The sequence below is a fragment of the Lactuca virosa genome, chromosome 9, assembly GCF_052849685.1.
Source record: "Lactuca virosa cultivar CGN04683 chromosome 9, Lactuca_virosa_CGN04683_v6, whole genome shotgun sequence".
Lineage (NCBI taxonomy): Eukaryota > Viridiplantae > Streptophyta > Magnoliopsida > Asterales > Asteraceae > Lactuca > Lactuca virosa.
Window position 1 is genome coordinate 8,095,146 of NC_136434.1, and position 72,089 is coordinate 8,167,234.

General features: G+C 36.4%; 2 protein-coding genes across 2 annotated transcripts; one reads left to right on the forward strand and one right to left on the reverse strand.

The window, feature by feature from the left end:
• Positions 1-35,640: 35,640 nt before the first annotated feature.
• On the forward strand, positions 35,641-37,303 carry LOC145136966 (bidirectional sugar transporter SWEET9-like). Its single transcript, XM_079071106.1, has 6 exons — positions 35,641-35,727; positions 35,840-35,876; positions 35,985-36,198; positions 36,305-36,469; positions 36,581-36,700; positions 36,781-37,303. The coding sequence occupies exons 1-6, from the start codon at positions 35,682-35,684 to the stop codon at positions 37,120-37,122; spliced, it is 924 nt and encodes a 307-aa protein (XP_078927232.1). The 5' UTR covers positions 35,641-35,681; the 3' UTR covers positions 37,123-37,303.
• Positions 37,304-46,495: 9,192 nt separating this feature from the next.
• Positions 46,496-46,882, reverse strand: LOC145138910 (uncharacterized). The gene has a single exon (XM_079072912.1). The coding sequence runs from the start codon at positions 46,880-46,882 to the stop codon at positions 46,496-46,498; it is 387 nt and encodes a 128-aa protein (XP_078929038.1).
• Between the last annotated feature and the right edge of the window lie 25,207 nt (positions 46,883-72,089).

The window sequence follows — 72,089 nt, forward strand, 5'->3', positions numbered from 1 at the left end:
GGCATTGGATGCGAAGCTGCTGTATCTACCTGAAAGATCACAAGGATGGTAAAGTCAAATTATATGACTCTACTTTAGGTATACCCACTATCAAACTCTATTAAGTTCCTATTTATAGATTCTTAATACATGATGTGATAAGATTTCATTTTGATGTTTTGTAGGATCAAAGAGAAAGAAGGAAGCTTAAAAGAAGAGCAAGCTGAATCTGATTGTGAAGAGATGGATTTCGATCGCATGGTTCAAGGATCAGATTTTTGAGCTGCTGCTTAGGAGTTATGATAGATTGCTTAGGAATATTTAGAAACATAGTTTTCATTTGTATTTGCATTGTAAGGACAAGTTTTTCCGCACTTTATTAATGAAAATTGTTTTATTTACTTTATGTTTCCTTGCAATGGCATTTATGGAAAATTGGTGTTTATATATTTCTATTATTGGCAATGTTGAAAATGGATTTGATTCTTGATTATATCGTTTATGGTAGTATCGTAATTTGCCAAGTGAGGAAGGATTCTCATCACCCAAGTTTCAATTGGACAGAAACTTGGAATCATACGATTTGAATTGTGTGATGTATGAGAATCTTGATCCTTGGGAAATTGGGACTGATTCCTTGATTCACATATGTATGTGAGTCAAGTGAAAGACTAAAGGATCTAGTACACATTGATGTGCACTCGTCAGATCCACCACAAAGAACGATATGTCTATTCGTCACGATTGACTGATGGTTCATTAAATATGGTTATGCTTACAAGTTTAAGTGTGATTCTGATACATTGAAAAGTTTCAATATATAGCACAACGAATAAGAAGAATCAAATTGGGTAGAAAGATAAAAGTTTCTCCAATCTGAAAGGAAAGGAGAGTACTTTAGTATCGTGTTTTATGATCATCCTAATGATTATGGAACCATGTCACAATGGATCCTCTAAGGACATCTTAGTACATTTACATGACTAAGAAGAGGTATCGGGAATTGTGAACTGGTTAAATCAAAAGCATAAATCGTACTTCATTCCAGAATCAAGTTTTAGAGTTATACTCTAGTTACTCCAGGTTGTACCTTGAGTAACATGATCTAAGTAGGTTTATAACACCTCATGAAATGTGGAGTAGAAATGTTTCTTACTCTTGCACATTTGAAATTGGTAGTTGTGATGTTTTGGCTAAAACAAAGACCAACAAAGACCAATTATATGAAGTGTTTCTTGATAAGAACTCACACTAACTCTTGAGTATTTGTTTGTCAAGGAATGTTCCTTAACAGAGAATCTTATATGTCAAGAGGTGAGTGGGAGTCTAAATAATCTTGAATAGTTTCAATAAATAATCAAGAATAAACTTTTTAATTATCACTACCACACGACTTGAGGTTAACAACCTATCGTGTTGACATATTCTTATTTCTATATCTATTCCAGTTAAGTTGACTATGCATGTGAGTCCTATGAGTTCTCATTTGACTGCATAAAGGCAAAGCACCTTGATCAGTGAAAGTACATTGATTAGTGTAGGTATGCTGCTCAATAACCTAGAAGCACTGGTAGGACCTTGTGCTGCCGGATGGCAAGATATTAAGAATAAGCAGGTTTGGTCCATATGAGTTTGAATTTGTCATAAACCTTGTCTTATGATAGTGGTTCGAAATGACAAGTTCACATGTATAGGAACACATACACCATAAAATCTAAGTGGAAATAGGTTTCTCTCTACTTCATGAAAATGATTGTGAGGAACGCTTTCGCTAGTAGATTTTAAAGGATTAAAGTTAGCACTTGTGATAATTGCATTCTCAAATTTGAATATATGATTATGGCATCCCTCTTCATAGTTCGAATTGTGAGAAATGACAATTAGTTTGAACATTCGAGACTTATTGCTATAAGTTCTGAAAAGGTTTAAACACACACATAAGCTGTCTAATGAAAGGTGTATGAGCTTGAGAAGTCCAGAAAAAGACTTATCGAAGCACCGCATATCAGAAATCTGAACTTTGGTAAGAAAGTCGGTAAGTATTGATTTCTAGAAGTCCAGCTGATTTTTTTAGTACATGTCAAAGCTAGTGGGAGCATAATTGTTATGTTGGTAAGACCATAATTGTTATGCTAGTGGGAGCATGATTATTATGTAAGGTGTTGTAAGTTAGCAATGCTATTTATAGGAACCAAAATTCTAAATTTGCAAAGTTGCAGATTTGGAAATTGTTTCGCTATAGTAAGGCTTAAGGGAGAATATATTTATACTTCATTTCGAATCTAAAAGCTTAGATTGAAATTTTAATCAAACTTAGTCATGAACATATATGAATATCATGTTGAAGTGATTCAACATAGGAAGATTCGATATATGGAAATATTATAGCAAGAGACTGTCAGGTCTTTATGTAAGACATTATGTATCAAATCCTATATGCTTCAGATATAGGATTGATCACATATGCTGTAATAATTCGTTCGTTCTAATTTTTTCAAATGCCTAGCGCAGTAAGAGGGAAAAGGACTTGAACCAGATATGACTAAAGTTGTTAAACAACTATCAAGGACAATCTAAGGTTTACCGAAGATTAGTTGCTTGTGGACAGTTGGAAGTGTAGTAATGGATGGACCATATTGATATAATTATGAATAGATAGGATTCTATTAAGAATGGATTGTCATATGGCAATTATGGAAATGTTTCCATAATGGGAGTTGGATATTAAGAATCTATATGTAAGTTAGAAACTTTTATGCAAGAAGGATGTTTAAGGAATGTACCTTGAATGTGAGACTTCATTTCCAGGGAATTGTCTTGTAACAATCTCAAATGGAATGCTTTGTAATATCATTGGCCAAGTCTATGTGACTTTGGAGCCTCGGCATTACAAAAGGATCGTTGCATGAAAGGCTAGACTCTAACACATTCTATTAGTGGCAAGAATTTTGCATTCTTATACTTATAAGTGTTAGGAAATTGTGAAATGAGCATCATTGGAAATGTGTTCAATTGATCTATTTCACAAACGAAGGACCATAGATAAACATAGTGTGCATGCTTGGAGCATGAGACGACTATTGTTTTAATTCAAGTATTGAGTTGATTAGTCGAAACAGTAAACAATGAATAAGGTCTAATTAATATGGTGATTAAATAATAAGTGTTTTATTTATATTCAAAAGTTTTGAGACCATATTGGATTAGGTTATTCTTGTGTTTCACTTTGCGTATTTTACTTCCCGAATAATAAGATTATTCAAATATCCATAGTCGATCATACTTTGGAAGTAAGTAATGAGGTAATACTATCATGAATCCGACTGTAGATTGTCTAAGTGCTTAGACATAGCAAATGTTTTCTGCAATGTTCATGAGTACTCCTGAAATAGGAATTTGAGTATTGGATTAAACCAACGCTCATTTGAATCACTTCATGGATTTTATTGTTGGATTTTGGTATAATACAACATCCTATGGTGCACATACAACCCTAAATACCTTGGATCTATGTTTTCACTAATTATACATGCAAATGGTTTCCAAGGCATTAAACCTATAACTAGCATGCATTTGACATAAACCATATAATATACTAGTTAGGGAAACATACCTTTTATGTGGCTTGAAGTCTTGATGTATTTGGCCTTAAGAGCTTAACACCAATAGTATGAAATGCCTCAAATGGAATCACAACACACCTAGGACAAAGGTGGCTCTTGAGAGAGAATTCCATGCACCAAAACACCTCCATATTTCTCTAAGAAAAGAAGTGGTGATTTTGGCTATGGAGTAACCTATTTATATGTAGGATTCCAAGGGTCATGGGTATAACCCATAATCCATACCCATGGGTTTTATGATCCATGGTTCATGTGGCCCAACTCTTTATGTATCCATACATAAACTTGGTCCAACATGGATCATAAGCCCAACACATATAAATATAACTAATTATCATAATTAGTCCCCAGAGATTTAATTAGTCTCTTTTGATCACTAAATTAATTCCAAATTAATTCTTGATCGATACTAATTAAAACATATGATTTCATATTAATATATTATAACTTATAATATATTAATAAACCATAAATAACCTTCTCTCAAAAGTCCATCCTAACAAATTGTCCTGATGATATGCAACCCAAATGGACCATGCTACTCTCGGGTCAAGTACATACCAATAATAGTTATGGGCTTAGACATCTAATCCAACAGTCTCCCACTTGGATAAGTCTAAAACTATTATTGCAAGTACGACTTCATAACCCGACTAGCAATCGTAGCTCTTAAAGCCGCTGTCGAACTCTGAACAAATCAATGACGCGTCCATTAGATAAGGGATCATATATTCCTCCATTCTAGATATTATATGGACTGAGACATGGATTATAATCATTCTCTCTGTCTATTTGTTGTTTCCCGATTTCCAATTTATGACGACCGACTAATTGAACAATTCAAATCAGTCTAGGCTTGGCCAAGCACTTAGGGTGTCATCACTAAATCATCGAGGGGCCCACAGATATCACTTTTATCCCTTTAAGGGTAAAAGGAATGGATAAACTTCGACTCATATGGCTTGTTCTACTACTTGTTGAATCATACACAAAGACACGTTTTATAACATCGAGTTACCAATGCGTTTTCGTGCAATCAATGTATAACCAAATCATAGTAACAACTCATATCTCTAGGTTTGAAGAATATAAGATATTATCGTCTCATGATTCACTCGTGATAAAATCCATGAAGTGATTCAAATGAGCGTGGGTTGAATCCAATACTCATAACTTACGAGCACTCATGAATGTTGCAGCAACTCTTGCTATGTCCACTACCTTGGACATCTACAAACCCGATTCATGACAGTCTTGCCTTAATACCTACTTCCAACGTATTATCGACTGTGGATGGTTTGAATAACTTAGTAATTCGAGAAGAACGACATAGTTATTCTGGAAGTCAAAACATGCAAAGTGAAACACAATAATAATCGAATCCAATATGGTCTCAAAACTTATGAATATAAATAAAACACCTTTTATTTATCACCATATGATTACACATTATTCATTGTATACCGTTTCAAATTATCAACTTTATACTTGAATTAAAACACTAGTTGTCCCATGCTCCAAGCATGTACACTATGTTTTCTAAACACTAGTCATGCCATACACCAAGTATGCATACTATGTTTGTGCAAACATTAGTTATGCCATACACCAAGTATACACACTAAGTTTGTTTATGATCTTTACTTTGTGAAATAGATCGATTGAACATAACTCCAATGATTCTCAATTCACAGTCCCAAAACCTTATCGTAAATGTAAGAATTCCAAATTCCTACCATTTACTTAAATCTGTTAGATTTTAAACTTATATACACTGATCCTCTTGTAATGATTATGCACAAAGTCACAAAGACTTGTCAACAGACATTACAGAGTATTCCAATGAAGATCAACTCCATGGAAACATCCTTCTTGCATTAAGTTTTCTAATCTTACACAGATTGAATAATTTCCAACTTTGAAACATTTCCATATTCCATTTTGACTATCACTTCTGAATAAGAGTTGCCTCCTTACAGAATAAGTCAATATGGTCCTTCCAAAATTAACATTATACTTCCAACTGTCCTTGAGCAACCAATCTTTGGTAAACCTTAGATTGTCCTCGAAAATTGCTTAATCATTTTAGTCATATCCAATTCTAGAATTTTCCCTTCTTAATGCCCTAAGCATTTGGAAAATTTAGAAAGGATGAATATTATAGCACACGCAATCAATCCTATATCCGAAGCATATGGGACACGATTCATGATGTCTCACATAAAGACATGATACTAAACCAGTCTTTTGCTACAATATTTCTATTTTTATTTGCCAAGTTCTCATAATTCAGATTATAAAAAGGGATGTTGTAATCATAATCGAATTTTAGAACGCAAATAATGGACCCATATATAGAATTTCCTTATGTTGAGCCATTCCAACACAAAATTCATATATGTATCCTTGACTAAAGATGATTAAAACCTCAATCTAAGCTTTTAGAATTGAAATGAAGTATAAATTCCTCTCCCTTAATTATAGCAAAACAACTTTTCAACCCCTGCAACTCCACGAATTGAAACTTTTGTTTTCTATAATTAACATTACTAACTTGCAATACTAAACTTAATAATCATGCTCCCACTAACATGATGATTATTAGCATAACACTTATGCTCCCACTAGCTTTGACATGTATCCAAAAATCAGCTGTACTTCTAGAAATCAATACTTTATTGACTTTCTTACCAAAGTTCAGATTTCTAATACGAGATGCTTTGATAGAACTTTATCAAAACCATACACTTTTCCTTAGATAGCTCACATGTGTGTCTAAATAATTTAAGAACTATGAAAAGGGATGCGTAATCATAGTCTCAATTGTTTAGACCTTTGCCATTTCTCACAAGTCCATGTTAGTGTGCCGGTTAACCACACACGCTCCACTAACGACTTTGAGAATGCAAATATCACAATTGCTGTCTACTTAAAATCTACTTAGTGAAAGTATTTCCTAACCATCATTTTCATAAATCGGAGAGAAACCTTATGACACTTAGATTTTATGGTGTATGAGTTCTATCCATATGAATTTGTCAAAACCATAATCACAAGACAAGGTTAATGACAAATCCAAACTCATATGGACTGAACTTGTGCAATCTTAAATTCTTGCCACCTGGCAGTACAAGGGACTGCCATTGCTTCCAACTTGTTATGCAACCAATTAAGAACTTTCAGAACTCATATGCAAAGCCAACTTTAACTGGAATAGGCACAGAAATGTCAACACGATAGGTTATAAACCTCAAGTCGTGTGCTAGTGATGAACTTCAGGTTTTTATCCTTGATTAGCTCTTGAGACTTTCAAGACCTATAGGACTCCCACTGTCCTCTTGACATATAAGACTCTCTTGTCAAATATTCAAGAGATAGTTCAGATTCTTTATCAAGACAAACATTTCACACAATTAGCCTTAGTTGGTCTTTGTTTTATCCAAAACATCACAACTTACCAATTTCAAAAATACAAGAGTAGAACATAATCTACTCTTACATTTTACTAGTGTTATAAACCTTCTTTACGGCGTGTCACTCAAGTTACAATCTTGGAGTATGACTCTAAGACTTGTTTTGGAACGAAGTATGACTCATCTCCTTGATTTAACCACTTCAACAATTCAAGACTCCTCTTCTTAGCCATTAGAATGCACTAAGATGACCTTAGAGGACTAATTGTGATATAGTTTCTTAATCATTAAGATGATCACAAAACATGATACTAAAGTACTCTCCCATCTTTTCAGATTTGAGAAACTTTTATCTTTCTGCCTAATTTGATTATTTTCATTCGTTCTGACATACATTGAATCTTTTCCAATGTTTCAGAATTATACTTAAACTTGTAAGTATAACCATATTTATTAAGCTTTAGTAAATCATGACGAATAGTCTTATCGATATTTTGTGGTGGACTTGACCAGTGCACAAGAATGTGTACTCGATCCTTTAGTCCTTTCCTTGTTCACATAAGGAATTAGTCTTAATTTTTCCAAAGCTAAAAGTTCTCATTCATCATACTATACAACTTGCATGATTCCGAGTTTCGGTCTAATTTGAAACTTGGGTGATGAGAATCTTTCCTTATTTGGCAAATTTAGACACTACCACAAATGAAAGAATCAAATCCATTTTCCAATATTGCTCTTAATGGAATCATATAAGGAACAATTTTTCACAAATGTCATTGTAAGGATACTTAAAATAAACAAAAATAAAACCTTTTTCTTTTATTTTAAAACTTTACGGAAAAACTTCTTATCCTTACAATCCATATGAAAACCTTGTTGTTATATATTCCTAAGCAATATATATCATAACTATTTAAGTAACAGCCCAAAATTTTGATCACCGAACCATGCGACCGAAATCCATCTTCGCGATCAGAATCAGCATATACTTCCTTTAAGCTTCCTCTCCTTTCTTTGACTCTTAAGACATCAATATGTGACCCAGTCACATCATGTAATAAGAATCTCCAAGTAGGAACTTAATAGAGTTACACAATGGACTTTACCTGAAGTAGAGTCAAACTTTTGACTTTACCAGATCTTTCAGGTAAATCTGGCAGCTTCACAGCCAATGCCCCTTCTTTTGGCAAAAGAAACATATGGACTCTTTGGAAATGGAACATGAGACTATCTCAGACTTATCCTTTCTCTTTACCATTAGGTCAAATGACTTGACCATGGTCGATCCCTTTCCATTGGGAAGAGAAAGCTTTTCTGGACTTCTAATGTTACCATTGTCAATGTCCATGGAAGTTTGGGAAGTTGATCTTCCAATCAAATTTTGCTTTACCAGTGCCCCAAATCATTGCTAATTTAGCAGCATTAAGCAAATAGGTAAGATCATTAAGGGTCATGTCTTGATCTGTCATCAGGGTGTGACTGAAGAACCAAGTCAACAGCCAGCTACCTCGAGACTTCGATACCCGACTCTCCTGGCTTGCCAATAAGGATTGAGTGACCTTGAACTTTTCAAGTATTTGAACTTGTGTGATAGGGAGAATAATTGGAGGAGGTGGAGGAAGTGAAGCATGATTTCCAGTCCCATTAATGCACAACAAAGGGATTAATCTTTCACCTTGATTGCCATGTGGGATATCATCTTCAATAGGAAAGCTTGTTCCTAAAGATTTGGGAAGACCATAGTTGTCTGAACTAGACAACTATAATGGGAGAAATTCAAGTTTAGTTGATTTAAAGTCCTTAATATAACACCCAATATGAAATATTAAGGCTAGGATCCAACAACCTATTTATAACCGGAAGAGGGATGCCGTAATCCAAGCTATAAAATAGTTGAAGGTAGGTAAATGACGATTTACCAATTTCCACCATGAAAACAAAATATAATTAAGTTTTAATTGGATTTGAAACTCCTAGATCTTTTGAGATACATTGAACTTTCAATGGCATGTTTGAATCTCGATTGTGCCCTCTCAAGTTTGTGACTGGGATGCCGAGGATCACAAACAAGGTGTGAATAACCATGCAAATTGACTTGGTACCCTCAACTTTATCACCTAATTGATGTGCCAGTTAACCACACAGGCTCCACCAATCTATGATAAACTTAAGTTACCCTTCGCCACACATTGTCAGTCCCATGTTAGTGTGCCGGTTAACCACACACACTCCACTAACGACTTAACAAAGGTGCAAAGTGTAATTTCATGGGTTAGCACCATTTCACATTTTCCTAAGTAACTAAGATTGGGAATTTATAAGTGTTTAGTTACTTAGTATTTATCATTATACTTTTAATGAAGGGAGAATTATAGTCTTTATCCTACCCGTTCGGCTAACGACCCTCCACCAGTCAAGGAAGCGGTGGGTGAGAGTGGACACCCATTAAACTGCCATTTTATAGGCAGTAACCTTATTCCCCCCTTATAGACCGGCTTTGTGAATGAGGCCTACTAATGGTAAGATTGACTTTATCTTATACATATCTATATAATTAAAATTATAATAATAGTATAAGGGTTGAATTTTAAACTTTTAAAATTCTAAGGTCTAGTTTGGAATTAAAGTATACATGGGGGGTAACTTTACAAATTCCAAAACTTGAGGACAAGTTTTGAAACCTTTCAAAACTCTTGGATTTTTCATAACTTATGAGTTTAATTAAGGTTTAATGAAAAAAAAAATTCAAGTTCCATAACTTGAGGACAAGTTATGGAAGACATTAAATCATTTAATGATGACATTAAAAATAGTGACACTTCTATTTTCATAACCTATGAGACTTAATGACACTTTAAAAAGAAAAACTCTTCACTTTCCATAACTTGAGGACAAGTTATGGAGTTCATAAAAACCATTAAGATCAAATATTCCAATTAACACAATAATCAAATAATTTTTCTATGATCTAGATTAAACTCATAAGTAAAGATAATTCACATCAACAATTTTCAAGAAATTAGATAATCATATAAACTAATACAAATCTTGAAACTTTGACAATTATCCTTTGAAGACTCTTGGAATTCATAACCTAAAGAGTTAATAAATGAGACATTTCACATCCATAACTTATGGAAGTTTCAAAACTCTTAAGATCATAACTTTAAAAAAAACTTTTGAGTTCCAAAATTTTATGACAAAATTTGTAACTCCTTAAAACCATTTAGATCAAATTTTTAAAACAAATAAAATAACCATATCATTCTATCTTTTAATAAATTGACCTAATTCAACTCTTGTAGTAAAGTGACTCAAATTTTATAAATAATTAGTTTTTCATAAAATCAAGTAATTATCATAAAATTTGACAAACTTCATGTTTTTTTTTTCTTTTTTTTTTCCTTCAACTTGAAAAAAAAATACATTTGCATCAAATATAATAGAAAACAACCCATGGCTCTGATACCACTGTTGGATTTTGGTATAATACAACATCCTATGGTGCACATACAACCCTAAATACCTTGGATCTATGTTTTCACTAATTATACATGCAAATGGTTTCCAAGGCATTAAACCTATAACTAGCATGCATTTGACATAAACCATATAATATACTAGTTAGGGAAACATACATTTTGTGTGGCTTGAAGTCTTGACGTATTTGGCCTTAAGAGCTTAGCACCAATAGTATGAAATGCCTCAAATGGAATCACAACACACCTAGGACAAAGGTGGCTCTTGAGAGAGAATTCCATGCACCAAAACACCTCCATATTTCTCTAAGAAAAGAAGTGGTGATTTTGGCTATGGAGTAACCTATTTATATGTAGGATTCCAAGGGTCATGGGTATAACCCATAATCCATACCCATGGGTTTTATGATCCATGGTTCATGTGGCCCAACTCTTTATGTATCCATACATAAACTTGGTCCAACATGGATCATAAGCCCAACACATATAAATATAACTAATTATCATAATTAGTCCCCATAGATTTAATTAGTCTCTTTTGATCACTAAATTAATTCCAAATTAATTCTTGATCGATACTAATTAAAACATATGATTTCATATTAATATATTATAACTTATAATATATTAATAAACCATAAATAACCTTCTCTCAAAAGTCCATCCTAACAACTTGTCCTGATGATATGCAACCCAAATGGACCATGCTACTCTCGGGTCAAGTACATACCAATAATAGTTATGGGCTTAGACATCTAATCCAACATTTATCACCTGTGATTGTGAGACGATAATATCTTGTATTCTTGAAACGGAGACATATAGTTGTTGTTTACGAGTCGGTTGTGCATTCATAATACGTAAACACATTAGTAACTTGATGTTATAAAACGTATTGTTGTGTGTGATTTGACGAGTAAATAGTACAAGAATATGAGTCGAAGTTTATCCGTTCCTTTTACCCTAAATGGGATAAAAGTGATATCTGTGGGCCCCTCGATGATTTAGTGATGACACTCTAAGCGCTTGGCCAAGCCTGGACTAAGTTGATGTGTTCAATTGTAGTCTGAGTCAGTCGTCGTAAATCGGAAGTCGGGAAACAACACATGGACAGAGAGAATAATTATAATCCATGTCTCATGTCCATACGATATCTTATAGAACGTAGGAATATTTGATCACTTATCTAAAGGATGCGTTACTGATAAGATCAGAGTTCGACAGCATCTTTTGAAAGCTACGATTGCTAGTCATATTCTGAAGTTATACTTGCAATAATAGTTATTTGACTTATCCAAGTGGGAGACTGTTAGATTAGGTGTCTAAGCCCATAACTATATTTGGTATGTATTTGATTTGATATGTAGCATGGTCCTTTTGGGTTGCCTTCATTCATGCAACTTGATAGGATGACTAGTGGAGAGAGAGAGTAGGATTTATTATATGAATAATATATTGGTACTCGGAATGATTTTATTAATATATTATAAGATTAATATATTATTTGGAAATCATATTATTAATTAGTAATTAATCAGAAATTAATTTGATATTAATTTTAGGATTAAAGGAACTGATTAATAATTGAGGGTTTGTTTTGCAAATCGTTGATAGTTGTGAAACTGGGCTTAGGACTCCTTGTAAGTGGAGTGCACGAAATTTATGGGTGAACCCATAATATTTCGTCCAAGGGTTCACTAAGAAGGTCCATGGGTTTTCTTTGGGCTTAAGTTAGGAACTAGGGTTTCCTTATTCAAGTCCAACTTAAAGGTTAAGCAACCTAGCCCTATATAAACCCCTTTAACCTAAGGAATTTCGACCCTATGACTTCTAAGAGTTACCCTAGCCGATTTCCTTGTCTCTCCATCATCATCCTTTGCATTGGGTGTTTGTGACTCCATTAGAGGTGCAACACTTGGGGCACTAAGTTTTCAAGAGTCAAGGTGGTTCTTGTTATTACTATATAACAAGTGAGGTAATGATCAAACCCTAATTTTATATATGAATTTTGAATTGTATATGCTAGATCTAGGGTTATTGCTTTGGTATTCATATTTGTATGTTCAATAGAGAAAAACTTAGATCCAAAGCAATTAGGGTTGCATGATCACATAGGATTGTAGATATGCTCAAAACCCATCATTTGTTGCAATCACTAGTAAATTGGTTGGAGTGGTGATGTAAAATGCTTCTCTTTGATGTCATAGTTCATATTTCTTTTACTACCAATTCTAGTGAATGCTTGTGTAATAATTTCCTGCATACAAGACTTTGTTTTGTACCATTCGAAAGGACCTCAAAACATCCCCAAGAAGTGTCTTGATATGTTGTTTAATGTGCAGTTTTCTTTTGTAGCAAAATGATATCGACATCTAGTTTGAAAATTTATTGAAATTTAGGTTGTTATGTCTTATATTTTCTTCCTTAAAACCCTATTTTGGGGCTGAAAAAATAATCCTTAAATTCATTCAAATCATGTGCAAAAGTCTAGCCAAGTTCCATTCCTACATGTATCTTTACTTGGAACTATAAGAAGTCTTTATTGGTGAATGTAGAATTTTGTGTTTGGTGTGTAATGTCATCGTACTTTCATTAATCCATTAACCAACTCTTTGGTATTTTCATTATCACTCAAAGTATGTCTTATTACCTAAAATCAGGATTAGTTGGGTGAAAATGGAATAATTCTAAGACATCTTCCTTAATCTTGAAGTTTATGGTGATGTTGGTAAAGATTTGCAAATCTGGACATATTCGTTCATCTGACTTGCAAGGTCTGTAGAGGTCATTCTAGTCCGAATTAGAGAAAATGACCAAGCAAACAAAGTTGTAGTAAATTGATTCTAGTTTCTCGAAAGTCTTGAATCAGCTCAATCAGAGTTATAGATTCTTTTTATGCCCAAAACACTGAACGGTGGTTGGACTATCAAACTTAAAAGAATATATAACCCATTAAGAATTTAAGTGTGATATTGAAACTTGGACCCCCTTTTGATAATTTTTTGGTACGTGTGGATAACAGATGAAACCGTGACCCCTTCAAGAAGGTCCAGTACTTGAACTAAAAGGATAATTTTCATCAAAACAAAAGGTGAGTCGATAATTTTTGACTTTAGTGCATAACCGAAAACTACATCTCATAAGTGGATTGTTGATGCAAATTAGGAATCATGCTGGAATTAAAAACGCTTATGATAAGTGTTGGAAAATATGTTGTTTGGATCTTGTGTATGGTTATGCCTTGGAATCGGTTGATATGGTGATATGCATATTATGTGTTAGTTGAAATTGCATGCGGTTATGATGATTAATGAATTGGTAGACATATGTTATAATATGGTGATAATATGATGACTTTTATTACATGCTTTATTGATCGTTAAGGTTGTACGAGTAACATGTCTATTTTGATGCATGTTTGTTTTGTGGGGTATAATGGTGACATAGGTTAAACCTTGCAAGTCTAATCGGTTGAAAGATCTTAAGCCATATCAGTTGTGAGTTGCACGGTTGTTAAACTATTGTCATGGGCGTCTTAAACAAATAATATTTTCACTGCTTGGTTGCACTAAAGGATAGCACAGGGAAGCAGGGTCAAATCCTTAGGGACAAAGCCTAATGGTCAATGCCTATTTGCGTAAGGCACGTACTAGTTATTTAACAGAAAATAATAAAAAAAATGTTTTTCATTTAAAACTAAGACTAAAAATTGCAATGAAATTAACTAAATGAAATCAGTAATAAAAACGAATTTAGTTATGCTGCGATTTTTCTAGCCAAGCAATCAGCCCAGATCTAGTTATCCAAAATGCGTTCTATCTAAGTTGGTACTGAGAAAAAATAACAAACTCTAGTATAATATCTTTTACCTAATTAAATTAACCAAAACAAGCTCTTCAGTTAACCCTAGCTTTTTACTGTTTAATTAAACAAGCTCTCATTTAAGATCAGAAAAAGTTGCATTAAGATCTGTGAAATTCCCAGCAATACCCAATACTTCTCACAAGCTCGGAAGAGTAAAGGTATGAAACTCCAGTTTACAATAAATTCAAACCTAAACATAGAACCGATTTATTACTTGTTACTTATTACTAGATTGTGAAAACAATTATGGATTTCAACAACTGATTAACTGGAATGATTAACTGGCTAGGTGATCAGACTAATATGAATTAAAAATCAGACATTTATTAAGTTCAAAATTGAAACAACTAGATAGAAGAACACAATGAAAACCAAATCTGATAACTGGTCACATGAAAAGTACTAGTCTATGCAGAACTGAAAACTAGGGTTTAGCCAGACATTGCTAAAATCCGATTAAAACAAATAAAAATAGATACTAATGGATTGATTTTTATAAACTAAGTGTAGGAGACGACCCACAATCTTCAGGTATTCAGAAATCGTTGAAATCATAGAGAAATCGCCTCAAAAATCGTCTTTTTCGTCGTCTGGAGCTTCAGGAATCGGCTAACCCCCAAACTGATCAGAGAGGCATCCTATCTATATGAGCCAGAGTCTTTGGGAGCAAGAAAACCAAAAATTTGATCGATTTTTTTGAGAAACACAATCGATTTTTTTAAGTCTTTGATCGATTTTTGCATTTTTTTATTTTTTAGACTTTCTGAAATTATGAAGTGAAAATTCGATTGTATTTATGGGAAAAATTTGAACGATTTTATGTGTTTTTCTACTTTTCACAAAATGAAAGTCATCTAAAATTTTATCTAGTTTCCAGAAAATTTTGAATCTTGTCAATCGGAGTTACGAGTCATGAGATATGGTCAAAATACTGACAAGGGGTCAAGCTGCCAGCAAGATCCTTTAGGCTTTAAAATCTGGAAATCTATCTTCATATGATCAATTCGATCGAATTTTTCTTGACCAAAACAGCTTCTAAGTGTTCCTCAACATGGTTCATAAGTTCCAAGCTCCAATTAGACTTCAATACTCCATTAAACGCATCCAAAGTTGCTCCCAAAGTACCGCTCCACTGAATTATCTGAAAATGACATAAAAATGAGAGCAGTACAAGAATTCTAACGAATGACATGAGCTGAACATTATTTAAGCTAATGTACATGAAATACCATAAAATATGATGCACAATTCTAATAAAAACTACCCTAAATTATGCATAAAATGGGATCTATCAACGATCTTTCTAGATGGTCGTGCGAACGTGGTTCACATGCACCTCGGTGTACGAGAATTGGAGTAGTGTTGGCTTTATGTTGTGGCCGAATCAAGCATCATGTAGGAATCAGGAGGTGTATTGGTAGAATTGACACCTTTTGTACCGATCCTGAATAGCACTGTGAAGTTCTTGTACTTTGCTGGTTAGAGGAGTGAAAAGGGAAGTCTTGGGGTTGGTGAACTTGGGTGGAAGTCATGAGCCACTTTGGGCAATAAATTGACCAAGCACACGAGTAGTAAACGAGGCTAAGTTGTTGGGTATCTTGTCACTAGGAAACCCCAAAGTAGATAATCGGTTGAAAGGTGATTATATACAATAATCGGTTGAATTGAAGTTGTATATGATAATTGATTGAAAGAAATTACGTGTAATAAATGGTGACTTGAGTTATATGTAATAATCGGTTGATTTAAGTTGACAACTATAATTAGTCGTGGGTTATTGATTCAGTGCGGCAGGGTATGCGTTCCGGTTTTTGGCGGGGTTAGGCAGACATTGTTGGAAGAAGCACACAAGTCTAAGTTTTTGATCCATCTGTGGGCCACGAAAATGTATAGATATTTGAGACTAAGCTACTAGTGGCCCTGCATGAAGAGGGAGATAGCATGGTACATCAAGCGGTGCCTGACTTGACGAAAAGTCAAGGCCAAACATCATAGACCCCATGTCAAGATGCAACTGTTACCCATTCCCATGGGGAAATAGGAGGAGATCACTATGGACTTTATCACAAAATTTACAAGGACGCCATGTGGGGTTGATTCTGCTTGGTTCATTGTCGATAGATTGACCAAGAGTGCTCATTTCATCCCTATTTCTGAGAGCATTTCTGCCGAGAAGTTGGTCGACATCTACATCAGGCAGGTAGTCGCTCATTATGGGGTTCCAGTTTCAGTGGTCTTCGATCGCGATGTTCGTTTCACCTCCAGGTTTTAGAGGAAGTTTCATGAGGAGTTGGGTACTCAGCTGCATTTCAGCACAACATACCACCCCCAGACCGACAAACAGAGTGATCAGACTATTCAGACGCTCGAGGATATGCTCATGACTGAGCGAGCAAACTATTCATTTAGCCTCCCATGACGTGGCGAGGTCTAGCCACAACGTGGGGACTGTTTTGGGCGACATTCCGACTAGAGTGACTATCTTGGACTGTTTTGTGCTAGATTTTAGTGGGAGTTGGAATACTTATCTTTCATTGGTCGAGTTCTCCTACAACAACAATTATCATGTCAATATTGATCGACCCCTTTTCGAGATGCTTTATGGGAGGAAGTGTCGGACCCCATTTTTTGGGGCGAGGTTGGGCATCGAGTTATGGGGAGTATTCATGTAGTACTCTAGACTACCGAGTTGATACAATAGGTGCATGATCGGTTGCAGACCGCACAGAGTCGCCAGAAGAGTTATGCTGATCGGCGAAGTTTGGACCTCGAGTTCTAGGTTGAAGATTTCATGCTTCTGAAGGTGTCACCTCGGAAGTTTCATCCAGTTCAGGAAGCGGGGCAAGTTGGGACCGAGATTCATTGGTCCTTTCAGGGTTATCGCCTAGGTACACAGGGTTACATACCGATTGGATTTACCTGCCAAGCTTAGCCATATTCACAACACCCTTCATGTTTCCCAGACGTGGAAGTATTTGGCTGATGATTCCATGGTGGTTCCCTTGGATAACATTCAGGTTGATGTTGAATTATATATAGAGACCTATTGCAATCCTTGACAAGAAGACAAAAACCATGCGCAACAAGGTGGTGGGCTTGGTGAAGGTGCAATGGAAGCACTGGAAGGTTCCGAGTAGACTTGGGAACCCGAGGATGAGATGAGGGAGAATTACCCGAGTTGTTTACAGTAGTGGACTTTGAGGATGAAATCTGGTTTAAGTGGGGGAGAGTTGTAACATCCAAATCTTCGAGGTGTGACTTTTTCAATAATTTATGAGTTTTGGAAGGACATGATGTGGAGGAGGCCCAACCACGATGTGGCGTGGCGCGGTTGGAGGCGTTTTTCATTTAGCCTCCGAAGACGTGGCAAGGTCTGGCCACAACACGGGGACTGTTTTGAGCCAAAACCCTAATTTTTTCCATTAGTGCCCTATTTAAGTACACTAATTCCTAGAGTTTCCTCATTTGGAAGCCTCCACCCTCTGAGATCTTATCCCATCCAAACCCTAGCCTCCATATGTGTGTTTGAGTGCGTAACACCAACTTTGTGAAGGTTGAAAGAAAAATAAGTTCATCTTGGTGTTTGTGTGCTTAGTTCCAACTTAGATCTTGTATCTTCACTCTGTTACTAATCATTTGGAGGTAAAAAGTATTCACCTTGCTCATTAAATCTTTAGATCTAACATTAGGTCACTTTATGATTTTTTGGTCTAAAAGGTATTGTTCTTGGAGTTTGAGTGGACTCCAGAACCCTTGAATGCGGTATTTAGCTTCTATACCATGGTGTTGGTTGGAAAAAGGAATTGCATGACTTAATGGATGAGTTAATGCCTTAGAGATATCATTAAGAACTTAGGTTTTAAGATCTTGACTTATTGGGATGTCTTAATGGATAAAGTTGGAAACATTATCCATCAAGACCATGGGGAGTATCATATCTGAGCTTTGGAGCTCTTGAGGCAGAAGGAAAAGAGCTTAAGAAGTTAAGCTGTGAAGACCCAGTTCCCATGATGTGGCATTCTGGCCGCCACATCGTTGCGACTGGAGATTGCCCGACTATTTTGTCGCAATGCTGCTGTAACGTCCGTGTTTCTGGGCCAAGCATTAATGATGATGTGATAGTCTAGGTTAACCTTTGTAACCCATTATGAAATAATAGAAGTGTATTATTTGAGTATTGTGTGTTTTGTGCATAATTGTGTGTCTTAATTTAATTAAGAATAAAAATAAGCATGAAAATTAAATGTTAGATAAACCCAATATTGATACATGAAGACTTAGTGGTCGTGACGAGGTTTCCGAATATATAAAGAATGTCGAAATCCAAGTTATAACGAAGAAGTTATGACCTGTCGAAGTTTCGCGACAGAACCGGCACGACGCTGAATGACGTAAAATATGAATTTACGATAGAGCGATATCTAGCCTTAGAGATCTAAACTAAAGTCATAGAGCTCGTTAAACCGAGAGCGTGCATAAAAAGAACGTCTAAATCTGACTTCGTATGAGGAAGTTATGATTTTTCGAAGTTTCGACTTAGCGGTATGCAGTCCGAATACTTGAATTTGAGATCGAGTGGTTTCTAGCCAAAACTTTCTAAATGAGAATTGAAGATCTCATCGATAATAGTCCAACGGTAAAAAGACAGACGAAAACGGACGTCAGACGAAGAAGTTACGGATTTCTAACGGAGTTTTCCTGTCCCGGCCTACTAAAAATAATATATTAATAATATATTAAAATTAAAGTCAAAATTAACCAACGGAGTCCAAACGAGAGTTGTAGAGCATAATCTCACCTACGCGTCGATATAAATAACGTCGAAAACGGAGCTCGTATAAAAAAGTTATGAGTTTCTGAAGTTCGGGGTGCGAACCCCGATACCGTGTCAAAGTTCACGACGTGAATACAGTGTTCACGACGTGAACTCAGTGATTTGACCTTTCAGAGCCTGTCAGACGCAACTTGTGATGACGCATGCGGTGACGACTAAGTTCACGACGTGAGAACTTAAAATTCACGACGTGAGAACTGAAAAGTGGCCCTATAAATAGAATTCAAGGGTCAGCCGACTTTGGTTGCTCCTCCCTTACTCTCTCACTCCCGATACCCTCTCTAAGCCCTATTTTAACCCCCCGAAGCCCCGATATCATCCCGAGACCCGAAGCGAGTCCCGCAGCCCGAAGATCCCGAGAAGAAAAGAGTTTTCGAGCCAAAGCTCTGCTTGCGAGAAGCCCGGTGTATGAAGATATCCCAGTTTCATAGAAGAACTTCTACTCTTAGAGCCGTAGTGTTGTCCGATCATCTTCTGATCAAGTGAGTGTATATTCGTTTTCTTCTAACACATAGATATGAAGTATTCTTTATAAAATACGTGCTATGTGTTTATATATTATTTGTTTATTTGAACTAGTTGTTGAATGGATGTTTCGTACAGGTTTTAAGCTGTATATAAATGTATATATTTTATCTACTAATATGTTGGGTAGAACATGGGTAGACATTTGGTGTGTGATAAAATAAAATGATGAGAGGCCTCGATTTGTTGTTGATCTAGTCATCTAGCGGAGTATGGATGACGACCATGGACTCTTTCTAGACAGCCTAGTGGAACGCTAGCATGCTCATAACATGTAGGTGTTGTGAACGATGTGTGTACCGGTGTACTCTATCCCCCTCATGGTTGCCTTTAGGACATCTATTGTTGAGGAAACCCCTTGCAGTAATGTCCGTCCCGATGAAAAATCCTAGATTAGGTCCCTTGAGATAGATGTTGTTTTAGGGACGTAAAGTGAGGATAACGGGAATGGGTAATCGGGTTATTGTTGGTTGGTGAAATTAAATATAATTATTTATTGTGGGTTGAAAACCTTATATGCTCACCAGGCTCCCAAGCCTGACCCACTCAGTTTTGTTGTATTACAGGTAGTGGCGCGAGAGCATAATTTGGATGACTTATCAAGATCTTTTGATATTAGACCAGTTGTTATATGTAACTGTTGTATGGTCTATCTTTTGTTGTTTATGCTTTTGGTCTGTTTATCGGAACATGACATCCCGAATATTGTTATATAATGAAAATGCATCTCTTGATGAAATGCTTTGATAAACGTTATTTTATCATATTTTGTTTTGGGAACACATTCCGCAGCTCTTTTAAATCAATGGATTTACTCTGAAATTATTTTAAAAGCATAAATTAAAACAGTCTTTTCTGGCCGTGATTTTGTGGATGTCACAGTTGGTATCAGAGCATTAGTTTAAGCGAACTAGGAATTTGTAGGATTTCTAGACTTAAACTTAGAATGCTAAGTGAAGATTTTGAGATAGTGTCTGTTATATTTTAGACACGAGCACTAGTTTATTTTAGGAAAGTTGCCTAAAATGCTTTTATGTGCTAAATGTTATATGTTTGCCATATATGATATTATTTGTTCGGATCTATGGTTTGTTGCCAACCGGATCTGGAAACCTTATGTGTTTAGGGTTCTAAGCGTAGGACTACGGTATTAGAACTAGCATGTAAACATTTCGGAGTGATAAGGATGATTTAGTTATCTATCATGGATGAGGATCTAAATTCACCTTATTCGGTGTATAGATCATGTATGGCAAGAACAAGAAGCGGAGTTGGAAACGCGAACGAAAACAGGAATCAACAGCCTCAACCACCAGTGATTGAGCAAGCACCTGTTGTAGCTGCTGCACCAGAACCAATCACCATGGCTGGAGTGCAAGCCATGATTCGGGCTATGTTTGCCGAACAAAGGGAAGAAATGCGGCAGATGTTGCATGAAAATAGGGACGAACCTGTCATACCCATTGAGGAACCCGAACTGATTCCCGAACAATCGGAGGAAGGAAACAATAGTCACGTTGTGAGTCAAGTTGGGACTCAAGAAGAACGAAAGAATGACCCGGAAAGGGGAAACAACAAGGATGGGCGAATGTACAAGAATTTCTTGGGCGCCAAGCCGCCAAGTCTTTCTGGAAGCCCAAAGCCTGTTGAGATTATGGACTGGATCTCCGAAATGGAGATGGTGTTTGAAAGTTGCGACTATAGCAACAAACAGAAGACTGTCTTTGCAGTTAGACAACTGAAGACCGGAGTCTTGAGCTGGTGGAAGTTGTTGGCAGATACTATGTCATGAGGAGAAGCCCTGAAAATGTCATGGGAGGAGTTCTTGGAACAGCTAAGGGTGCAGTATTGTTTAGAGATAGATCTGATTGATCTGAACAATGAGTTCCAAAACTTGAAGAAGGGGAGAATGAGTATAGACGACTATGCTACTGCATTCACTGAGAAAATGAAGTTATTTCTGTACCTAGTGCCAACGGAACTCTCCAAGATTGAGAGGTTTGCTAATGGACTGCCTGCCGACTTTGGCCCGACAATCAAGATGGCAGCCACTTTGAAGACAGCTGTTCGAGCAGCTAAGAATGTGGAGGCCCAGCAGAAGGAAAAGGGTCTGGAAAGAATAGAGGTTGGTGAGAAAAGGAAGTTCGATGGACCTTCAGGGTCCAACAAGAAAAGTAAATTCTCGAAATCTGGTTCGAGAGGAGGAGGAGGCGAAGCGAAATGGTGCGACAAATGTAAGAAGAAGCATCATGGAAAATGTGAGGTAGTGGCCACATGTTTTAAATGTGGAAAGCCAGGGCACTATGCCAATGAATGCACTCTCACCAAGAAAGTTTGCTATGGTTGTGGTGAGGAGGGACACATGTCTAGGGATTGCCCGAAAAAGAAGGAGGCAGCAAGACCCAACATTCCACCAAAGCCGAAGGCGAGAGCCTTCCAGATGACACTGGAGGTTGCTAAAGAAGAAGCTGATGTCGCTTCAGGTACCTTTCTTGTAAACGAATTGCCTGCCCAAATTTTATTTGATTCTGGAGCCAACTACTCCTTTATTTCGCATGAATTTGGTAGAAAACTAGCTTTGCCTGTCGATAGACTAGATAATGCTTTATTAGTCGAAGTTGCTAGTGGCAAGTTTGTACCTGTTAGCCATCGTATGAAAAACATCTTAATTGATTTGAATGGGAATAAGTTCCACGAGGAATTATTGCCTATTGAGCTAAACGGTTTTAACATCGTGTTGGGGATGGATTGGCTTAGCGCCAACGATGCTGAGATTTTATGCAAGAAGAAGATAGTAAAAGTAAACCAGCCAGGGAAAGAGTCATTTATGGTGTATGGGGACAAACGTAGAGTAAATTTTGGAATCATTTCGCTAATGAAAGCCAGAAAGTGTTTAGCCAAAGGATGTACATCATATTTGGCATTCGTGATCGATGCTAAGAAGGAGAAAAAGGAGATGCAGAGCATTCCTGTCGTGTGTGATTATCCGGAAGTATTTCCCGTAGATTTTCCCGGATTACCGCATGATAGACAAGTGGAGTTCAGAATAGACTTGTTACCAGGGACGACGCCAATAGCAAAAGCACCTTATCGATTAGCACCGACGGAGATGAAGGAGCTGATGATGCAACTTCAGGAGTTATTGGACAACGGTTTCATTAGACCTAGTTCATCACCCTGGGGGAGCTCCAATGTTATTCGTAAAGAAGAAAGATGGAAGTATGAGAATGTGCATCGATTACAGAAAGTTGAACAAGGCAACAATAAAGAATAGATATCCGTTGCCAAGGATTGACGACCTGTTCGATCAACTACAAGGTTCAAGTTATTTTTCAAAGATCGACCTGTGGTCAGGATATCATCAGCTGAAAGTAAGAGAGCAGGATATAGAGAAGACTGCATTCAGAACACGATATGGACACTACGAGTTTTTGGTTATGTCGTTTGGACTAACCAATGCTCCAGCAGCATTCATGGATTTAATGAACAGGGTTTGTAATCCGTTCCTTGATAAATATGTGATAGTATTCATAGATGACATTCTGATTTACTCAAAAAGCGAAGAGGAGCATGGCCGACACTTGCGAGAAGTGTTGGAAGTCTTGAAGAAGGAGAAGTTGTATGCTAAGTTCTCAAAATGTGATTTTTGGATTCGAGAAGTCCAATTCTTGGGTCACGTGGTCAACCAAGAAGGGATAATGGTTGATCCAGCAAAGATTGAAGCTGTAATGAAGTGGGAACAACCGAAAAGTCCCACAGAGATTCAAAGCTTTTTGGGATTAGCCGGATATTACCGAAGGTTTATCCAAGGATTTTCTTCGATCGCTAGTCCATTAACAGCTTTGACCCACAATGGAGCTGCTTATGCTTGGAGTGATAAGCATAGAGAAGCATTCGAGTTATTAAAGAAGAAGCTATGTGAGGCACCGATTTTATCTCTACCCGATGGAGTTGAAGACTTCGCTGTTTATAGCGATGCGTCTGGAGTTGGATTGGGTTGTGTTTTGACCCAAAGAGATAAGGTGATCGCGTATGCATCTCGACAGCTGAAAGAGCATGAAAGGAACTACCCCACTCATGATTTGGAGTTGGCAGCGGTAGTTTTCGCTCTGAAAATATGGAGGCATTACCTCTATGGCTCGAAGTGCAAACTTTTCACTGATCATAAGAGTCTCCAATATCTCTTTAATCAGAAAGAATTGAATATGAGGCAACGACGCTGGCTAGAACTACTCAAGGACTACGACTGTGAGATACTTTACCACCCTGGTAAAGCAAATATTGTCGCTGATGCTCTCAGTCGGAAAGTCAATCTTGGAAGGAAAAGGCCAAGAGCGTTGACAATAGAAGTTGTCTCGACCATTGTGGAAAGTATAAAGAAAGCTCAAGAAGAAGCTTCTGAGAAGAATGACCGAAAGGAAGAACGTTTGGGCAAAATGTTGGTGTTCGGTATAAACAGTCATGGACTAAAGGTGTTTCAAGATCGGATTTGGATACCTAAGACAGGAGGAGTCAGAGATCTTCTGATGGAAGAAGCTCACAAAACCATGTACTCGATTCATCCCAGTAGCACTAAAATGTATAGGGACCTGAAACCCTATTACTGGTGGCCGACGATGAAGCTCGACATTGCGAAGTATGTGGCCAAGTGTGTGACCTGTGCAAGAGTTAAGGCACAACATCAGAAACCGTACGGGAGTTTAGAACCTTTGTCTGTGCCTATGGGTAAATGGGAGGACATTGCTATGGATTTTGTCACCTAACTGCCCAGAACAAAGAATGGTCACGACATGATTTGGGTAGTCGTTGATCGCTTCACTAAGAGTGCGCATTTCATAGCGGCCAATGAGAAATGGTCTATAGATAAGCTTGCGAATTCTTACGTGAAGGAAATTGTGAGGCTTCACGGTGTTCCGTTAACGATTGTGTCAGATCGTGACAGCCGTTTCACCTCGCGATTTTGGAGAAGTCTACAAGAGGAATTGGGTACCAAGTTGTGTTTGAGTACAGCTTACCATCCACAGACTGATGGTCAGAGCGAACGAACGATACAAAGGCTTGAAGATATGCTGAGAGCATGTACCCTGGAATTCCAAGGTAACTGGGATGAAGATTAACCTTTGGTAGAATTTTCCTACAATAATAGTTTCCACTCGAGCATTAAGATGGTACCTTATCAAGCTATGTATGGACAAAAATGTCGTACGCCGTCTTGTTGGCTTGAGGCTGAGGAAAAGCAGTTTATGGGACCGGAGATAGTCCATCAAACTGCTGAAAAGTTGAAAATAATCAGAGAAAAAATGTTAGCCGCTCAGGATCGTCAAAAGAGCTATGCTGACAACAAGCGAAGACCGATGACTTTTGAAGTTGGAGATTCGGTTTTACTTAAAGTCTCACCGTGGAAGGGACTTATACGATTTGGTAAAAGGTGAAAGTTAAGTACAAGGTTTATTGGACCGTTTAAAGTTCTTCAGAGGGTTGGGAACCAAGCTTACAAGCTAGAATTACCCGAAGAACTGAATGGAATTCATAACACTTTTCATGTGTCTTACTTGAGGAAGTTCACGGGAGAAGTTCCCGACATGATTCCACTTTCAGAATTGAGAATTGATGAGAACAAGAGGTTAATTGAAGAACCAGAGGGAATCGTTGACCGAAAGACTAAGAAGTTGCGACGCAAGATGGTCGAATTAGTACTTGTCCGTTGGAAACACACGAATGGGCCGAATCTCACCTGGGAGACGGAGAGTGACATGGTAAGTCGCTATCCGCATTTGTTTGTTGATGTGTGATTCCAGGGACGGAATCATCCTAAGGTGGAGAGAATTGTAACGCCGGTGTTTCTGGGCCAGACATTAATGATGATGTGATAGTCTAGGTTAACCTTTGTAACCCATTATGAAATAATAGAAGTGTATTATTTGAGTATTGTGTGTTTTGTGCTTAATTGTGTGTCTTAATTTAATTAAGAATAAAAATAAGCGTGAAAATTAAATGTTAGATAAACCCAATATTTATACATGAAGACTTAGTGGTCGTGACGAGGTTTCCGAATATATAAAGAATGCCGAAATCCGAGTTATAACGAAGAAGTTATGACCTGTCGAAGTTTCGCGACAGAACCGACACGACGTTGAATGACGTAAAATATGAATTTACGATAGAGCGATATCTAGCCTTAGAGATCTACACGAAAGTCGTAGAGCTCGTTAAACCGAGAGCGTGCATAAAAAGAACGTCTAAATCTGACTTCGTATGAGGAAGTTATGATTTTTCGAAGTTTCGACTTAGCGGTATACAGCCCGAATACTCGAATTTGAGATCGAGTGGTTTCTATCCGAAACTTTCTAAATGAGAATTGAAGATCTCATCGATAATAGTCCAACGGTAAAAAGACAGACGAAAACGGACGTCAGACGAAGAAGTTATGGATTTCTAACGGAGTTTTCCTGTCCCGGCCTACTAAAAATAATATATTAATAATATATTAAAATTAAAGTCAAAATTAGCCAACGGAGTCTAAACAAGAGTTGTAGAGCATAATCTCACCTACGCGTCGATATAAAGAACGTTGAAAACGGAGCTCGTATGCGAAAGTTATGAATTTCTGAAGTTCGGGGTGCGAACCCTGATACTGTGTCAGAGTTCACGACGTGAATACAGTGTTCACGACGTGAACTCAGTGATTTGACCTTTCAGAGCCTGTCAGACGCAACCCGTGATGACGCATGCAGTGGCGACTAAGTTCACGACGTGAGAACTTAACATTCACGACATGAGAGCTGAAAAATGGCCCTATAAATAGAATTCAAGGGTCAGCCGACTTTGGTTGCTCCTCTCTTACTCTCTCACTCCCGATACCCTCTCTAAGCCCTATTTTAACCCCCCGAAGCCCCGATATCATCCCGAGACCCGAAGCGAGTCCCGCAGCCCGAAGATCCCGAGAAGAAAAGAGTTTCCGAGCCAAAGCTCTGCTTGCGAGAAGCCCGGTGTGTGAAGATATCCCGGTTTCATAGAAGAACTTCTACTCTTAGAGTCGTAGTGTTGTCCGATCATCTTCTGATCAAGTGAGTGTATATTCGTTTTCTTCTAACACATAGATATGAAGTATTGTTTATAAAATATGTGCTATGTGTTTATATATTATTTGTTTATTTGAACTAGTTGTTGAATGGATGTTTCGTACAGGTTTTAAGCTGTATATAAATGTATATATTTTATCTACTAATATGTTGGGTAGAACATGGGTAGACAGTTGGTGTGTGATAAAATAAAATGATGAGAGGCCTCGATGTTGTTGTTGATCTAGTCATCTAGCGGAGTATGGATGACGACCATGGACTCTTTCTAGACAGCCCAGTGGAACGCTAGCAAGCTCATAACCTGTAGGTGTTGTGAACGATGTGTGTACCGGTGTACTCTATCCCCCTCATGGTTGCCTTTAGGACATCTATTGTTGAGGAAACCCCTTGCAGTAATGTCCGTCCCGATGAAAAATCCTAGATTAGGTCCCTTGAGATAGATGTTGTTTTAGGGACGTAAAGTGAGGATAACGGGAATGGGTAATCGGGTTATTGTTGGTTGGTGAAATTAAATATAATTATTTATTGTGGGTTGAAAACCCTATATGCTCACCAGGCTCCCAAGCCTGACCCACTCAGTTTTGTTGTATTACAGGTAGTGGCGCGAGAGCATAATTTGGATGACTTATCAAGATCTTTTGATATTAGACCGGTTGTTATATGTAACTGTTGTATGGTCTATCTTTTGTTGTTTATGCTTTTGGTCTGTTTATCGGAACATGACATCCCGAATATTGTTATATAATGAAAATGCATCTCTTGATGAAATGCTTTGATAAACGTTATTTTATCATATTTTGTTTTGGGAACAAATTCCGCAGCTCTTTTAAATCAATGGATTTACTCTGAAATTATTTTAAAAGCATAAATTAAAACGGTCTTTTCTGGCCGTGATTTTGGGGATGTCACAGCTGTCATGACATGGCTAATGAGAGGCCATGACATTGAAATTGTTGGAGTTGACTTTGACCATTGACTTTTTACATGAGTTGACTTTTGGTCAAGTTGCTAGTTCTAGAGTGTAGACTAAGGTGTGACCTTGTGTGATTCGATAGGTGGGTTGTAGCACCTATTTCATGACGTTGATCTGTGGTTTGCCTGACTTCGTGAGAGATGTGAGACTTCTCATTATACTATATAAGATGCTAGTTGTCTTTGTGACTCTTGCATTGCATGCTGGGCAGGCCCGTTTATATGATGGTTGGGGCCCGTTTATATGTTGGGTGAAGCATATTTGTATGCTAGGTGGGGCGTGTTATGTTAGGTGAGGCCCATTGTGTTGGGCAGGACCCGATCTGATGTATAGTATGTGGTATTTTGGAGAACTCACTAAGCTTTTTTGCTTACGGTTTTGTGGCTTAAACGTTTCTGGTACTTCTGGTTCCAAAGGGAAGGCCCTGCTTGATCACACTGCACCCCCTGGAGTTTATTTCCGCATTATCTATTTTTTATTCACTCTAATATTTTGGGATATAATTACACAATTGTTGGCTTTTGAACAAATGGTTGTATGGTTTTTTTTGGTTGAAAATGGAAATTTTTACTAATATTTTTGGGATGTTACACTCGAGCCAGGAATCGTCTTCTTCGTCTCCTCCCATTCTGATGGTGAAAGAAGATACAGAGAATTAAAACCAACACTACCAATTTGGGGGTTTTCTCATTGCATTTCTAGATGCACCTGATTTTGGGGGTTTTTTTACATAACCTAAAACAAAGAAGTAATGAGAATGGAGAAGTGATGGTGACGGTAGGGATGGTGAGAGAAAACACTTGGTGAAGGTGAGCAGGGTGAGTGAGGTTAGGAAAAATAATAGTCGGGGCCCACTTAAATTTTAAATAAAAGTATATGTGGACGCCTAGTCAGTGCCATAGATGAGGTGGAAAAGAAGTCACCGACTTACCCTTTCATTTCTTCAAAAAGGACCAATTAGACCAAAAAAAATAACTTTATTCCCTCATAAAACACGCAAATAAGTTAAAGGACTGAATGATCAAATTCGAAATACATTGTTGGGCTAATGTAGCATTTTCCCAATTTTAAAAAAGCTCCAGAATAGCTAGTCTAAGTAGCTTTTTAAAAATCTAGCTTATAAGCTACTTTTTGGCTTGTAAAACATGACAACTTAACAAAACTCCAAAATAAGGTAGCTTATCAGTTAGTTGTGACGCGTCAAACACATCCTTAATTAACATGTATTTGCTAAAATAAACGATCAATTCTTATATATCGATGATATTAAAAAGTATTTACGTTCGTTTACATTTTAAATAATACATTTTTTACATGAAATAACTATATATTTTAGTTCTTGTCCATTTTTAGATCAAAATTTAATTCATTTGTTTTTTCAAATTCATTTAGAAGGGTTTGACAACACTTGTTGGTAACTAGAAATAGATGCCGAAAATGGTAACATTGTATTTGTATAGAAGTGTTCATCGAAAGTAGTTGTTAGATTTTAAATGTGTAAATTCTATAAAAACCAAAAGCTAAAAGATGTGAAAGATACTTGAATTAGGGGTCTTGTGATTCCAATCTGACTAAGTCCAATCAGAATTTTTTCTCTGATTCGGCCAGCTCAGTTTGTTTGATTCGCACATTTAAAGGTCTGACCTGGTCATTTTGCTTCCTACTGAGTCAGTGAAAAAAATTAGTTGAATGAGAACCTTCATGTTTTTACCCTTTGTGTCGATCTCCTCTGGCCTTAAACAAGCGACATTTCAGCCAAATCCTCATCATCCCAGCAACGACAGTCCTTCATCCATGTGACATTACCGTCATCATCTAGCATTGTCGCCGTTGCCATCGCTTCCATCCTCCATCGTCATTTCCATCTTTGTCCTCCAAATCGATGGTAAGTTTCTAATTTCTAATCTCTAAAATTGATTCCATCTTCTTCATCAATTTTATCCTCTTCACGCTTCTATCGGGCCTAACTTCTTTATGCCTCCATCCACTCTGGTCGATTTTGTACAACCTCTATCACCTTTCCCTGATTCCACCAATTTCTCCTGCAAACCCTCATCATCGATTTCCCCCATTGATCCCAACCATCTCCTGATAAATTCCTCTTTTAGTCTAGTAATGTTTTTTACATTGCAGGATCTTGATTACAGTTGTGGTGAAATTCCTGATAAATTTTAAGTTTCTGAACTTTCCTTCAATCATTTGTACTTGAAAAGTGCTAATTGATATGTAATACTAAAAATTGATATTGTAACTATTGTTTTATGTGCTTTGGATAATCAAAAGATCTTGGTGAAGGTCAAATTCGATCATTCAGGCGGTATCAAAAGGATTTATAGTTGAACTTGAGTTCATTTAGCTTAAAATTAAGAATAATATTGTTTTCCGTTTACACAGGAGACTTCATAGTTCCTTTAGCATCACTGGTTCTAACCATTTTCTTGCAGCAGTTTATATTTAATTTGTACTTTTGATTTGTTTGTTTGAACCCTAAAATATGATTGTTTTGTTTGGTTTTTGTTTTAGTTTTAGGCCAAAATATAACCACTTATCTAAGGGGCTGTTTGATTTCAAGACAGGTGATAATGGAGGTTAAAGTAGGGTGAAGAAAATGATGATGTTGTGATAATGGTGGGAATGAAGAAGGGTGGCTGTAGAGGTAGTTGTCAAGGTGGGTGAAAAGATGAGGGGTGAGAGATGGTTGTGTGATGATCGATCATGGCTGCTCTGGTTCAAGTCTTCTTTTATTTCCAAGATATAATCAAGATTTCAAAGTCATACAAGTGACTTTTAGGTATAGAAATCCATGTATCATCAAAATAGAAACTTATCATTCTCTTCTTTTATTTCCAAGATATCATATGTTAGAATACATTTGTGATGATTCAAACAATTATCCTCTTTCAAAAAAACTTTATACCTTTGTCATGATTTAAATTAGTTGAATATTTATGTTTTATGATGTTGGTTTGGAACCGGTAAATGTACATATAACTAAAATGGGTCACTTGACCCGCATTATATATATATATATATATATATATATATATATATATATATATATATATATATATATATATATATATATATATATATATATATATATATATATAGGGGATATGGAATATACATTACAACCCCACCTAAGCTTAGGTACTAAACCTCTAAAATATGTCATTTTAACATGCTAAATATACCCGGTTTGGTTTCACTTGGTAAATATATAATCCTCCATAACATTTATTTCTTCCATTATCGTTTTACCATCTCTGTTTCTTTCCTCAATTATCGTTTATTACTTCACTCAAGTGAACATTACTAAACCCTAAACCTAAACCCTAAACCCTAAATTTAAACCCTAAACACTAAACCTAAACCCTAAACCCTAAATATAAACCCTAAACCCTAAACCCTAAACCCTAAATCTAAACCCTAAACCCTAAACCTAAACCCTAAACCCTATTGTGTCGATCTTGAATTTACATCTTGAAGTATTAATCGTGAATCCATTAACCGTAATCTTTATATAGTAAAACAATGTATTTTCAAGAGGTTTAGTACCTAAGCTTAGGTGGGGCTATAATGTATATTCCCTTTTCCCATATATATATATATATATATATATATATATATATATATATATATATATATATATATATATATATATATAACAAGTTATGTATTATTAAATTTGTGACCTATCTTAAATAACTGCAGTGAACTACCCTAATATCTTTGGTAAGAAAAAAAAAACAAATGCAACTCATATTCTAAATTTTAATGGCTCAAATTTTTTAAGGTGCAATTAAATATGAATAGTCTAATACAAGTTAAATTAAAAAAAAAAAGGGAAAGAGGAACAATAGTCGTTAATTAGTATTTAGTCCCAACATCGTTTCCTTCTTCAAGCCTCAATTCCTGCTTCATAATTGTCGATCACCATCTAGTGTGTCACATCACAATTGACGATTAGGCTATCAAGTGCGCCGATTACCACTTGCCATCGCTGGCAACCACCCCTCCTCCACAACCTCTGGTAGTCACCTACTCTCCCCTCTTTCCTCCTTAGCCCTTTCGTTGGGTAGAATTATAAGAACTAAAAAAAAATTATATATACGAATCGACCCGATCTAGACCCGCAACTGGTATTTTTTTATTGTTTTTTTTTTCATTTTTCTGCCGATTTCATTTAAATAGTGAACCATATGAATTTACGGTATAAACTCGCCACTGTTTGGAATGAGTGTAAGGTAATATTTTTATAACAAATACTAGTATGTTTTTATAATTCTTCAGCAACTTCATTCATCACTGTATATAGCAGCAGGGTAAATTGTCATTTTTTATCACTCAACACATTCAATCAGACGTACAATCAAACAATATGGTTTATTATTTGGTCATGATTTCTTACTCAGACCTTTCTCAGTTAGCACTTTCCCAACCAACAACTATTAAATGAGATCTCAGTTTTTAAATTATGAGTTTTATGACTAAAATAAAAGATAAAAGCGACTACCATCAGAGAAAAAAAAAGTTACATAGTTTTTTTTTTCTTAAAAGTTAAAACTTAAAAGTTCTAAAAAAAAAAAACTTTTAAAGACTCCACATCGAAGTCGTCATAGTAAATAATCTATGGTATATACATTATACAACCATGATTTTTGACGGTATTGAATGTTTTGCAAAATTTAATTACTTAAACGCATAAAATAATTAATAACTTTGTTGTAATACGTAAAAGACGCTTGAACTGAAAGTTCGTTTTTAGAGTAAAAAGTATTACTTTCTTTACACAAATTATTTAGCAATTCCAGTATTCCACTGGTATATAACATTTGATGAGTGAATGACGAAAGTAGCCCTGAGAAGATGAAAGAAGAAAGCCCAAAAAAAGCAAAAAAAAAACACCGTAACATATGGGGCTACCGTTGGCGTTAGGGGTAGCAGTGTACAAGTGGTCTTCCTTTTTTTTTCAATATCAAAACGTATGAATTCTTCTATATATATCAACTTAATCCCAACCGTTGGATTTCATCAATTGGTTTCTCATTGTTCCGAGTCGGGTCGAGGTTCGAAACCCATATACACCCGAGACACCGCTTGTTTGTTTCTAGCCGATGTAACTTACGGGTTCAGAATTCGTACGCGTACAAGCTTCCATATTTTATATTTTTATATTGTACAAACTACACTTGAATCATTGATCCCCATTATTAAGTTGTTGTACTTTTACATTTACGTGATGAAAATGAGTTACCTAAATATAGGAAAAAGAATGCCCTTTTTTCTGATTCTCATGCGTTATACAATCATTATTATGTAATAAACTTAGAAAGTTTTATCGTCTCAGATCATTATATATATATATATATATATATATATATATATATATATATATATATATATATATATATATATATATATATATATATATATATAGGGTGAGGTTCAATAGAGAACCATAATTAACCAAGAAACCAATCTTTTTTTCAACTTTTAGAACTTATTTTTTATCAAAAAAAAAAAACTAAAAATACAGAAATTCATAACTTTTTATCCTTTTTCCAATGATATCAAATTCGATTTTTTTTTTTACGTCAAATTCACAATGTGAATCTTTGAAAATTCACAATGTGAATCCGGATTCACACGGTGAATCCGAAAAATATTTTTCACATTCACAATGTTAATATATGAATTTAGATATTTTTAGATTTTTTTTTCGATAAACAATAAGCTCTAGAAATTGAAAAAAAGATTTGGTTCCTTGAAAAACCAATAATTATGGTTCTCTATTTAACTTTTCCCTATATAGATCCGGTAAGAAGAAAATTTTTGGTAGGAATGTAAGAAGTTTTTTTTCTATATATTTTTTTGACGAACAAAATAAATGAATCACTAGATGATTCATTTGTAAGATGATTCACAAGAAAAAATTCTCAAAAAAACATCTTTATGATTCATTTTGAAGTAAATTAAGAAAAAATTCACTTTCATGACAATTTTAGTTAATAACAACAAAATCATTGTATAAATGAATCATCGAGATGTTTTTTTGATAATTTTTTCTTGTGAATCATATTACAAATGAATCATCTAATGATTCATTTTGTTTGTTCGCGAAAAAAATATGTAGAAAAAAACTTCTTACCTTCCTACCAAAAATTTCATTCTTATTTGATCGTGACTATATATATATATATATATATATATATATATATATATATATATATATATATATATATATATATATATATATATATATATATATATATATATATATATGAGTTGATTATACGAGGAAAACATAAATCAAACGTTTCTTGAATAACTTTAATTAGAGTATAACGGTGAAGATAGATCATAGATGATGATGTTTCCATTAAATGATTAATCATTACGGAAATAAGCTTTCGGTTACGAAACACGTTTTATCTCTAATATCAGTAATTTGTGGTCCTTTTCAACCGTATCCGTCATTTTTCATGAATATTGTATAATAATTAATATATCGTTAACATTGCGAATGACATGTGGATACATCATTAGTACATATACAAGAAAAATGCATGGTACACATATAATCATCTTTCATATTTGAAGTATCAACAAAACTTGTGTAAAACTATGCTACTAGCTAGTCACACAAACTTTGCTTTAGAATGTCTACTTTTAGTAAATTATCAAAAAAACCTACATAAAACTAAATCAATATATACTCAATAGTAATATTGTGCTGTAATTTTAATGTAAAATATAGTAAAGCATCAACAATCTTTGTATAAACTGTGTTTTAAATTAAAATCATATTAGTTTTAAGGTGTACATATCTGAGTTTATGGTTTAAAGAAATTCACCGATTGGTAAATTGTTTAGTGACATATGACATACATCGTTTTCAAATCATATCATTAAAATTATATGGTAAGATTGACAATCATTCATGTCTTTGTACTTAATAGTTTATAAATTTAATTAAAACTTAATAGTTAATACTAATAAAAATATGTTAAACCCAAAACATAAAAGTATTCTCATAAAATCTATTTTGCAAAATAGATGGTTATTTTGTAACAATGTTAAAAATAATAATAGTTTGGTGATATAACACGACCTAATTGTGCTATTTTAGTCATTACTTTTTTTCATATCTACATACCAACAAATTACATTCAATTTTAGAATGGATGATACGATCTCCTAAAATTCTGTTTTTTAATTAATTTGTTTATAAATAAAAACATTTTTCATGAAAACTAATTTTCAATTTAAATTTATTTTCTAATGGTTAGATATTACATAATATTACTAAATTCTGCTGTTTATACTTATAGCCTAATGGGTTTTATGGACACATGACATAAAATTAAATATTTTTTTTTAATTGTTCACCATTTGCCTATTTTCTTTCATTTATTAAATTAGTGTTTTCTAAAATATTAAAAAAAACATAATTATTAAGACAATACTTAACTAGTGAACCAAATAGAGATTAGAACATACTGTTCGTGCTTTATTTAACTTTGCGTCAAGTTAAATTTGCATTAATTTTGGACAAATGAAGTTTTATATATTGGGAAAAAGTCTAGAAATATATCAAAAGTATAATAAATATTATAAATCATAACAATCATAAAATGATTATAACTAATTAAATAAGCAATCATGGCATTTTTGTAAAACAAGTTTTGTAATTATAATCACAACAAAATGCCACTAACAATCATTAATTAGTTAATAAGCCCAAAAAGAGTTTTAGAAGCAAAAGGCTACACATGGAAAAGCACACCAAATTTCAATTTTTGCCTTTTGAAAGACCTATAAATACATCAGTTTTGCTTTGTTTCTCCATAAGCTCTTTCTCTATAATCATTTAATATCAAAGAGAGCTTCATCACCCCTACCAACAATGGCTTTCCCTGCTCATCTCTTACCTTCTATTTTTGGCATTCTTGGTATGTGCTCATCTTGCTAATCAATCATTTCTTCAAGTTTCCCACAAATTCTTTTGGTTATTTTGATCGCTTTATAATTAATCTCACCATTCATTTATGTTTATTTAAACAGGCAACATTATCTCATTTTGCGTGTTCTTAGCGCCAGTGTAAGATCTTTTTCTTTGGTATCCCAAAAGTATATGAATCAATTTATTTTCTTGAAACATTCTAGATGTTTTTTACATTAATATATGATGGATTTGTTGTATTTTTAGGCCAACTTTCTATCGAATCTACAAGAAGAAATCAACAGAAGGGTTTCAGTCAGTGCCATATTCGGTAGCATTATTCAGCTGCATGTTGCTTTTGTACTATGGTTATCTCAAAACCGAAAATGGAATGATGATCATCACCATCAACTCTATAGGATGCGCCATTGAAACCATTTACATCGTTCTCTTTCTCTTCTATGCAACTAAAGAGGCCCTGGTAACCTAAACCAATTCTATTTGAACATGCTTTTAATTAATATTTTAATATTTTTTTATATTCATATATATGTATATAATCTATTTTTGTTTATTTGGATCCGAAGATCTCTACAATTAAGCTACTTGCTTTCTTCAACATACTATCATATGGATTGATCGTTGGTACAACACTTTTAGCAACATTAAATGGGCCTCAAAGGGTAGCTGTTGTTGGTTGGATATGTGCCGTGTTTTCTGTCTGTGTTTTTGCTGCTCCACTCAGCATTATGGTAACTCAATTCTTTCTTTACCTAACAAATAAAATATTTATTAATTATATTAACTTTTAACTCAATTGTTGAAGTATAATAATCACTTTGTGTGTGTGTGTGTGTATACAGAGATTGGTCATAAAAACAAAGAGCGTTGAATACATGCCTTTCTCCTTGTCTTTCTTCCTTACGCTTTGTGCTGTTACGTGGTTCTTTTACGGCTTACTGATCAAGGACTATTATGTAGCTGTAAGTTCATATTTTATATGTTTAACAATTTCTTTATCATTTATCTGTATGGTTTATTAATTTTTTTTTTTTCATTTTAGACCCCAAATGTGTTAGGGTTTATCTTTGGAATAACACAAATGATATTGTACATGATCTACAAAGACAAAAAGAAGCGAGTTAAACCAACGGTTCAAGAACAAGATGTGCCAGTGCCAGCGGTGGTGGACTTGGGGGAAATACTGGAAATGTACGAAAAAGCTGGGGTGGGTTCAGGGGTAATGTTGGAAATTCAAGAAAAGGCTAGTGTGGAGCCAAGGGTACTAATAGAAATGCAAGAAAACTCGGGTGTTGAAGACGAAGCTGGTTGTGACAAGAAAGAAATGGATAGGGTCTCTTTGGACTTAGATAGTGAAATGGTCATCATTTCCTCTGTTGCTTAAAGTAGAAAATCCGATACAAAAAGACGAGCATAATTAATTCGAAATCAAAAGGCTTTTCATTGCTATATCAGGTAGGTTGGAGACGAGATTCTTTATCGAATCCCAAGAGCTAGCCGAATTGGTAGAGGAATATCATACATATGTTTGTTGTTCTTTGTTTATTTTTGTTTTTTAAAGGTTAGAATAAAATATTAATTAATATGAATGATAACATCTTATTTTTAATTCGTTTTTATGATGAGTTACTCACTAAAATGACAAAAAAAAAAAAAAATAGAGGGATCATATATATATATATAGCTTCTATGTAAAACAAAAAACCCTAAAAATCATAAAAATACATAAAAAAAACTACTTAGAGATCACAAAACTTTTTTTTGAATTTTTTTTATAAAAAATCGCAGCTTTTTATTAAAATTCGCTGAAAAAAAAATAAAAAATCAATTTTTTTATAAAAAAAAAAAGTTTTTTTTTAAAAATTTTTTCAGCGAATTTGTATAGAAAGCTGCGACTTTTTCAAAAAAAAGTTTTGTGATCTCTAAATATTTTTTTTATGCATTTTATAATTTTTAGGGTTTTTTTGTTTTCCAAATAACCATTTCCTATATATATATATATATATATATATTTATATATATATATATATATATATATATATATATATATATATATATATATATATATATATATATATATATATATATATATATATTATAGAACAGTGATTCGTAAAAAATGTTTTCAAATTCATAAGATTACTTTTTTTTTTTTATGAAAGTCACGAACGAAATTCATTAACTCCGTGAAACACTTTTATGACATAAATCGTTCTTTATAATTCTTTTCAGCATATTTAACTATAAAGAGACCTCTTAATAAGAATTACAAAAAAGGTTAACGGATCCGATTAAATCGGTTAAAGATCTCATTTTGCAACCGGGTTTGATGTCGGGTGAGTCATATGTGAATATGATAATAGAGCTCGGTTAAATCAGTAAAAAGATGCCGATTTTCCATTCGGTTTGATGTGGGGAGAGTCATATGTGAAATAGATAGTAGAGCCCGGTTTTCAATAAGATATTTTAATCACGAAAAGAGCTCGGTTTACATTCATATAACACTTTCAGTTCCATTTTTCTTGTTCAGATTAGAACTCGATTTCCATGTAAATAATCAGATCGTATAAGACTCTTAATGTCGTTTTCATCAGCAAATCAGAGCTCGGTTCCTAGATAAGTAATTGGGTCCATTAATATATATATATATATATATATATATATATATATATATATATATATATATATATATATATATATATATATATATATATATATATATATAGGGAAGGGTTATTTGGAAAACAAAAAAACCCTAAAAATCATAAAAATGCATAAAAAAATACTTAGAGATCACAACACTTTTTTTTGAATTTTTTTATGAAAAAATCGCAACTTTTTTAATAAAATCGCTGAAAAAAAAATAAAAAATCAATTTTTTTTTATAAAAAAAATTGGTTTTTTTTCAATTTTTTTTTACCGATTTTGTACTAAAAACAGCGATTTTTCATAAAAAAATTCAAAAAAAAGTTTTGTGATCTCTAAGTATTTTTTTTATGCATTTTTATGATTTTTAGGGTTTTTTTTAGGGTTTTTTGTTTTCCATAGAACCTAAACCTATATATATATATATATATATATATATATATATATATATATATATATATATATATATATATATATATATATATATGCTAGTACCAACAAATTATACAGGCTACTTTTAAATTCAAGCAATAAAAAGTCTCCAACTTAATTTCTAAATGAATTCTACTTATTAACATGACTTAGATCCTATCTTACAAAACATATAAGGAGATCTCAAGTATACTCAATGAAAGGTTTATGACATCAACTTCTTTGCCACTTTCAACAAATATCAATCTAGATGCATTCCTATGTGTTTCACCTGTAAACCTCCTATGACATATACATATAAACTTCTAATTATATTTCTAGTTTGACTAATAAAGAAACTATAACAAACTTCTAATTCTAATTCTCACATATATTCACGTATGGATTAAGAAACTAAGAGCATCTCCAATCCACCCCAAACTTCATTTTTCCCTCATTTTTTCCTTCATTCTCCTCCAACTCTACCCCATTTTCATCTTCATTTTTGAAGATATGAATAGTATTCCCCCATATTTGGGGGAATACTATTCATATCTCCAAAAATGGAGTTGAATTTTTGGTTGTCGATTTTAGTCCCTCTCTTTTTTATTTTATACATTTCTAGTTTATTTTTATCTACTAATTATAATTTAAATGCAATATTTAATATTTTTAATATCATGTTATATAGTAGTTATATTAATTAATCATAAATATAGAGTTAAAGATTTTTTTATCGAATTCATATAAAAATTAAATATATACTAAACACTTGAAAGACGGTAACATAATTTATAAAAGTTTATAATTGAAATATATCTTACAAACACGATGTAACACCTGTTTCGAGTATTGATTGGAAATTGCTTTTGTGGGGTGTTTGTGCATGGACTCGGCGAGTTGGGAGTCCAACTCGTCGAGTAGGGTCTTGATATCATAGACGCGGGTTGGGACTGACTCGGCGAGTCGGAGGGTCGACTCTGCGAGTCCGAGCTGTTTAAAGAAAACCCTAGTTTCGGGGTTTTCCCTATTTATAAACATCATTATCCGCCTTAGTAGCCTCCTTTGGCACCATATTATCCCAGAGAAGGTCGTTTGCGGCCGTGAACTCCCTTGAGTGAGAGTGAGAGCTTGGTTTAGCAAGATTGGAGGGTTGAAGAAGAGATCTAGAAGAAGGAACAAGAGGGGAAGCAGTAGATCCGGCATCTACACTGCATTGGGCATCATTTTAAGGTAAAAAGTTGTTATCTTGATCTATAGATTCTTAGATCTCTCATCTTTCTAGTTCATGTCCATTTTTGGGCAAATGAAGTCCAATTTTAGATCTGGGCGTATCATTGGGATATGGTTTCAGATCTGGACCTTTTTAGGTCCCCAAAGTCATAAAGTTGCTCCTTTGATGTAGTTTGACCCTTCCCATGCACACAAACCTTGTTGAGAGCATAGTATTGACCTTCTAGCATTATGAGGCCTTGCATGCACGTAAAGTTTGCAACTTTACGTGGCATCTGTGATAGAGAAGGTTGGATATGAAGTTTGGGACTCCAGATTCCACTGTGAAGGACTGGAAACGAAATGGATAAAAGGAACTCGGCGAGTCGGGTTTACGGCTAAGGGTTTGCGGCCGAGGGTGTACGGCCAAAGGTTTACGGCCAAGGGTTCACGGTCAAGAGTGTACGGTTGGGAGTTTACGACCGTAAACATTAAGGAACTCGACGAGTCTCTCAGGTGACTCGGCGAGTTGACGAGTTAAGCAAGGAACCCGACGAGTGGCTAATTGCACTCGACGAGTCAAGGTCAATATGGATTGTTGACCTTGACTACAGACATAGAATTTGACCAGAGTTGACCTGAGGGTATTTATGGGATTGTGTTAAGCTAATCACCTGATGATTATGGGCAGTTGAGAAGGAGTAGCGTGTGGGATATGTCTGATTTCAGCTTATCAGTTCAGTAGTCGAGAGGTGAGTCTTCTCACCATACTAATGGGTCTAAGGCACCAAGGTCGGCCTATTTTATGATAGTTAGTATACTTGCTATGTAGATGTGTGTGATATGTATGTATGCGTGATATGCTTGTTAATACCGCTGTCGTACACGATTTAAACAAATAAAAGTATAAGATAAACTGCTTTATTGCACTAACGGGTAGTACAGGTAAGCAGGGTCGAATCCTCAGGGACACGTCCTAATGTTTACACCTCTTTGCGTAAGGTGTGAACTGATTCTTGATGAATGCAATAAACATAAAAAAGGGGGGGTTTTGTTTTTGAAAATTAAACTAACAGAGATTGAAAATGACAAGAGAATGACTAAATTTAAAGTGAAGAAAATTCAAATAAGAAAAAGCAATTCCAGTTTCGCGGTGACTCCCCTAATCATATGATTAACCTTCAACACAATATTTGACTATGTACTTGTTTAAACTGGTACTAAGGTTCATTAACAAGCTCTAATGACATTTATTACAAAAATTCATTTAATCAAAATAAGTTCTCTGAATTAAATCTAACTTTTTACTAAATTAACCAAACAAGCTCACGACTAATAAAGAAAAGTTGCATTAGACACAGTGTAATTCCCAGTAAAGTTCAATACCTCTCATAAGCTCGGAGGCGTTAAAACTTGTTTGATCATTTCATATTAGAGTTAACCCTAAACTCAGCATTAATCTAATACTTGTCACTTTTTACTAATTAATCTAGACAATTACGGATCTAAACAATTAGATGACTAGAATGATTCATAAACAATTTAAGTGGCCAACAGAAACTGAAATCAAAATCAGATATTCAATTTAACACAGAACTGATCAAACTAAACAGTAATCATAGTCAAACATAGTGCCTAATGATTAATCATACGAAAAGGTTACGTCTTGCGAAACTGAAATCTGAGTTTTTAGCCGGACATGGCTAAAAACGGATTACAAACAGTGGAAATAGAATCTAAACGATAAATCTTACTAAACTACGAATAAAAATCGAATCGTCTCCTTTAGATTTGCGTTCTTCACTTGAAAACCTCTGAAAATCGCCTCTTAATCGCCAGGAATCACCAATTAGGGTTACTGGAAGAGTATCAGGCTGTATTTATACGTCTAGCTGTCAAAACACCGTACCTGTGATCGCAAGGGGCATACCTGCGATTGCATATATCACCCAAAAACGCATCACGAGATTTTTTAATGAAGTACGTTGCTATTTCGACGCAAATTGACCAACCTGCGATCGCAAGGGCACAACCTGCGATCGCAAGTTTCTCTTTTTCTCAACTGATGAATTTTTTTGGCTCGACAATACCTCGAAGGCAACCTGCGAACAAACCTGCGCTCGCAAGGACATACCTGCGATCGCAAGGATAGAAGATACGATCGCAAGTTGCTTCTTTTGGCTCTTTTGATCGTCGTTCCTCCTTCCAAGCAGTTCTTGATCATTTCCCGGTATCCTTCCTTGGTCTAGACTCCAATTAAGCTCCTAAGCATCCACGAACGCATCCCGAACTTGCGCAATCATCCTTGTGCTCCAAATGGTCCTGAAAAATCATAACAAACGTGAGCAGTACGGGCATTCTTCAAAATTATCATGAAACACGAAATACATAAGAATAATCGGGAATTAGTTAGCTTTTTATAATGAAATACGTAGGAAATTGTGCTAGAAGATGCATATAAAATGCATCTAACAAACCTCCCCAAGCTTACACCTTACTTGCCCTCAAGTAAGGAAACGATAACTTTGGAAACAGAATTGGGGTTAAAGGCAATAGTGGGACAACCTAGACACACGTTAACTAAAACAAAAACTTAAATAATAAGAACTACCAAAGCTAAACATAAAGCATGCATGCAAAGATAAAGAAAATGAACAATGAACTAAAATGGTATGCAAATGAAAAACGAACAACTAAAATGAAACATGCTTCTCTTTTTTTTTCTTTTACGATCAGACTTTACATCGATATTGGGCTCCAATCACTAACACCAAAGCAACCATCCTGCTATCTTTCATGTATCACAGACTCCCAAGGTAAGGAAGGCCACAAAACGATGTAACACAATAATCCAACGCTAGTTTTATTTTAACTTTGCACCTTAATTAGCTTTATGAACGAAAATAACATAGTCCGGATCTCATGTCCTTAAGACTAGATGGCCAAGAATCAGAATCGACGCATCCTTAAGAACCCGCACGACCAAATCAGCTTTCACCGAAGCAGCAAGGGCCAACCCCCGTAGGAGCCCGAGCTCTATGCTTTCATTTTTTCGAGAGCCACAAGTATCATATCACACAGTTCTTTATTCGCCAGATGTAACTTTGGAACGGCTTCTAACTTGATTGAACTTTGATTTACACTTCGTTTTGAACTTGATTTCTTCAATCTTTTTTTTTGGAATTTCTTGAAGTTTCTTCAATTGAGCGCTTGAAATTCTTTGATTTGGGTACTAGATATAACGTTGTACCCTTTCTTTATTTTGACTGTGTGGATCTGATACTTAAGCTCTCTGTTACTGCGAGGGTAACGCGTGTCAACAAATAGGGCCATGTTTTGTGGGTTCAGAGTTGTCGATAAAGATTCTTTTTAAACATTAATAAGCAAATCATCCTAGAGCTGTTATTACCGCCCAGAAAACGTTTCAGTACGCTATTTTTATTATTATCTAAGGTCGGGGTCTCGAATCACGGTGTCTTGGGTCCCCTGGTTATGACATCTGATTCTATACTTCCAATAACAATCAAGTTGCTTCGTATTTTTTTCATTTTCAATTCTCAATATCCCACTTCATGGAGCTATCGTATGCAAAGATCGTCATCATCTCGTAATTTTTTTTTTTTAAATATGAAGAACGGAAAAAATTATGCAAGTGCAGAATGCAACAAAATGAAAATATTTTAGAAAAAAAAAACTAGGAAGAAATAAAATGACAATTAAAAGAAACATAAATGAAAAATCTTTTTGGATTTTTTTTTAAAGTTTTCTAATTTTTTTGGGGTTTTTTTTTTTTAAATAACAAAATAAAAACTTTTTACAAAAAGATAGGAAATCTCCTCCCCAAGCTTAAAAGTAAGCATTGTCCTCAATGCTTAGGGAGGAGTGGGAGACGACTACTCGGACGGAGGAACATAGCGACAGAAGAACTGGTCGCGGAAATCGTCGAAATCGTCGCGCAGACCTAAGAGCTCGTCACGATAGTCAGTAACCTGAGTGCTATACTGCTGATAGTCAAGGCGAAGACCAGTCATCGTCTGCTGAAGGGAAGCAATATCCCCACGGAGGTCAAGGTAATGCTGGTAAGTGAAGGGAGAGTTGGGGTGAGGGTGAGATGGCTGAGTGGGTGGGGGCTGATCCTGAAAGTCAGTATGCATAGGATCAGGCTGGGTAAAGGATATAGGTGTGGCGTCTGCGTAGTCTGGGTGCTGAGTGGATGAAGATGGTCGATCAGACTGTGGATGTTGTGCCCTACGTGGGCGAGGGGGTGATTGGATGTTCGAAGGGAGCACCCACACAGTGTCGCTAATGGGGTCAGCGAGAGCTATGACATCAGGTCCAGTGACCTTGAAATAAAGGGAGCGACCCTACATCCAAACATACCCACCTGGGGAATTACGTAGCATGTGCATAGCCCGTAGGGTCTGCAGGGTCAAACGGAAAGAATCACCTGCGAAAAAGGTGTACCCTGGATGAGATGGCACCGCGAGGGCGCGGGCAATGACAGAAATCAATCCACCACAGCGAATTGCACCGCGGGTGCGAAGGTATATATTTCTATGGAACCGTTTGATGATAATATCACCAAAATGCGGGCGGTGCGACCCGGTGATCATGCACCACAAAAGAAAAAGCTCGGCTTTGCCGGCTTTCGTAGTCTCAATCTGTGCATAAATGATATTGCATATAATTTTCAATGCAATTTTGAGAACAGGGTGCACAATACTGGTCTGTACGGATGAGGTTGAGTCATAAGACTCCAAACCGGTAATGGAGTACCAAAACTCGTGTACGTCAAAAGCGGGGGTGGGCTGGGATAAACTGGTGATAGGGGTATGGAAGAAAGTACATAACTGGTCGACGTGAATAGTGTGAGGGGTGCTAAAAATACGAAAAGCTATGTTTCCCTCATGATTTACCTCACTAAGCGTAGCTAAAAACTCTCGAGTCAATAGGGGACAAGTGGCAAAATCTGCAGCTAACAGGTGCTCCCAGCCAATATTGGCAAAAAGAGCGTGAACACCATCATAGATATGGAGTTCCCGCATGAGTGTGCGGTTAGGGACCCAGGCCTGTGGCATAATCTCGCGGTCAAGAAGCCGCTGGTAACAGTCAAGTGCGGCCTGCAAACCTAAATCTACAGTGACATTGTCCACCTGGACTGTGTATGACGACTCTGGAGCGTCAACCTGTCTGCGTGAACGAGATGGTCGAGGGGGCATTTTTCAAGGTGAATTGGGACAAGGTAGACACAATTTCCAGGTAAAAATAATATGAAAATAAGTATTTCTAACTACTCCCAAACGACCGCACAAATATATAACAAAAAAAGAAATTCAGTTTCAGAACGAAAATACATGACTGTGCGCTAGGCAGCATTATATTTTTCGTGCTGAAATTTTTTTTGATTTTTGAAATTCCGTTTGGATGAATCTCTTCTGAATTGCATTGTGAGCAAACGTTTCTACTTTTCGTGGTCTGCGGATAGCTAACGGAACGTAGATCTTAAAAAGAAACTCGCAAAAATTCAAATTTCAAAATGAACAAAATGAGATTTTTGGAGAATTTCAACCGTGAAAACATGATTTCGTTACCGTAGAGATGTTGTAGGAGTAAAATAGAAGAGATTGATACCTTTTTTTTCTTGATTTGGACGAAAAACAAGCGATTTTGGTGTTTTTGGTGAAAGAACTCGAAAATTAGAGGATTTTAGAGAGTGTTTTTGAAATGTGGTGGTAACAAATGAGGCCTGCGATCATTATTTATAAGGAAAGACATACCTGCGACCGCAAGGGGAGGACCTGCGATCGCAGGTTCTTCAAATATAGCCGCTGGCACATTTCTCGATGTTCGTAACGGTCAAAAATGAAGGAAAATTGATACCTGTGATCGCAGGTTTTAGGAAAATTGCTTCGATCATCTTTTTTTTACCGTTTAAAAAAATCCAGTGAAAAAATTGATACCTGCGATCGCAGGTTTGCTAAATAATGTTCGAATCGATTTAAAAAATGTGCAAAAGTGTTCCAGCCTCTAAAATTGATACGTGCGATCGCAAGGACAGAACCTGCGATCGCAGGTTTGCTTTTCTCGTAAAAAAATTGTCCCAAAAACTTCGATGACGTGCTGCGACCCTTATCTGCATAACCTGCGATCGCAAAGACTGGACTCGCGGTCGCAGGTTCCACAAAAACCTTATTTTTCAACTTTTTATAAAATCTCTTTGTTCCTTTTTATTTTAAAAACACGATTCAATTAAAAAGAAGCATCCTAAGAAGCTAAAAACACACAAAAATTAAAAATAAGTTGCAGAATTAAAATCAAAACAAATGCTCGGGTTGCCTCCCGGTAAGCTGCCCATTTTTTACTGTCGTTGGCTCGACATTGTTACTTGGTTCCCTTAGTTGCGGTACGTCGGGACCTCGACTACCTCCACTTCTTCATTTGTGACTTGGAACCCTTCGTAAAATGGTTTGAGACGATGACCATTCACTTTAAAGATTTTTTCCTGTTTGTTCACTCTTAATTTCTATAGCACTATGATCAGACACGTTAGTAACAACAAATGGCCCCACCCAACGAGACCTCAATTTACCAGAAATAAGTTTGAAACGAGAATGGTATAAGAGTACCTTTTGACCGGTAGTAAATACCTTTCGCGAGATCATCTTATCGTGAAACGCTTTCGTCTTCTCCTTATAGATTGCCTCGTTCTCGTAAGCATCATTCCTGATTTCTTCTAACTCTTGAATATCCAATCTTCTTTTCTTACCAGCCTCATCCATGCTCATATTCAGATTCTTGACAGCCCAATATGATCGATGCTCTAACTCAACCGGTAATCGACAAGGTTTGCCAAAAACGATTCTATATGGTGACATACCTATAGAAGTCTTGTATGCTGTCCGGTGAGCCCATAACGCATCATCCAATCGAATACTCCAATCTTTTTTTGACCGGATTGATGGTTTTCTCTTTAATGCCCTTGATCTGTCTGTTTGAAGCTTCAGCCTGTCCATTGGTTTGCGGGTGATATGATGTGGATACCCGATGTGTGACACCATATTTCTTGAGGACAGCTTCGAGGGTGCGGTTGCAGAAATGCGTACCCCGATCACTAATAATGGCTTTTGGTGTCCCAAACCTAGAAAATATATTTGTCTTGACAAAATCAACCACAACCTTGGCATCGTGGGTTCGTGTAGCTTTTGCCTCGACCCATTTGGACACGTAATCCACAGCAAGTAAGATGTACACAAACCCGAAAGAAGGCGGAAACGGACCCATGAAATCTATACCCCAAACGTCAAAGATTTCACATATTAAGATTGGAGTAAGTGGCATCTGATTACGAGATGTCAAAGACCCAGTCATTTGACATCTTTCACTGTTTTGCAAAATAGAAAAGAGTCACGAAAAATATGAGGCCAATAAAGGCCGCTGTCCAAGACTTTGCGTGCGGTTCGTTGCGGACCATAATGCCCTCCACAAGCTTCTGAATGGCAGAAATTCAGGATTGACTTGACTTCATCTTGAGGTACACATCTTCTAATCACCTGATCAGCACAGTGTTTCCATAGATACGGCTCATCCCAAACATATCTTTTCGCCTCCTTCTTTATTTTGTCTTTCTGGGCTCGGGTGAGATCTGAAGGAAGTTCTCTGGAGACCAAGTAGTTCACAATATCAGCAAACCAAGGAGGGTTCTGAACAGCGAATAGATGCTCGTCAGGAAATGTTTCGCGGATCGGTGTCGGGTCTTCAGGTGGGGTGAGCCGGCTCAAATGATCAGCTACCAAATTTTCTCTACCACTTTTATCCCTGATCTCTATATCAAACTCCTATAGCAGCAAAATCCATCTAATCAGCCTTGGCGTTGAGTCTTTTTTGGCAAGAAGGTAACGAATGGCTGCGTGATCTGAAAAGATTATGACTTTTGTGCCCAAAAAATACTGTCTGAATTTTTCCAATGCAAAAACAATTGACAGCAACTCTTTTTCAGTGGTAGAGTAGTTTGCTTGGGCGCTGTCCAAAGTCTTTGATGCATAATATATAACGTGGGGGACCCGGTCTTTTCTCTGTCCTAGAACAGCTCCAACAGCAGTGTTACTGGCGTCACACATTATCTCGAATGGTAAACTCCAATCTGGGGGCTGAATGATGGGGGCAGAAGTAAGAAGATTTTTCAGCACATCAAAAGCCTTCTTGCAATCTTCATGGAAGTCAAATTCAGCGTCTTTCTGCAATAACTGGCACATAGGAACTGATATTTTTGAAAAATCTTTTATAAACCTCCTGTAAAACCCTGCATAACCAAGAAAGGAACGCACTTCCCGAACATTCTTCGGGTAGGGTAAGCTCTTTATAACATCTATTTTTGCTTTATTGACTTCCAAACTTTTTTTTGAAACAATATGTCCAAGAATCAGACCTTGGTCAACCATAAAGTGACATTTTTCAAAATTTAAGACCAGGTCTGTTTCTATACATCTTTGTAAAATTTTTGTGAGGTTTTTTAAACATATATCAAAGGAGTCTCCATAGACGGTAAAATCATCCATGAAGACTTCTATGGTATTTTCGACATACTCAGAAGATATACTAACCATACACCTTTGAAAGGTAGCAGGTGCATTGCAGAGTCCGAATGGCATACGCCTATACGCGAATGTCCCGAAAGGGCAGGTGAAAGTCGTTTTCTCCTGGTCTTCTGGAGCAACTGGAATCTGATGGAAACCTGAAAATCCATCCAAGCAGCAGTAGTGGGATTTTCCAGCAAGCCTCTCTAGCATCTGATCTATGAATGGGAGAGGAAAATGATATTTCCGGGTGGCTGCGTTTAATTTTCTGTAGTCGATACAAACGCGCCATCCGTTCTGAACCCGAGTTGGAACCAGCTCTCCTTCTTTGTTCTCTACCACTGTCACTCCAGCCTTCTTAGGGACAACTTGAACTGGGCTAACCCACTTGCTGTCAGAAATTGGGTATATCATCCCAGCATCCAGTAATTTCATAACTTCTTTTTTAACCACCTCCATCATTGGTGGGTTTAATCTGCGTTGGGCTTCTCGCGATGGCTTATAATCTTCTTCCATCAAAATTTTGTGCATGCATAGAGATGGGCTGAGTCCTTTGATGTCTGCAATAGTCCACCCAATTGCGTTTTTATACTCCTTCAGAATTCTGATCAGCTCTAACTCTTCTTTTTCTGACAGCTTGTTGGATATGATAACTGGTAATGTTTCTTTTTCTCCAAGATATGCGTATTTCAGATGTTCTGGAAGTGTCTTCAGCTCCAAAATGGGGGCTTGCACTACAGAAGGGAAAAGCTTGGAGTTAGAAATTGGCAATTTAAGAGTTTGGGTACCATACCTCAACTTTCTCTGCTGGTCCATATGAGCTGCCATTTCTTGAACTTCTCTATCAACCACATAATTTTCTGATATAACCTGAGCTGCATTAATAGACAAATTTCTGTGGAGCATTAATGCTAGTGACTCACGGTTAGCAATCTCAAAATATTCTGCAGTTAGTGGTTCAATTACATCAATGAAATTAAGGGCTGAAACATTATCAGGGTAACGCATGGCATCATGGATATTGAAGTTGATAACTTCACCATCAAATTCCATTGAAAGGGTACCATCATAAACATCTATTTTGGTTCTGGCAGTTTTTAAAAATGGTCTCCCCAGAAGAATGGAACCTGAGTTTGGTGAGTCGTCATTTCCCATATCCAAAATATAGAAATCAGCTGGGAATATGAGTTCATTCACTTGAACCAAAACGTCTTCCAACACACCTTTTGGGTGCACCAGAGAACGATCAGCTAACTGAATGATAAATCCTGTTCTTTTTAAAGGCCCTACCCCGATAGTTTTAAAAAGTGAGTATGGCAAAACATTTATTGACGCTCCTAAGTCCAACATAGCTCGCGGAACTGAAAGGTTCCCCAACTTGCAAGGAACAGTAAATACTCCTGGATCCTTACACTTTGTGGGTAACCTTTTTTGTAAAATAGCTGAAACGTTCTCGCTTACTTTGACTGTTTCGTTGCCTTTTAATTTTCTTTTAGAAGTACACAACTCTTTTAAAATTTTAGCATATCGGGGTAGTTGTTTAATTGCATCTAGGAGGGGAATATTTACCTCAACCTTTTTGAAGAAATCCATAATCTCTTTATCTTCCTTTTCTTTTTTCGTGTTTTTCAGTCTTGAGGGAAAAGGAGGAGGGGTGATTTTCACTTCAGCTTCAGCAGGTCCATCCTTTTTCTGCACCTCTTCAGTTGCCTCAGATTCTTGCTCAACCACGATCTCTTCTTCCTCATCTTCTTTCTGATCCGGTCCTTTGTAGTTTTTACCACTTCTAAGGGTGACAGCACAAGCATTGTGCTTCGGGTTCTTCTCAGTCTGAGACGGGAATTTTCCTTGGGTTTGTGCTTCTAGTTTGCTCATGGAGTTCGCGAGTTATGATACCTGTTGCTCCAGATTTTTGCTACTGGACTTTGTTTCATTCTGGAAAGCTTGGGTACTAGTAGCAAGACTTTTAACTATGTCTTCCAAAGACATGCTGGAACTGCTAGCTTGTGACTGAACAGGTGGTTGCTGAAAATTGCTTTGGTGTTGATTCTGCTGAAAAGATTGCTGGAATCCAGGTGGAGCTTGGTATTGGTTTCTTTGTTGAAAGTTCAGTTGAGGTCTTGGCTGGAAATTGTTATTTTGAGGCCCTCCCCAAGCTTGGTTGTTGCGATGTTGATCAAATGGCCTTTGCTGAAATCCTCCCATAGCCTGCACAGCTTCCGTATCTTCTTGAAGTAATGGGCACATATCAGTTGGGTGCCCGGTTTTGCAGCGAATCCCACAAGGTTTGACCTTTGGTTCAATACCTTTTTCTTTTGTCAACAAAAGGACAGCTTTAGTCAATTCTGAAATCTGGGATTCCAGGTGGGCGTTGCTCATCTCCTTGACTCCTCTTGGATGGTATGGGTACCACTCTTCCTCAGTTGTTGAATGTTTTGATTCATTGGACAGCTTCTCTATTAATGCCCTGATCTCTGTTGGTGTCATGTCTGAAAGTGACCCTCCACTAGATGCATTTATTAGTCGCCTCTCCATAGGTATCAATCCTTCACAGAAACACTGATACAGTTGATAATCACTAATGTCATGTTGTGGGTATCGGACTAATAGCTTCTTGAATCGCTCCCAATAAGTATGGAGAGCTTCTCTTTTGCCTTGCTTTATACCCAAAATCTCTCTGCGTAGATTCGACACTTTCGCCTCGGGAAAATATTTTTCTAGCAAGAGCTTGGCGAGTTCATTCCAACTTGTTATTGAGCCAGATGGAAGGTCATATAACCACTCCTTTGTTGCATCTTGAAATGAGAAGGGAAACGCCCTGAGTTTGATCTGGTCTTCAGTAACTCCATGGGGTTTCATTCCAGAGCAGACAACATGGAATTCCTTGAGAAATTTATGAGGATCTTCATTCTCAAGGCCTCGAAATGGGGGTAGCAGATGGATTAAACCGGATTTAAGCTCAAAATTTCGAGCTTCTGGAAAGGTGATACACAAGGGCTGCTGGGTAACCTCTTGTGTTGCCCACTCACGGAGAGTTTCTTCAGCTTCATCTTCGTTCTCGCTCATGATGAATTCTGATTCGGTTTCAGAAGAATCTGTGAGTTCGGGTTTGTCTGAAGATGATGATGAGTATGTTTTGAACGGCTGTTAACGGGTGAGGTAGGTGGTGCTTTCGGAAAAGGTTGAAATGAGTGTTCAGGTTCGTTCCACAAGGGAGTGCCTTGTGGTATGGGTGAGGTTGAGGTTCCTGTTTGTTGCTTCCGAAGTTTTGCTTCCTTCTTTAGCTTCCTAGCAGTCTTCTCAATCTCTGGATCAAAAATCAGATTACCTGTATGTGAAGATCTTGGCATAAAACTATTAGTGTTTTACCGTGTCCCCGGCAACGGCGCCAATTTGCTAATACCGTTGTCGTACACGATTTAAACAAATAAAAGTATAAGATAAACTGCTTTATTGCACTAACAGGTAGTACAGGTAAGCAGGGTCGAATCCTCAGGGACACGTCCTAATGTTTACACCTCTTTGCGTAAGGTGTGAACTGATTCTTGATGAATGCAATAAACATAAAAAAGGGGGATTTTGTTTTTGAAAATTAAACTAACATAGATTGAAAATGACAAGAGAATGACTAAATTTAAAGTGAAGAAAATTCAAATAAGAGAAAGCAATTCCAGTTTCGCGGTGACTCCCCTAATCATATGATTAACCTTCAACACAATATTTGACTATGCACTTGTTTAAACTGGTACTAAGGTTCATTAACAAGCTCTAATGACCTTTATTACAAAAATTCATTTAATCAAAATAAGTTCTCTGAATTAAATCTAACTTTTTACTAAATTAACCAAACAAGCTCATGACTAATAAAGAAAAGTTGCATTAGACACAGTGTAATTCCCAGTAAATTTCAATACCTCTCATAAGTTCGGAGGCGTTAAAACTTGTTTGATCATTTCATATTAGAGTTAACCCTAAACTCAGAATTAATCTAATACTTGTCACTTTTTACTAATTAATCTAGACAATTACGGATCTAAACAATTAGATGACTAGAATGATTCACAAACAATTTAAGTGGCCAACAGAAACTGAAATCAAAATCAGACATTCAATTTAACACAGAACTGATCAAACTAAACAGTAATCATAGTCAAACATAGTGCCTAATGATTAATCATACGAAAAGGTTACGTCTTGCGAAACTGAAATCTGAGTTTTTAGCCGGACATGGCTAAAAACGGATTACAAACAGTGGAAATAGAATCTAAATGATAAATCTTACTAAAATACGAATAAAAATCGAATCGTCTCCTTTAGATCTGCGTTCTTCACTTGAAATCCTCTGAAAATCGCCTCTGAATCGCCAGGAATCGCCAATTAGGGTTACTGGAAGAGTATCAGTCTGTATTTATACGTCTAGCTGTCAAAACACTGTACCTGCAATCGCAAGGGGCATACCTGCGATCGCATGTATCACCCAAAAACGCATCACGGGATTTTTTAATGAAGTACGTTGCTATTTCGACGCAAATTGACCAACCTGCGATCACATGTTTCTCTTTTTCTCAACTGATGAATTTTTTTGGCTCGACAAAACCTCGAAGGCAACCTGCGAACAAACCTGCGATCGCAAGGACATACCTGCGATCGCAAGGATAGAAGATACGATCGCAAGTTGCTTCTTTTGGCTCTTGTGATCGTCGTTCCTCCTTCCAAGCAGTTCTTGATCATTTCCCGGTATCCTTCCTTGGTCTAGACTCCAATTAAGCTCCTAAGCATCCATGAACGCATCCCGAACTTGCGCAATCATCCTTGTGCTCCAAATGGTCCTGAAAAATCATAACAAACGTGAGCAGTACGGGCATTCTTCAAAATTATCATGAAACACGAAATACATAAGAATAATCGGGACTTAGTTAGCTTTTTATAATGAAATACGTAGGAGATTGTGCTAGAAGATGCATATAAAATGCATCTAACAATGCTGTAGAGATAGCCTTTGTGGCTAATGGTAGAGACAGCCTTTATGGCTGATGGTAGAGATAGCCTTGTGGCTAATGGTAGAGACAGCCTTTATAGCTGATGGTAGAGATAGCCTTGTGGCTAATGGTAGAGATAGCCTTTGTGGCTAACAGTAGAGATAGCTTGTATAGCTAATCGATATGTGCCAATGGTAGAGATAGCTTTTATAGTTATTTGATATGTGGTATGTGGCAGAAGTAGCTTTTATAGCTAATTGATATGTGCTAATGGTAGAGAGAGCTTTTATAGCTATTTGATATGTGATATATGGTAGAGTAGCTTTTATAGCTGATTGATATGTGATAACGGTAGAGATAGCTTTTTACAACTAATACGATATGTGTTATGTGGATTGTGTGTGGGGTATGCTCTGGGGGACTCACTAAGCTTTGTGCTTACGGTTTACAATTTTGGTTTCAGGCTGCATCGATTTGGAAATGAAGGGCTCGAATTGATCGTAGTGCACACACCTATGATTTCCGCAATGAATGGTTTTGGGACGAACTCTGATAATTATTTTACTTAATGATGATTTGGAATGTTTGAAATAAATGGTATCAATGTTTTAGATATATTAAAAATGAAATTTATGATTTCCGCAATGAATGGTTTTGGGACGAACTCTGATAATTATTTTACTTAATGATGATTTGGAATGTTTGAAATAAATGGTATCAATGTTTTAGATATATTAAAAATGAAATTTTTACCTCTGATTTTTGGGTCGTTACACACGATAAAATATTCTAATAAAACATCCAGTACTACATGACATAATGATTACATACATTATTTTATAGTTAGTAGTGATCGAATATGATCGTGATCTTGACATATTTATTATAAATATAATCTTATTTATTTAATAATTATTTATAATAAAATACTAATTAATTCAAATTTATTATATTTAAACATTTTATTTATCATAATATAATTTGTAATATTATTATAATGAAAAAAATATAATACATATTTGTTAAAATCTAATTAGTAGAGGCGTGTATTTGACAATATATATAAGTTAAGAAAATGGAATATTCTAAGAATATACTTTTTGGGGTAAAAAATAGGGTAGAAAATGGAGTATGGTTGGATATAAAATACTATTTACCCTATTTTTACTCCATTTATGGGGGGATGTAGATAGGTTGAAGATGGTCTAAGTGTAGTGTAAAAATATATATACCGAGTTTGTTGAAGTATTATTTAAGAGTAAGAAACTTCTATTTTCTTTTATTCCTTAATGCAAAATCATTGGGTAAATTTGTTAGGCGTGTCAAACCCAACAAATAAAGGGTACAAATGACTCCTTAAACACTACTACTATGCACTAAAAACGTAGTACAAGGTAAGTAGGGTCGATCCACATAGACACGGGACAAGTGTTTATACCTTTTTGCGTAAGGTACAAAAATGGTCACAGAATGGGGGGAATTTATAAGCAATGATTTAAAATATAGAATAAAGCAATAAGTAAATGATTGATTAAGTGAAATAAGTTCAAGATTTGTAAGTACTCCAACTCTATGCAAGACAAATTAGCAATGTGATTCCATGGATGACAAGATATTTGTTTAATTCTATCTAAGTTGGTACTTGAAAGTGTTAACAAGCTCTAACACTTCCCATTCACCACAATAATTAACCAAAACAAGCTCTTTGATTAATCCTAACCTTACTAACCTAATCTAAACAAGCTCTTAGAATTAGATTGAAAGGTTGCTTTAAACTTTATGTGAATGTTCCCAACAACACTCAATACTCCTCACAAGCTCGGGAGTGTAAAAGTGTGTGAAAAGATTTACACTAAATTCATTCAATAGAAATCAAATTAGTGCGTGTTACCTAGTCCAATTTACAAAACAATTACGGATTTTGCAATTAGATAACTTGAATGATCTAACCCTAATTCAAATGGCCAATAAGAATCACAATTAGAATCAAACATTCGATTGAGACAAAATCAAATTCACTAGATAGAAAATTGAAAGCAAACATCAAGTCATATGATTGAAATCACAACTAAAAAGTCAAGACATGAAGTTGGAGAAGCTAGGGTTCTAGCCAATCATGGCTAGAACAAGATCACAAATCTAGAAAATGAAATTAAAGTTCTTACAAAATGAAATCAAATGTTCCCAAGTGTTAATCAACTTCAAAATCCTCAAGAAAATCGCTTTCTCTGCTCCAAAAGTCGACCCCCCTCTTAAAAAAATTGGTTTCCCCCTTTAAGAATGGTGAAAAACTGCTTTAAAACCCGCATTTACGTTTACACGGCCCGCGTAAATTAACACTGTCGTTTACGCGCCCGCGTAAAAGCAAAAATACACTGTGCAGAAATCTACGTTTACACGGCCGTGTAAACGCAAGGCTTCCATTTACACAGCCGTGTAAACGTCTGTAAAGCCAAAATCTTCATTTCTTTGATATCTTGCTCCTCGGTGCTCCGCAAGTCCTGAAATTTTGTCCGCAACTTTTATTTACCTCCTCCAACAATATCCTACCTCCAAAAGTCCCTGAAATATCACAAAAGTATTTGAATGAAATTGCCTCATGAAAAATCCCGAAAAACATGCAAAATGCATGAGTTTAAGCCTATATGCAATGTACTTTTATGAAATAAAGCTACAAAATGGGTACATGAAATGCACCTAACAAATCTCCCCAAGCTTAAACCTTTCTTGTCCTCAAGAAAGAACAAGAAAATTTAAACCGGAGAAAATAAAATAAAAGAGAAGAAAAGAAAATCAAAGTTAAACTTTTTTTTTTTTTGAAACTTGATGCAAGAAATCAAAACAAACATGAAAACATATATCCAACCCAATTAACCCTGTTTTGTACCATAGTTGAGAATGTACCTGTCATGCCTTGAGTCAACTTGGCTTTAGTCTCAAAATATTATATGATAATAGAAATAAGACTTTGGCTACTCCCTAATACAACTCAACAGAATCAAAGATCACAACACTAATTCCCTTTCAATATCATCAAGTGAATTCTTGGAACAAATTATGGTCTTACTCTCGTGAAATTATATGTGACAAAACATGCTCAACCATCTTTGTTCATAAAATATAACAATGCCCGATTCCAGCTATTTGTTGATCAACAACAATCTTTTTCTGAAAAATCTTTTCTAAAAATTCCCTAATATTTATCCAGATTGGTTACAAACTTCAAACCACTTACACCAGTCAAAGTAATTTTCATTCAGTCCAATGTCATAAGTTCAAATCCAAGTCCAAGGGAATCTTTTGACAGCCAAGTATTTTTCCTAAACACAATATTCAATTAAACTATAAACACAATTATATACACACTTCTTAATTATATTTTTTACAAATAAAGCTCATGGCTTTCTTTGAAATCCGTGTAACGGGCTTCCAACCAACACATCTAAATCAAATGACCTTAGTGTGCTAGATTTAAAGAGATCCCTCGGGTTTACTTGCCCGAACCTCAAAGGCCACAAATTAGCTTTATTTGCTATTATTAAGTTCATGACTTTCTATGGAACCCATGTAATGAATTTTCAACTCAATCAGTCCCAAACAATTTAGCTTTAGGCGCTTAGATGTAAAACACCCCTCAGAGTTTACTTGTTCGAATCCCAAAGGTCACAGATTAACTTAATAATAGTTTTTTTTTTTTTAAGTAACACAAATACAAATAACTAAGTTAACACATAACACTCTTATTAATTTATTTATTTATTTGGCCAATTTCTTTATATTTTCGTCCTTGACTTTTCTATTGTGGGACATCTCACGGTCTATTACCGTGAGGACTTCTAAGACATTTTTCAGGGGACTAAAGGTTAACATGCAAAGACCCGTAAGTATAGTTGAAAGCTATGTCCCCAAGCAGGGTATATAAAAGGGAATTAGTAGAAAGGACTTTTTAGAGCGCTGGAAGGCTCGGGACATTGAAATTTTGCATTTTTTTTTATTTGGCATTTTAAGTTCAATTGAGCACTTACTACTCATAAGACCAGTCATATGTCCCAAAGAATTAACTCATACCTGCTGTTATGCTCCAATGTTGACAATCTTCTCACTTTCTGTTTTGCACAAGTAGCTTCGGGAGGTGTGTTCGTGTGTGATTAACTTGCTTTTAGATTTTTCAATAAAAAGAGCAAGCCAATTTCAAGGCACATGACTCATTTACCAGCTCAACTGTTTTGAAAAGATTCGGTTGCTTGGGATTGGATCAATTGTTTTTTTTCTTCAAAGAATGCAATGCAAAAATTTGGATGCAAACAAAATGCAAAGAAAATAATAAAAATTAGAATAGAAAGAAAATCTTTTTGGTTTTTGAAAAATTTTCTATGCAGAAAAATGAACAAGAAAATAAAAATTAATGTAATATGTACAAAATTAATGCAACCTACATGCAACAGAATTTATGCATGGATGGATTCCCCTCCCCAAGCTTAAAATAAGCATTGTCCTCGCTGCTTGACCAAACACATGATTAAGATCAAATCAAAGATTACTAGATGTTAAACACAAATCAAGTTCAAGTTACAACCTAACAACACATACTTAAGAATTCAGATTCGGAAATGATAATGAAATTAACCACACATGTCTAGGTTAAACTACAAATCAAACAAATGAAAATGAAATTAAAGTTCTTACAAAATGAAATCAAATGTTCCCAAGTGTTAATCAACTTCAAAATCCTCAAGAAAATCGCTTTCTCTGCTCCAAAAGTCGACCCCCCTCTTAAAAAAATTGGTTTCCCCCTTTAAGAATGGTGAAAAACTGCTTTAAAACCCGCATTTACGTTTACACGGCCCGCGTAAATTAACACTGTCGTTTACGCGCCCGCGTAAACGCAAAAATACACTGTGCAGAAATCTACGTTTACACGGCCGTGTAAACACAAGGCTTCCATTTACACGGCCGTGTAAACGTCTGTAAAGCCAAAATCTTCATTTCTTTGATATCTTGCTCCTCGGTGCTCCGCAAGTCCTGAAATTTTGTCCGCAACTTTTATTTACCTCCTCCAACAATATCCTACCTCCAAAAGTCCCTGAAATATCACAAAAGTATTTGAATGAAATTGCCTCATGAAAAATCCCGAAAAACATGCAAAATGCATGAGTTTAAGCCTATATGCAATGTACTTTTATGAAATAAAGCTACAAAATGAGTACATGAAATGCACCTAACAAAATTATACTCCATTCGTCCCATAATTGTTGTCCACTTTTGACTTTTGAAGTCTTTTATCTTTAACTTTGACCTTAAATATTTTTATTTGTGTTATACATTACTTGATGAAACTTACAACAATGAAAAAACAATTAAAACACAATTCATTCATACATTTTGCATCAAGTATTATATATCAAAAAGAAAATTATTGAAGGTCAAAGTTGAAGAATAAAGACTTCAAAAGTCAAAAGTGGACAATAAATATAGAACGGAGGTGGTATATAATAAGTACATAACACACACATACATGAGAGAGAGAGAGAGAGCTGGTAGTAGCTTGTTTGATTTTACACTTGAAAAGATGGAAGTTGTTGCTACATGGTGACCCGAATGTTGTGTGGCTATCTCCCTGAGGGCTTCTTCCAATGAGCAGTCTAGGTAACACGTTACATAATATGTGACAAATATAGGTTAGAAAGCCATATCGAGGGCGGACCACTGGTATTGCTCTCTGATGCCTAAGCTAAAAGTCATTTTCGGAGTTTAGATCTCAAATGTGATTGAATTGCAAAGGTTTTTTATGCCTTCCCTCTCGAGTTAGGTGGAAACATGTTTTTATAGTTGGGTTTAGGCCCGGTTCGTGATTTCCCCTTTTGGGTTTTGCATTAGTCTTTAGGTCGTAAGGGTAAACCCCCTATTTATTAAAATAGGTTTGCCTTTTCTATGGTTCCTAGAGAGGCTTCATAGGGTGTGTACAGGATAGGATGATTCTTGCACTATGTGCTTGGTACCACTTATATATATATATATATATATATATATATATATATATATATATATACATATATATATATATATATATATATATATATATATATATATTGTGGCTATACTAGCAGTCCGGGTTTGTTGGTTGGCCTAGTGTTATATGGGCTAATGCCCATACCCCATTAAGCCCCTCAGCCTAATTATTATAAAGTATTGCTGATTTATAATAATTGGGCTTAAGTGGTTTCTATTGTTCCAACTTCATTCAACCTAATTGATGCATATTGGTTTGCTGACGTGCCTAGGTCTTCATGTAGGCCTATAGGCACTTGAGCTCATCCTTTGTAGTAGTTGGCTTTCCCACTTTTTGTTTCATAAATATTTGTCACATTTGTGAAAGTTTTGTCCTTTTATTCTTCCTTGTTGTTCTTCTATATTCTCTTTTCGATTTCTTCTTCTCGAATCCTCGTAAATTTTGTGGGAGAATGTCGCGTTCAGTGATGTTCGTCATGTTGGATTAGGTGTCTAAGCCCATAACTATATTTGGTATGTACTTGATTTGATTATGAGCATGGTCCTTTTGGGTTGCCTTCACTCATGCAACTTGATAGGATGACAAGTGGAGAGAGAGTAGGATTTATTATATGAATAATAAATTGGTACTTATAATGATTTTATTAATATATTATAAGATTAATATATTATTTGGAAATCATATTATTAATGAGTAATTAATCAGAAATTAATCTAGTATTAATTTTGGGATTAAAGGAACTGATTAATAATGGAGGGACTGGTTTTGCAAATCATTGATAGTTGCAAAATGGGCTGATGGACTCCATAGAGTGGAGTGAACGAAATCCTATAGGGAAGCCCTATAGATTTCGTCCAAGGGCTCTAAGGAAGGAGTCCATGGGTTGCTTAGGCCTTAAGCAGGAATTAGGGTTTCCTCCAGAAACCCTAGCAGCCCACACAGCTATATAAAGACCCTCTCACTAAGGATTTCCGGCCAATGTATGTCTTCTAAGGAACCCTAGCCGAAATCCTTCCCTCTCCAAGTCATCTTGTTGCATTGAGTGTTTATGACTCCATTAGAGGTGCAACACTTGGGGCACTAGGCTTTCAGAAGTCAAGATCAAGAAGGATTAATCTTGTTATTGCTACATAACAAATAAGGTAAGCTTCTAACCCTAATTTGAATGTGAATTTCGAATTGTGTATGCTAGTTTTAGGGTTCATTGCTTTGGTATTCAATTTGCATGTTCAATAGAGAAAAACTTAGATCCAAATCAATTAGGGTTGCATGTACACCATAGGATTATTGTAATGCTCAAAACCCATCACGACATTCATTCTTCCATTAGTCGTGAGCGTCTTGACCAATTTTCTGCTAAGTATCATCTTGTTGATGGGGATGGAGCCGTTCTTCCTGTTCCTGATGCAGTTATCAATCATCCTCCCTTAGGTAAGGTTGGTTTCTATCTTTACTACTTTGAAGCCAATATTCACGTTCCTCCTTCATCGTTCTTTGGCTTGATTTTTGAAGCATACATGATTCACACTTGTCAACAAAAACCTAATTCAATTTCAAAGGTTATCTTTTTTGAATTGCTCTGCCATGCTTCATTTTTTGTTCCCACTGTTGCTTTTTTCAAGTACTTTTTCCGTATTTGTAGTAATGGGGCTTGGTATTATTTTCGATCAAGGGGACGGAGTTTTATTAAGGGTCTTCCTGATTCCATATAAATTTGGAAAAATGAATTTATCTGGTTGAACGCTTCTTGCTTCCCTTATCAAAACGAATTTCACCTTCCTGGAATAATCAATGACCAAAAACCTAAGAGGACAAGTGACTTGGGCCAATATATATATATATATATATATATATATATATATATATAAGATTTCTCGTTTTAATGTGATGATGAAGTTCCTTGAAGATGTATTAGGGAAGGTTGGCATTAGTCCGTATTGGTTGCGTCTTGGTGTTGTTACCACTTTATTTGTCCATGGGTCGGGTATGTGTTTGTACAAATGTCGTTGAATCTTGCTTTAATTGTGTGCATTGATCCCATGTTTGCTTCATGTAGATGGGAGTCGGTTACCATTTTTGTTTTTTGACTTTGTGGAAGGTAAGGTTGTAGCGTAAGATCTTGGCTCTGGCGATTTTGACCTTCCGCTTATCGATGATAGCTTTACTTATAGTGGTAGCAATGGTAGTAATACCCAAAATGATGAAGAGGAGGATTCAGAGTCATCGATTATGGTGATGATGGGAGTGGTGAACAACCTTTAGGGCAAGTGCATGACTCTTATGATGATACAAACGATCTTCATGCACCCTTGTTTCTACTGATTATTTCACTGTTTCTTACGATGATGGTGATGATGGGAGTGGTGAACAACCTTTAGTACGTTGTAAAAGAGGCAGAGACTTTGCTGCTTCGGCTGCCTTAGCGGTTGTTCTGGCTAGTGGGGAAGGTAGTAGTGGTAGGGTCCTCAAGAGGTCTCGTTCCCTGGATCCTAGTGCTTTCCATGATTTTGTTAATAGCCTTGGTGTGGGTCGTCCTTCTTCATACATGACTCAATTGAATATGAACATCCCTTGTAACATCCCAAAAATACCATACAAAAGTTCCATTTTTAGTGCTTTTCAAAACATCCAATAGTCATTTCAAACAACAGAAAGTGTATCATAGTGAGATAACATCAGACTACAAATCCCAAAATCACATAATGCGAAAAAACATGGGCGGATGCAGTGCGATCAAGTTGGTCCCTTCCCCTTCGAGTTGGAAGTACCTGAAACATAAACTGAAAAACTGTAAGCACAAAGCTTGTGAGTTCCCCCAAAATACACCATACCATACATACATAACAGTATAAACATAATTGGGTTTATTTCACCCCCTTCGGTCTCTTTCAACCGGTACTGGGTATATTTCACCCCAATTCGGTCTCTTTCAACCAGTATTGGGTCTATTTCGCCCCTCTTCGGTCTCTTTCAACCGGTACTGGGTCTATTTCACCCCCTTCGGTCTCTTTCAACCGGTACTGGGTATATTTTACCACATACAACTAGCATACAATCATAAAAGTGAGAGTCACAGAGACAACAAGCACATACAAGATAGCAGGATATTGTCACCAAGACAAGTATTATCAACTAAACATAATTAAGAGGATCAGCATTGGTGCCTTCAACCCACGAGTATAGTAAAGGAAACTCACCTCAGTCTGAAGATATCAAATCACACTCGGGCTGCCGAGTCATGAAATCCTCTCACTGAATCACAAATAATAGAATCCTAATTAGCAACTAGGTCATTAACCCTACCCGAGAGTCTAAATCCTAAGCCTCGGCTTCAAGGGTAAAAGGTTGCTTAATCCTTCCCTTATTGGGCCTAACATTCCAAGGCCCAAATCCAAACTATCCCAAGGTCCAAAAGACATTTCATGCCTAAAGTGGGCCTTAAGTCCATAAATGCCCAACACAGTAAGGCTTGCGACCCAACAAGGGCCCAAATTCCTAAGCCCAAGGTGGCCTAAAACTAAAAGCCCAAAATCCTCTCTTGTGAGTACGCTAAGCGTACCAGCAGTACACCCGGCATACTCGAGAGCTTTTGAATGTCGGGTCCCCAGGTGTGTACACGCAATGTACACCTATGTACGCCCGGCGTACGCCCAAGTTGGTCAAATTTTGCTTTTAAGGTCTTAATTCACTATGACCTATCATCTAACTTCAGATCTAAGCTCCTTAAACGTATTAAGCCATAAATTTTCAAACTTTTATGCTTTTGCAAGTCTCAAAAGGTTCCAAAGCCTATTTAAACACTTTATCCTCAAAGAATGGACACCAACCTTTGCATGGTTTAACATGAACCATCAAGATGATATTTTTATGCACTCACACCACCAAAAATGATGAAATCTAACATTCTAAGCTCCTAGAGTAGCTCATACTCTCAAGGATGAATAAAATGACCATTATATGATAAAAGCAAACCCTAAGCTCAATCAAACACATGGAGTCATCAAGGTAGGAGCTTTATACCTCCAATAAGCTAAAAATGGTGAATAACCTTTGGATCTACAAGCTCCTTCTTATCCAATGCTTCTCCATAAATATTCTTCTTCTTCTTTAATAAGCACCACACACACACAAAACACACACACAAAGTCAATCTATTTGGAAAATGGATTAGGGTTTCGAGATATAGCTCAAGAGACAATGGAGGCTGATAAGGTGAAAGATTTGGAGGACTTAATGTGTTTAAATAGGGTGAAAAATGTTGGAAATATTTTTATGTGATTGTCACTTGAAATAAGTTGAGTATTGGTTTAAATTTTCTAACAAACATTATTAGAATGTTTTAGGTTGGAAAGATCCTGAAGATTCAACAAGTGTTTGAAGAATCAGATGTTGGAGCACTTGAAGTTGACATGGAGCACTTGTTGTACACATGGAGCACTTACCATACATATGGAACACTTGCAGTTGACATGGAGCACTTGCTGAACATGGAGCACTTGAAGAAAGCAATTTGGACCATCATGATCTCATATGGCACATCTAGATCATATGTGGAACATCAAGATATTGGTGGATCATCTAGAATATTGATGGCTCATCAGAAACATTGTTGGCTCATCCACAACTCTATGGCTCAACTAGACGGTGATGGATCAACAGGAATACTTGGTGGCTCAACTCAAGTCAATGGATCAACATGATCACATTGATGGCTCAACAAGATTGCTCATGGCACATCATGTACAATGAAGGAACGTCCAAATACTCAATGGCACATGCAGTTCGTCCATGGTCTATCATGAACATGTGGTTGTACATCTTTGAGTTCAAGACATATTCCAACATTCAAGAAACAACTCAACTTGATCAATGACACTTCTGGAAGTTGATGACATCTTATAAGACAATGGAGCAACATGATGCTCATGTTGGTCATCACACTTTCAATGTTGATCAAGAAGGCTCAAGAAATATGAAGACTCAAAACTTGGATGAAACCCTAACGGAATACTAACAGAATTGGAATCCATCCATTCTCCGTTAAGTAGGACAAAGGTGTCAACTGATGACTAAGTCATGATGACGTGTGAACACCTGATTGGTCAAGCCATGTCATGGGCTTTTCCAAATCCTATAAATAGGCCTCTTGGGATCCATTATAAAGTTTCTCTTCCTGCTTCATTCTACTTAATTGGTATTTAGACTAGTTTTCAAAGAGCCATTTAGGTGTCTTAGTGTGTTTACTATTCAAACACTTGTAACAAATGTTCTAAATAATGTAAGGCGTGACTTGACGGAAATGTTAAGCCTCAAGTTTTTCCAAGCCTTGGCGAGCCACGTCGTTTGTAAGGCGTGACTTAAGGAGGCAATTTTGTATATAATTAATATTTTTATATGTATTTTCAACTATTATTCATTTTTATATACATATATGAGTTAAGGCGGCATTTTGGTAAAGCTTGGCGGCAAGTACAAGCCTTGGAGCCATGCACGCCATGGCGGAGCCATGGTGAGATTTTTAGAACCTTGCTTATAACTGAATCTTTATGAATATGAGACACATTTGAATCATTGATCTTAAGAATTAAAAAACGTTTTTATCATTAATTTGGTTGATTCACAACTCTTTACTTTCTGCATTACTTGCCACTTGACGATTCTAAAACTCTATTTCAGTATTTTCAATACTTTGACTCTTCAAGTCTAAGGTGTACTAATTTTATCATTTCTTCAGTTGGTATCAAAGATCGAGTGATAGACTTTGAGACTTAGAAAACTTTTCACAAAAATATATTTTTTCTCAAGTTTCAAAATAGTATCACCTGTTCTCAATGTCAAGTGTGAATCGAAACCAAAATGTTCTCTATTCAGTTTCAGTTGCAAACAGTCTTGGAGCAGGGAATCGTGCACCTATCCTTGTGCCTAGTGAATACACTTCATGGGAAGATCGCATCAAGTACTACCTGGAAGGTCAGGACTCTAACATCTAGACCTTCATTTCCACTGGGAAACACACTGCATAATTTCTGAAGGATATCAGAGTTCCTGAAGCCGATGTCTCTCCTAAAACATCCAAAGTTATTTATGGATCTGTTTCTACTGCTGCTCAACTTCGTGACAAGAAAATCATGAAGTTTGAGGCTAAGGTAATGCAAGAGCTCTTATCTGGAATTTGTCATGACATCTATGAGCAACTTCCTGATGAAGATAAGAGTTCACCCTTCAACATCTGGAATGCACTCAAGAAATAATTCGAGGGAACTGACAAGATTTTTGCAAATAGGAAGAAAGATGCATTGATAAATATGGACAACTTCAAAATGTTACCTCATGAAACTCTCTTTGAGGCATATCCTAGGTACAAGATTCTTGTCAACAGGGTGAATAAGCTCAAAGATGAAAGATCGCAAGAGGATTTCAATATGAAATTCTTGAACAACCTGTCTCCTAAATAGGATACAGTGCACATGATCATACTGTAAACTACAACCAATTTAGACACTATGTCTTTGTTTGATCTGTATGCTGAACTGCAACAACATGATCCAAAAGTCAACAAGCTAGCTCAAGTAACTCCCTTTGATAATCAAGGACTTGCCTTGGGAAATTCAGTACCTATGGCAAATCATTCTCAAAACTTGATTGCACATCATAATCCAATCCCAAACCTCTTTGCTGATCAGTTTGCCAACCAAGGATATGGAGCGTATTTGTATCAAAGTTCGAGTATGGCTCAACGCTACAATTAGAATCCCTACATGCCAACTCAACAACCTCTTCAAATAGCAAATGGGTACATGGAAAATCATTAAGATTTCATTGGAACCTAAATGGAATCTACTCAAAGCAATGAGGAAAATGAGTATGAAGAATGTTTGGCACTCTTGACCAAGTTCAATCCAAACTTCAAGAATTTTGTGAACAAGCCAACTAGGAACTTCAGAGCACAAAGTTATCAGCAACCCCAACACTATCATCAGAACTCTGGAAACTTCCAAGGAGGAAGCAAAAATTAACAAAGCTTCAACTCTCAAAATTCTAATTCTGAAAGTTATAACTCTCAGAGGACGAACACAAGGGTTCAAGATAACAAGTCAGAGTCCTATGATGATAATTAAGTAATCAGGTGCCACAATTTTGAAGGTGAAAATCATTTTACCAAGGATTTCAAAATGAAGACCAAGAAGGTCAAAGATGAAGCATACTACCTTCAAGACGGAGCATATCAAGAAGCAGTCAAAAGACAAAGCTTTCATGGTCATGGAAACTCCAAATGTGGAAGTCTGGGAAACAGATGATGAAGTGGATCGGGCAAAAGAAATATAAGCATGCAAAAACTACTTTTGCTTCATGGATGATGATGACAAAGAGCTTTCTCCTCTCCATCAGCAAGTTGTATAGAAGGTACACTTCATGCTTCATGATAATCATTTAACTACTGGTCCTTTTCTAGATGACATTACCCATAATTATGAAATAATCAAAGAATATGTCACCAATGCCGAATATCGTGTCAGTTACTACAAAGATGAACTGACAACCACTCAGTTCAGATTTGAAGAATTAAGATGTAATATGGCTAAGTTAGAGAATGAACTTGCAATCAAAACTGAGGCACATCTTACGTTAGTTGAACAATATGAAATTGTATTGAATCAATGTGACATTATTGCAAAAGACAAATTATGATATGTACGCCCAAATCAACACAAAAATAATAGTTATAAGGCATCCAAAACCCTTCTTGAACAGAACTCGTATGCCATTCTCAAGGGACCAAAACCATCATGGATCAAATATGGTATTGGTTATGGTGAAATGAACAATAAAATAATGGGTCTCAATACTCAACCATAGTTTTTACCTTGTGATCCAAGTCTCTTCACTGGAGACAATGAGGATCAAGAGGAGGTGGTAACTTGTAATTACCACTTCATTCTCAAGTATCCCATTGGAAGTCACATCATCCCATGATCTTCCATACTTGGACACTAAGTCTGACTCTCCATTACAATTTTCTCTTGAATGTCCCACCATGGAAAGTTTCAATTTAGAAGATGCCACTTCGCTAAAATCAAATATCTTTGGCTTAAAATCTAGTGATAAACAACTCAAATCATATAAGCCGGTAGGATATTCGAAGACTGAACCCATTGAATTCTTCAGTCAAGAAACATTTCCACCTCTCAATGCCTCAGTCTCTGGAACAAAGGACTTAGGACATAATTATTCTAAGAAACAACAGACTGGGAAATCTCCAATTCAAGTCAGCAAGGATGAAACCTTGAAGAATGTGAATGATGAGAAAATTGTTATTGAAATACTTAAGAGACTTTTCGTTCCAATAAAAATAACTTCACCTAGTCCTAAACAACAAGAGACAACTATAAAGCCAACTAATGTCTCTAAAGATAAGGGAAAAGAGAAAACTAATGTCTCTAAAGAACAGGGTCCAACTGTAGTCCATCATTCAAAACCCAAAGTGGTTAAGACTACAAATAATGACAAGGATAGAAAGACCAAAAGAGTACCAAAGGCTAAGCCAAGGCAAGGGAAGACCAGACATACCAGTCCTCCCAAAACTTCAAAGAACTTCTCCTTCAAATCATAGTTTCTTAAATTTTGGATTTCTAAACCAAACTGGAATCAACTATCATAATACTTTCAGACCTAACAATCTTCCAAATTTGGCTGAAATTATGAGACCAAGACCTATTTAAACCAACCCATTCATGTATCATAATTGTAATTACCCTATGAATTCTATTCTTGGTCCATATTGTGGCTTTATGTAGCAACCCGATATTTCAGGTCAATGTAATAGTCTAGGTAAAATTGTAACTTATTTTAAAATAATAAAAATAGAAATTAATTGAGATGAAAAGTAGCGTCAAAAATGAAGTATTAAATAATCTTTATTGGGATGAATAAAGTGGTAGAGATTGTAACAAGGTTTCCAAAAATATAAAGAACACTGAAATCCGAGTTATAACGAAGAAGTTATGACCAATCGAAGATTCGCATCAAAACCGACAAAACACTGTTAAGCGTAAAAAACGAGATTTCAATAAAGTGCTTTTTAGCCTTAGGTATCTAAATGAAAGTTGTAGCATACGTTAAACCGAGAGTGTCTATAAAAAGAACGTCCAAATCTGACTTCGTATGAGGAAGTTATGATTTTTCTAAGTTTCAGCACATCAGTGTACAACCCAAAATTCGAATTATAGATCGAGCGATTTTTAGCCGACACAACCTAAATAATAATCGAAGGTCTCATCAATAGTAGTACAACGGTAAAAAGGCAGACAAAAACGGACATCGGATGAAGAAGTTATGAATTTTTAACGGATTTTCCTGTCCCGGTCTGTTAAAAATAATAATATTAAAAATAAAGTCAAAATTAGCCAACGGAGTCTAAACGAAAGTTGTAGAGTATAATCTCACCTACGCGTGCATATAAATAATGTCGTAAACGGATCTCGTATTCAAAAGTTATGAATTTTTGAAGTTCGGGGCACAAAAACCAAGAACCTTCGCATATGCGAGGTCCTGGTTCGGCCACGTCACCCACCCTCGCGAAGCCGCCCCGTGTCCGCCTGCTGACTCGTCTGAATGCGCAGCCCAATTACGATCTGAAGTGTGTTGCATCCGTGGAGGCGTCCGAAGGAGATGCGTGTCTCGCATCCGAAGCCGACGCCTGGCCCTCCCCCTCGCCTGCGAAGCTGCCGCATGGCTTCTTCTTCCCTCGGATCCGAGCCCTCGCAGGGTATAAAAGGAGGTGCGAACCCTCCCGGTTCCTACACCACTTTTACACCATTTTTCATCCTTTTTCACTTCTTTCACCTCCCTAAACTTCCTTACACCCCCCCCCCCCCCCCGAAGCCCCGGTATCATATCCAACACCCGAAGAACATCTCGAGGCGCCAGAAGTCCACAAGAAAAGAGTCTTTCGGTTTCTAAACCCGACCCTCGCAAAGCTTGGTTTCAGCAGTAAAGACTTTTTCTAGCAACGAAGTGCTGCCCAATTCACTACTTATCAAGTGAGTTCATACCCCTACACTTTTTATAGGTTTTAAAGGGGGAAAATACAAGTAAAACACTAGGATACTAGTGTTTAAATATAAATCCTTGTTTATGTTTTCTTTCAGTTTATATAACTTTTACATGAAAACATATACATATAGAACATCTTATGACACAACAATTATCAATTTAATTGAAACATATATTGTAAAACTATAACAGATATAGTTTGGGTTACATTCTCATTATATTTTACTCTTTCAGGACAAATAAAATAGTTATATAAAAATATGATTATTTTTATATGTTATAAACATTACGAAAAGAGTAACAATTTCATATATGAATATTCTCATATACAAATATGAAAAGATTTATAGTTTGGTCTTAACTATCTTCCATGGGAACCCCCACATGCTCTTCCTGCCTTGGGAACCCCCACAAGGTCTTCCTGCCTTGGGAACCCCCACAAGGTCTTCATTACCAAACAAGACATAATGCAAACTATACAAGTAGATATACTAGGATGCCATGGAAACCCTCCAAGGTCTTATACCAAATGCCACGGGAACCCCCACGTGGTCTTCCATGAAAATGTCATACTATCGTAACGTATAATCAATCAACAATCCGCATCACATAAAATGGGCCGGCCTTGGTGCCTCAGACCCATTGGTATGGTGAGAAGACTCACCTGGCAGTGCTGAAGCCCTGCTGCAACTCCTCTGGCTGCTAGCTGGCAATTCCCCGAACTGTTGCTCCTTTGGATCCCCGAGCTACCAATACCAAGATGACACTCAGTCCCAACATCCTTAACAGTCCAACTAGGTCAACCTTGGTCAAAGTTAAAGTCAACCGTCAAAGTCAACGCTCCGAGTTGACTCAACTCGTCGAGTTGCTCCTCAACACATCGAGTTCTATGCTATTCAGACTCGTGATAACCCGAGTAAACTCGTCGAGTCATCCCCAGACTCGGCGAGTCCTTCTAAGTACAAAATCGGGACAATGCCAGTCAACTCGTCGAGTTCCTCTGTCTGTTTGGGCTATCTTAATAGATTAAGCCCCTATACTTCAGATCTGAGCTCCTAACTTCGTATACATTCTGGAAATGACTTCTTAAGGGTAAAGTTTCCAACTTTACCCATCCCAAGTCCTTCTTAATGGGTTTAGCTCAAATCCTAGCTCCTTAAGGCATGAACCTTTGTCCAAAACCCTTATTACTCCAATCCACAACAGGAGAACCAAGATCTAGACCCTATACACCCAACAAACACGTAAAGCCTCTGTCTTTTCATCCATGCATGGCCCTTTTTGGTTCAAAAGGCCATAACAACTCCTTAAAGCTTGCATGGGGGTTTCTAATGGCATAAATCTTGAACCTTTATGCCTTAACCACCCTTAGGGATTCCAAATCTGAAAGGATCTTGCTTGGGACGTCCTTGTCCCATAGATCAAGCTACATGGACCAAAACTCTCATGAAATGGACATAAATAGATCTAAGAAACTATAAGCCAAGATGAAGACTTGATTACCAGAGAATGATGGAAATGAGATGGTGTTGCTGGATCCACTAGCTTCCTTCTGAATCTCTAAGCTTCCTCTCTTCTTCACAAGCTCCAAACACACACTAAAATCTCAAAAACAAGCTCACAAGCTCAAGGATGCACTAAGGTTTCGTGGATTAGGGTTTGGGGCAATGTAGGCTGTAAATGAGGCCAAGGGGTAGAGAATGAGATGCTTAAATAGGGTACATAATCCCGAAATTAGGGTTTCCCAAACCCAGTGTGACAACCGTCAATTTTTGGCCAAGTCAAAGTCAACTAAAGTCAACAGGTCAAACCGGTCAACTCATCTAACCCTTGTACATTAGGGTTTCCATTATGTTCCTTATTGAACTACTCGCAATCTTAATACAAAGTATCACTTAGAGTTTTCACGTGTTCGGAAAATCTAAACCCTAATCAGGGCAAGTGATGAAACTACTCGATAAAACATTATTCCATACCCCTCGAGAGCGTATAACAATCATAACAAGACTTAACGAGGTTTACAAACCTTGCGTTACAAAGCCAAACACTCAAAAAGGTCACAAAAGAAATCTCTCCCAATCTCTTTCACTCTATCTCTCTCTATTAAAAATCTCTCTCAAATCTCTCTCTGTATGAGAAATCTCTCCAAGAATGTGAAATCTCTCCCAAATCTCTCTCTATATGAGAAATCTCTCCAAGAATGTGAAATCTCTCTCAAATCTCTCCATGTATGTGTGATCTCTCCCAAATCACTCTCAAAAAGTTCCTTTAACTTTTTATAATCATTTCGGGCATCCCGACATTAAACTTGGTGAAAAACGGCGCAAAACGGGAAGAATTCTTGAAAAATAGCCTGAACAAAGCGAAACCCTCCTTTAAGGACCGAAGCCTCTCGGACCGAAAGTGCTTAGAACCGAACTGAGTCGGACCGAACCCGAAGCTGCCTGCGAACCGAACCCGAAGGTCC

Excerpts from the sequence above, each read along its gene's own strand:
- LOC145138910 (XM_079072912.1), bottom strand. The coding sequence starts at position 46,882 with ATGTCACCATATAGAATCGTTTTTGGCAAACCTTGTCGATTACCGGTT.
- LOC145136966 (XM_079071106.1), top strand. The coding sequence starts at position 35,682 with ATGGCTTTCCCTGCTCATCTCTTACCTTCTATTTTTGGCATTCTTG. Across the intron at positions 35,728-35,839 it reads TTCTATTTTTGGCATTCTTG|GCAACATTATCTCATTTTGC; the intron begins GTATGTGCTCAT and ends TTATTTAAACAG. Across the intron at positions 35,877-35,984 it reads TGCGTGTTCTTAGCGCCAGT|GCCAACTTTCTATCGAATCT; the intron begins GTAAGATCTTTT and ends TTGTATTTTTAG.